Below are 72089 nucleotides of genomic sequence, written 5' to 3'. Positions count from 1 at the left end.
GACAGTCTTTGTGAAATCAATGTGCTACAGGTTTCGAAGCTTAGTTATACGTTACAATTAAGAGATAATTCTGGATATTAATACACAATAATAAAAACAAATATTAAAACATTAAGGCAACACTTCAAAGAAGTCTTATAAGCAATATTTTCCACCAATCTTTACCAAATTTCTGCAATAATATATACGTGTTATCGATGTTTTAACCTGCTCGTCCTGTATCAGAAATCGAGTTTTGTTTTTCAGTTTTTGATGAATTTATTACTGTGTCACGTGCACTCATTTCAGGGGTTTGGAATTTAATTCACAGCATTAGCGCAGAGACAGGTGATAAGGAACTTTACGTAACCACCTGTCCTCCACATGCTGGTCAAATACTTTCCGTGAGAAATTTCATCCACCAGGTTTCAAACTGTTGTTGTGGACCACCGCACAAGCGGTCGTTAGCGACCTTGTGTACAGAGGCAGCAAGCATGTGGTTTGCTTAGTTATAAGCACAGAGCATCACAAAGAAAAGCAGCTGAAACAGAACGTTCCAGGAAGCTCTATAATAAGTTCTTCATCTTAACGTGAAAAAGTCTTTTCAACTTTAATAACTGGGAATAGGCAAAATAATGTGAACACATGTACTTACTTGGGAATGGTTTTTCAATAATTGGTTGGACCCCGACTTTCCTGTGGAATGGTATACCCGATCAGAACGTCTTCTAACTCCTGTAATGACGAAGGAGGAGGAAATCTGTTCCGGAATCTGCGCTCCAATACCACCCATAAGGGTTTAATAATGTAAAAGACTGGCCACTGTGCTGGCCAGGAAAAATGCTGAAGTTCGGTTGCATGCCCCTCATACTATGATTGTATTATCATGGCGGTGTGTGTGAATGGTGCAATATCGTCCTGAAATATGGCATCATTGTTAGGGAACAACATTTGAATCCTGGGGTGCACCTGATCACCTAAAATGTATACATATTCGCTGGCCTTAGAGAGTAATAATGCGACCAGCAGAATATATGATATGGCTGCCCACACCATCACACTTCCACCTCCATGCTTAACCGTTGGAATCAAGCAATCAGGATTGTAGGCTTCTTTTGGCGTTCTCCAGACGTAAACCCCGCCCGATGTGGGAAATAACGAAAACGTTGACTCGTCGGACCATATTATGTGTTTCCATTGATCAACCGTCCAGGATTTGTGCTCCTGACAATATGTTTTACGCTCCTTTACGTTGGTTGTTGTCACTAATTCATGGTTTCGTTTTACCAGCTCCTCCATGAATATTGGCCTTTATGCAGTTCTCGACCGACATTGTCGACAGATAGGTCTCGAGGATGTCTATTGAGATCTGCAGTCAATTTAACCTACGTAGAATAGTGTTGTTTTGACACAATTCATATCATTCAGCTTTGATTTTCGCCCACTATCACGCTCACACGATGACGTCTTTCCATGTTTTGTGTAGGCTGTGACGACTGATCAAACACTAGCTCTTGAAACATTCAGTAAGTTGGCCGTCTTGGTTACTGATTACTGATGTTCCAGATAATCGGGGCCTATAGCGCAGCAAGTTATTACGGGATGACATTCGTTGCAGTAAGGCACGCAGCCGTCTAGTGCGGTGGCTGCAGGATGGCTATGGTTTCTTTTCTTCGCTCTGCTCACAGCACAGCTGACGCTGCATGCTGTGAGTTCTGCATAGCGTAACATTCAGTCGATAAGAAGATTCATACCCTCTAAATCTAAATAATCCATATTAGTTATTAACCGATTTTGTTCAAATCTGGTACATAGTCTTTTGTTATTAATGGAATGATGCTGTCAATATTTCAGACTATTATTTTAGTTCTGCAAATAAAGAGAATTACCTAAAAGTCCTAAAACCTACTCTAGTTTTTTTTTAAAAAAAAACAAGTTAAGAACAATAACAGATTGACTTTCATTGTCATCTGAAGCCATTACAAAGTTGTCAGTGCATAAATATCAACTAATCAGAGTTTTCTTCTTGAAACTTTAGTCATTTTGCATTGCGTAATACAAAAGTTTGTAAAAATTATAATTCTATTACGTTTTGTGATCTGAGTGCGTGAGAATGACTGAGAGAGTGTATGTGGGACATACGTTAAAATTTAATGTTTCATTTTACGTAAAACCTAGTACAAACGAACCGTGGGAAAGTTATGTTGCAACCACGATTCAGGTGACCTATGACTGTGTGAGCATGCTTTTGTATAAAAGCAGCCAGAATGGAAGTATGGAAGTTAGAAGCGGAATAAGTTTATTTATCTATTTGAAGAATGTTTCTCACTTTGCTTATTTTCATTAAACATAATACAAGACGTTTTGCTCACATTAAATACTATCAAATTAGTGAGCGGATAAGGCATGATTTGTAGCATGAATGTTCAGGAAGGAACTTCGTTTAGATCAACAGCCAATCAGAATCAAGCTGTTCCCGCGCGAACAGAGGAGTGGGAAGAGAGGAGAGTAGTCGGGGGAGCCGCTTGCTAGCCGACCTACGGGTAACACGAAGTTAGATCGCTCCTTAAAAATACTCTGTAAGGTGAGGAAATAGCTATTTTCCGTTCGAACTTTAACAAATAAAAATATAAAATAATAATAATAAATAATAATAATAATAATAATTTGTAGTAATAATAATAATTATTGTTTGTTTGTTTGTGTAAGTAAGAGATTAAAATTTACGCCGTGAATTTATCGAGCCTCGTACGTCCGAAGATGTACGAAACGTAGCCAGGGCTCATTATATACAGGGTGATTCAAAAAGAATACCACAATTAAAAAATGTGTATTTAATGAAAGAAACATAATATAACCTTCTGTTATACATCATTACAAAGAGTATTTAAAAAGGTTTTTTTTCACTCAAAAACAAGTTCAGAGATGTTCAATATGGCTCCTTCCAGACACTCGAGCAATATCAACCCGATACTACAACTCGTTTCTTTCATTAAATACACATTTTTAAAGTTGTGGTATTCTTTGTGAATCACCCTGTATATTTTTTATAGACAAAGTCTGATATCTGACTTCAGCTTCAATCATGACCATGGGGTGACTAAAACCACTAAAAAAGAGTAAAGCATACGATTAAATAAAACATATATTCATTACAACATATACATTACTATATGAATGACACGTAAAGTTATAGGTAAATAATTGCAGATAATTCACAAATGAGAGCGACTTATTAATTCTGCACCTCTTTTCTGCGAATAAGTATCAAATGGCTTACTGTGGAGCCACACAAAATACTACGTCCTTCTAGGACAACGAATGACACAAGAGTGTGATGATGCCTACTGGCTGTGACAAGAGAGCGCTGTTAAATCCTTTATTTTGCTTTCTGATTGTCAGTTATTAAGACAGCGGCATAATGGGCCTCAGGTCCTATTGCATTCATAATAGTGAACCGTTTTGTTCTTTTACATGTTCTTTACTAGCTTTAAAAATTCTGCCCAACTTAGAAATTCTATTTGTGTTCTCCCCCAAGCTAGGAAACGTCTTTTAGAATCGACGAAAACAAGAACAAATTACAGCCAAGTTATTTTCTTGTATTATTCACCACTATTTTTACTGTGAAGGTGACCGTTTTGCACCAGCTTGAAATGGGAAAGAATCTCTAAAATTCATTGTAATTTTCAGTATTAATTCATTCAGGTTGAAATTTTCTTTATTATTACAAGGTTTTTTTGGATTCCGCTGTACAAACCAATTTGGTATATTTTTCCTGAAATATGACACGCTCTTTTGTAAAACTCCTTTTGAAAGATGATAAGAGTCGTATTGAGTCGGTACGTAAATAGAATTATTTCACTCCCCACCAGTTACTCTACCAAAAACTAATACTAATCTTTCTCACACGAACCAGGATCACATTGTGCTAGCCAATGGAAAGATTGCAGTTACAGTTATTGTTTACAATATTAGAAAGCGGTCTAGGATTTATTTTCCTATTTAGAATTGGTGGATTAACAGGATTACTACTACCAAATTCATCACTTGATATTGTATTAAATGACACATATTATGGCATATATACATGAAGTATATTTGCATACGATAGTTCCCTGCTAGAAATATTGCTCTAGATGTCGATTGAAACGTATTCTATCTTAATTTGTAACTTAAGATTGAGCTGTCGCAACTCAACACAGAATCTGGTTTTCTATATGGAGTCTAGACACATACGTCTTAATGACGCTAGAAATGCCTTCTTCAGCTCTCGGACTTCCTTTGCAAGTATGGCATGGGTAAACGCAGTGTAAAAAGCTGGAGAGTTCCAAAGCGCTGCTGTTTCCAGTAGGAAGGCTTTTTTACTTGCTGACTGCTGGGACAAACTGCCCTATCCATCACAGTGACGTTCGGGAAGACACGCCGTCAGCGGTCGTAAACCGACCCCTGCCTCGCAGTACTCATTTCATCAACTTAATGACAGACTCTGATGAAAATAAAGCGAAGCACGTAACAGCTCTAGTGGCTTCTACACAGCTGCTGAACATACGTATACATGTGGACAAAAACGGATAATATCTCATTGATTAGGTTAATAAAAGGTATGTATGAATCAAAGTCAAGAAATATTGTGAACAAATATTTGAAATGGAATTTGAGTGGAATACAGGAAAATGACAAATCAAGCTAGAAGAAGACTTGAAGCGGTGCAGATGGATTTTGGAGAATAAGTTGTAGATTCAAGGCGACAGAAGAAACAAATATTACGATATTTGGAAGCCAATGCAAGCTTCCACGTAAATAATAGAAGAGGTTGAAAAGTGGCGTTTAAAATGATATGGGCATATGACGAGCATAAGGGATAAACGATGGCCGAAAGCACTACCTTGTTGACGGTCTCCAAACAAGAGGGAAACAGGAAGGCTCTGAGCAGAGTGGAAAAATCTTGTGGAAAAGGATGTATGTAATGATCAAATTTGAAAGAACGTGTTTATGACGATTGAGATACTTCTGTATGAGATTGCGAGAAACGGCCAAAAGATCTGTAAATACCTCACACATAAGTGAAAAATATTCTTTATTTGCAACCTGCAGCCAATATTATTTAACTTTTGCTCATTGATAAACGTATAATGAACATACTTGTACACAGGGTATGACACTTGATGTTTGGTAACAAACTGCTCTCAATAGGTAATTTCCGTTACGTGTTTTAGGAACAAAGCTCCCTAAATAAACAGCCATGTGTTGCTACTCTCTAACTCTACATCTACATCTATACTCCGCGAGCCACCTTACGGTGTGTGGCGGAGGGTACTTATTGTACCACTATCTGATCCCCCCTTCCCTGTTCCATTCACGAATTGTGCGTGGGAAGAACGACTGCTCCGTATTTGCTCTAATTTCTCGGATCTTTTCGTTGTGATCATTACGCGAGATATATGTGGGCGGTAGTAATATGTTGCCCATCTCTTCCCGGAATGTGCTCTCTCGTAATTTCGATAATAAACCTCTCCGTATTGCGTAACGCCTTTCTTGAAGTGTCCGCCACTGGAGCTTGTTCAGCATCTCCGTAACGCTCTCGCGCTGACTAAATGTCCCCATGACGAATCGCGCTGCTTTTCGCTGGATCATGTCTATCTCTTCTATTAATCCAACCTGGTAAGGGTCCCATACTGATGAGCAATACTCAAGAATCGGACGAACAAGCGTTTTGTAAGCTACTTCTTTCGTCGATGAGTCACATTTTCTTAGAATTCTTCCTATGAATCTCAACCTGGCGCCTGCTTTTCCCACTATTTGTTTTATGTGATCATTCCACTTCAGATCGCTCCGGATAGTAACTCCTAAGTATTTTACGGTCGTTACCGCTTCCAATGATTTACCACCTATGGCATAATCGTACTGGAATGGATTTCTGCCCCTATGTATGCGCATTATATTACATTTATCTACGTTTAGGGAAAGCTGCCAGCTGTCACACCATGCATTAATCCTCTGCAGGTCCTCCTGGAGTACGTACGAGTCTTCTGATGTTGCTACTTTCTTGTAGACAACCGTGTCATCTGCAAATAGCCTCAAGGAGCTACCGATGTTGTCATTTATGTATATTGTAAACAATAAAGGTCCTATCACGCTTCCCTGCGGTACTCCCGAAATTACCTCTACATCTGCAGATTTTGAACCGTTAAGAATGACATGTTGTGTTCTTTCTTCTAGGAAATCCTGAATCCAATCACAAACCTGGTCCGATATTCCGTAAGCTCGTATTTTTTTCACTAAACGTAAGTGCGGAACCGTATCAAATGCCTTCCTGAAGTCCAGGAATACGGCATCAATCTGCTCGCCAGTGTCTACGGCACTGTGAATTTCTTGGGCAAATAGGGCGAGCTGAGTTTCACATGATCTCTGTTTGCGGAATCCATGTTGGTTATGATGAAGGAGATTTGTATTATCTAAGAACGTCATAATACGAGAACACAAAACATGTTCCATTATTCTACAACAGATTGACGTAAGCGAAATAGGCCTATAATTATTCGCATCTGATTTATGACCCTTCTTGAAAATGGGAACGACCTGCGCTTTCTTCCAGTCGCTAGGTACTTTACGTTCTTCCAGCGATCTACGATAAATTGCTGATAGAAAGGGGGCAAGTTCTTTAGCATAATCACTGTAGAATCTTAAGGGTATCTCGTCTGGTCCGGATGCTTTTCCGCTACTAAGTGATAGCAGTTGTTTTTCAATTCCGATATCGTTTATTTCAATATTTTCCATTTTGGCGTCCGTGCGACGGCTGAAGTCAGGGACCGTGTTACGATTTTCCGCAGTGAAACAGTTTCGGAACACTGAATTCAGTATTTATGCCTTTCTTCGGTCGTCCTCTGTTTCGGTGCCATCGTGGTCAACGAGTGACTGAATAGGGGATTTAGATCCGCTTACCGATTTTACATATGACCAAAACTTTTTAGGGTTCTTGTTTAGATTGTTTGCCAATGTTTTATGTTCGAATTCGTTGAATGCTTGTCTCATTGCTCTCTTTACGCTCTTTTTCGCTTCGTTCAGCTTTTCCTTATCAGCTATGATTCGACTACTCTTAAACCTATGATGAAGCTTTCTTTGTTTCCGTAGTACCTTTCGTACATGATTGTTATACCACGGTGGATCTTTCCCCTCGCTTTGGACCTTAGTCGGTACGAACTTATCTAAGGCGTACTGGACGATGTTTCTGAATTTTTTCCATTTTTGTTCCACATCCTCTTCCTCAGAAATGAACGTTTGATGGTGGTCACTCAGATATTCTGCGATTTGTGCCCTATCACTCTTGTTAAGCAAATATATTTTCCTTCCTTTCTTGGCATTTCTTATTACACTTGTAGTCATTGATGCAACCACTGACTTATGATCACTGATACCCTCTTCTACATTCACGGAGTCGAAAAGTTCCGGTCTATTTGTTGCTATGAGGTCTAAAACGTTAGCTTCACGAGTTGGTTCTCTAACTATCTGCTCGAAGTAATTCTCGGACAAGGCAGTCAGGATAATGTCACAAGAGTCTCTGTCCCTGGCTCCAGTTCTGATTGTGTGACTATCCCATTCTATACCTGGTAGATTGAAGTCTCCCCCTATTACAATAGTATGATCACGAAACTTCTTCACGACGTTCTGCAGGTTCTCTCTGAGGCGCTCAACTACTACGGTTGCTGATGCAGGTGGTCTATAGAAGCATCCGACTATCATATCTGACCCACCTTTGATACTTAACTTAACCCAGATTATTTCACATTCGCATTCGCTAATAACTTCACTGGATATTATTGAATTCTTTACTGCTATAAATACTCCTCCACCATTGGCGTTTATCCTATCCTTGCGGTATATATTCCATTCTGTGTCTAGGATTTCGTTACTGTTCACTTCCGGTTTTAACCAACTTTCCGTTCCTAATACTATATGCGCACTATTTCCTTCAATAAGAGATACTAATTCAGGAACCTTGCCCTGGATACTCCTGCTGTTTACCAATATTACGTTAACTTTTCCTGTTTTTGGTCTCTGAGGACGGACGTTCTTTATCAACGATGATAATGTCCTCTCTGGTAAGCCGTCAGGTATTTTATCGTTTCGCCCAAGGGGGGGTCCCTCTAACCTAAAAAACCCCTGTGTGCACGCCACACGTACTCTGCTACCCTAGTAGCTGCTTCCGGTGTGTAGTGCACGCCTGACCTGTCTAGGGGGGCCCTACAGTTCTCCACCCAATAACGGAGGTCGATGAATTTGCAACCATTATAGTCGCAGAGTCGTCTGAGCCTCTGGTTTAGACCCTCCACACGGCTCCAAACCAGAGGACCGCGATCGACTCTGGGCACTATGCTGCAGATATTAAGCTCAGCTTGCACTCCGCGTGCGATGCTGGTTGTCTTCACCAAATCAGCCAGCCGCCGGAAGGAACCAAGGATGGCCTCAGAACCCAAGCGGCAGGCGTCATTCGTTCCGACATGTGCTACTATCTGCAGCCGGTCACACCCAGTGCGTTCAATAGCTGCCGGAAGGGCCTCCTCCACATTACGGACGAGACCCCCCGGCAAGCACACCGAGTGCACACTGGCATTCTTCCCCGACCTACCCGCTATTTTCCTGAGGGGCTCCATAACCCGCCTAACGTTGGAGCTCCCTATAACTAATAGGCCCGCCCTCTGTGACTGTCGGGACCTTGCCGGAGAATCGGCCACTGGCCCAACAGGCGAGGCATCCTGTGGTGGCTCGGAAACGATGTCATCACCACTAGGAAGCACCCCGTACCTGTTGGAAAGGGGTAAGGCAGCGGCCACGCGGCCAGATCCCACCTTCGCCTTTCGGCCAGGCACGCGCGAGCCCACCACTGTCCGCCATTCACCCTGGAGTGATGGCTGACCGGTAAGATGCTCACTGCCGGAAGACGCAGCGACATCAGGGGTTCCATGTGATTCCAAGGCCACCGAAGTAGGCATAGGTCTCACCACAGTTGCCCCAACGCCACTACGAGCCGACGCCTGCGCCTCGAGCTCGATGAGCCTAACAGACAAAGCCTCCACCTGCCCCCGAAGAGTGGCCAATTCTCCTTGCGTCCGCTCACAACAACCACAGTCCCTACACATGACTATGTTTACCCTACTCTATACGGTGACAAATTCCCAAGATAATCTTCTGATGAGCTACTCTGATAATCAAGAAACACTCACTGAAATACGAGACGCGAAAACTACGCTAGGTTTTCCCAGAAAAACTATTTAAAAGCTAAGCGCAGCAAATAAGTACAAAAACGCTTTATACAAACAGTACTCGCTGCTGCTGGTGCTCTCGCTCTGGCTGTCACAAGACAACTGCTGATTCAAGTGACTAGCGGCTAACGGCCGCGAAACAAACAAAAGACGGTTTTAGGGCGCTTTCTGTTCTAAACGATCAAGAAAACACTAAGAAATCTAACACGAAAACTACGTAAAGTTTTATCAAGAACTGTTAGTTACTATGCATAGCAGATAAACACAAATAGAATCCCTTCCTTAGTGGAAGGTCGTAAACAAAATGCAAAATAGACGCTTTATACAAACAGTACTCGCTGCTGCTGGTGCTCTCGCTCTGGCTGTCACAAGACAACTGCTGATTCAAGTGACTAGTGGCTAACGGCCGCGAAACAAACAAAAGACGGTTTTAGGGCGCTTTCTGTTCTAAACGATCAAGAAAACACTAAGAAATCTAACACGAAAACTACGTAAAGTTTTATCAAGAACTGTTAGTTACTATGCAGAGCAGATAAACACAAATAGAATCCCTTCCTTAGTGGAAGGTCGTAAACAAAATGCAAAATAAACGCTTTATACAAACAGTACTCGCTGCTGCTGGTGCTCTCGCTCTGGCTGTCACAAGACAACTCTGAGGTATTTACCGGAAGAAGGATCCATGGGTTCCTGTGACCATTTTCTGGAAATTGTTTGAAAAATCAGTATGTTATGTATAATATTCTACCAAGTTTTTGTTTCATTATCACAGTAGCGGAGGTGCACACACTACTTTCCAGTCAGTACTGAAAAACCTGCGCTTATCAACTGTGGTGTTTAATCCACTGAAGCCATAAAAATGGAATGACATCAGGAATTTTGTTAAGTACATGGATGAAGAAAGTAGTTCATTGTTACAGAACATGGTCGAAGATAGTCACTAGCAACCAGATGTTACTTAAATGATAGACATATATGCAGGACATGAAGAAGAAGAAGAAGAAGAGACAAAAGGTCCTTCAGCAACTAGAAAGTGTAGCAGACAAACTGCAAATCATAATGTGTGACAATATAGCGGTATTGTGGATCTATAGTTTTGTTTAGCATCAATTTACTTTGTTTTTGTTCCCTGCTAGGTATTATTATGAATGTATTATTGTTGTCTATGAAAGCGTTTTGAGGGTTAAAACAAAATTTGATGAAATAAATGTTTGTTCATTATAAGCAACTGACACTGATTTATGGAAAAAGGTCATATAAATGATTGTAAGAAATTTTATTTTTCACATTAAAGACATAAGTAGAAATATGTGGTATTTTGGAAAGGTGTACATAGTTCTAATACACATTTTATAGGAAAAGTTGTATATTATAACTAGATTGTTATTAAAATATGTTAAAAGAAATATTTCAAAATGTCCTGTATAAAATTAGCATTTTATGATATGATCCATTTTTGTAGTAAATGCTTCATTTTTTGTGATTGTAAGTAGCCTGTTTACATGTTTGTACGTTGGCAGCGCTATAGACTGTAATTAATATCGCTGACACCATTCTGCGCCCTCGGTAAGAGGCTCTATGGTTGGACAGATAAGTACACTCCTGGAAATGGAAAAAAGAACACATTGACACCGGTGTGTCAGACCCACCATACTTGCTCCGGACACTGCGAGAGGGCTGTACAAGCAATGATCACACACACGGCACAGCGGACACACCAGGAACCGCGGTGTTGGCCGTCGAATGGCGCTAGCTGCGCAGCATTTGTGCACCGCCGCCGTCAGTGTCAGCCAGTTTGCCGTGGCATACGGAGATCCATCGCAGTCTTTAACACTGGTAGCATGCCGCGACAGCGTGGACGTGAACCGTATGTGCAGTTGACGGACTTTGAGCGAGGGCGTATAGTGGGCATGCGGGAGGCCGGGTGGACGTACCGCCGAATTGCTCAACACGTGGGGCGTAAGGTCTCCACAGTACATCGATGTTGTCGCCAGTGGTCGGCGGAAGGTGCACGTGCCCGTCGACCTGGGACCGGACCGCAGCGACGCACGGATGCACGCCAAGACCGTAGGATCCTACGCAGTGCCGTAGGGGACCGCACCGCCACTTCCGAGCAAATTAGGGACACTGTTGCTCCTGGGGTATCGGCGAGGACCATTCGCAACCGTTTCCATGAAGCTGGGCTACGGTCCCGCACACCGTTAGGCCGTCTTCCGCTCACGCCCCAACATCGTGCAGCCCGCCTCCAGTGGTGTCGCGACAGGCGTGAATGGAGGGACGAATGGAGACGTGTCGTCTTCAGCGATGAGAGTCGCTTCTGCCTTGGTGCCAATGATGGTCGTATGCGTGTTTGGCGCCGTGCAGGTGAGCGCCACAATCAGGACTGCATACGACCGAGGCACACAGGGCCAACACCCGGCATCATGGTGTGGGGAGCGATCTCCTACACTGGCCGTACACCACTGGTGATCGTCGAGGGGACACTGAATAGTGCACGGTACATCCAAACCGTCATCGAACCCATCGTTCTACCATTCCTAGACCGGCAAGGGAACTTGCTGTTCCAACAGGACAATGCACGTCCGCATGTATCCCGTGCCACCCAACGTGCTCTAGAAGGTGTACGTCAACTACCCTGGCCAGCAAGATCTCCGGATCTGTCCCCCATTGAGCATGTTTGGGACTGGATGAAGCGTCGTCTCACGCGGTCTGCACGTCCAGCACGAACGCTGGTCCAACTGAGGAGCCAGGGGGAAATGGCATGGCAAGCCGTTCCACAGGACTACATCCAGCATCTCTACGATCGTCTCCATGGGAGAATAGCAGCCTGCATTGCTGCAAAAGGTGGATATACACTGTACTATTGCCGACATTGTGCATGCTCTGTTGCCTGTGTCTATGTGCCTGTGGTTCTGTCAGTGTGATCATGTGATGTATCTGACCCCAGGAATGTGTCAATAAATTTTCCCCTTCCTGGGACAATGAATTCACGGTGTTCTTATTTCAATTTCCAGGAGTGTAGTTAGCGAGCGGACAGCTTTCACATGTGTCCTTCGTTGAGTTAAATATTTTCAATACTGTCTATTTTTTTCCCATTGACTTCGTCAGTCGGAACGTCAGCATCTATGTAGTGGAAAAGGCTGGTGGAAGATAATGAACCATGAGCTCATAGATTAGTTCGAGATAGACGGGACACTGTACGCGCACAAGTATCGCAGCCTGATAACAGACCATCTTCCACGAATTGTAGAGGACGTCCTTCTGTAGACTAGGGGGAACATGCGGTACCGATATGATGGCTGTCCAGCTCACAGTGGACGAAGTACTACATACAGCATATCGTCCAGAGTTGTTTCAAAATCGCTGGATTGGAAGCAGAGGACCTACACCTTGGCCCCGGATTTGACCCCCCTCGACAATTGTCTGTGGAGAGACGCAGTCTACAATCCCATACCAACTACACCCAAGACATGCAACGACGTATCACTGCGATCTGCTTAGACATCTCCGCTGAAATATTAGCAAGTCTGCCGCAGCCATTCCATACCAGCGTGGAAGCATTTATTGCCACTGCCGGTCGTCATTTTCGGAACAGCCGGTGATGATCCATTTTCACAATAGTGTTCAGAGTCCACGCAACTAAAGTATGCACCTGTGTTGTTCTTTAGTGTGTGTTACCACAGGTATTTTACAAGTGTTGGTGTGGGAACTTTGCAGAATATGATATCCCTCAACGACTCGCATAGATTCCTGCAACAAACACTACCAGAATTCTAATTTAGCCTACTTTTAGTCTGTAAATCTCTATGGGCATTGTTGCGTTTAGAAAAGTGTATGTCTAGACAAAACGTACACTTCATAAGTATTATAACAACCTGTTGGTTGGCTAACAATACGAGCTCCTGATTACCAACCAATTCTGTGAAAACAGCACATCAGTAACACTTTCCTTTTTCGTAATATTAGCGTGTTTTAGGTGACTGACCCCGTGAATAACATTTACCAGCCTTTGACGGTTATTTACAAGAAAATATCAGATGTTAAACACGTTCTAAAATATTAGGCATGTGATATACGCCGCATGTTTTAAGCACGATTTCAGGTATATAAGTCGAGTAATTATGTTCTACTTTTACTATCCGCTGAATTATCCATTTATTCTTTTAATTGAAACCAGTTTATTGGAGCAACTGAATGAAAAGAATTCATTCCGCTGGTTGTAGCATTTGATATCGGTTGGACTATTCTTTCTTTGGGAGCAAACAAATGAAACCTGTATACCACTGAACGTTGCGTCTGGATCGGAATGCTGAAACAGTCAGTGATGTGGGAGCTGTAGACGTCATATAACTGGACAAAAAGTGGTCCACAAAAATTGATTGCGGTATACAGAGCCGTCAAGGATGATTAATTTTATCTAACTGCCGGCCGGAGTGGCCGAGCGGTTCTAGACGCTACAATCAGGAACCCCGCAACCGTTACGGTCGCAGGTTCGAATCCTACCTCGGGCATGGATGTGTGTGATGTCCTTAGGTTAGTTAGGTTTACGTAGTGCTCAGAGCCATTTGAACCATTTTTATCTAATTCTATTAAATAAATTCAAATATTCAATTATTTCTGATAAGTCCTAGTACACGTTTAGAAAGCAAATGATTAAGCCACAAAATAATTTAAAAAGTTGTATCTTGAGTGCTCTCCGTTCAGATCACCTTAGCATTTACCGAAACTGAATTATCGGTGAAGGTTGCAAAAAAACAAATCTTGAACAAAAACAATAATGAGTAATTGCTGATTTATTCAAACATACCGTTACGCTACTGAATAAAGTAATTATAAATGCTTAATTTCTTTAAAGTTCTTCCCGGCGAGTTCGGAGCAAGGAAGGCTACTTGTGGTCATTGGGTCAGTCGGAATGTCAACAAGAAGTGTCGCCGATATAACGGACTTCGGGGCACGTAGTGAGCGCTGGCACACAACCTACAAGGAAGGGAAGCAAAACGCAAATCCTGAAGTGCTAGATATGACCGTAGTATGAAGTAACACACTGTAGCCTCAGCGAGAGAGTCAGACGTTGCGGAAAGATCCGAGCTTGGTGACCTAGAATAAATATGGAATTACCACAGTGAGGCTAAGAGCGCCGACAAGATCAATAAACGACTGCAAATGCCATAACACACCCAGATCCACCACGACAGAGATTTGGACTCGGGTTTTTAAACATCGAAGCTTGCGGATGCCGAAGACACATCCAGTCATGCTGTCATTCTGTCCGTGTCACTAGAACCAGAAAAACGACGGTCTGTTGAGTTTCAGTGAAACAAAGGTTAGCTGACCGATGATGGTATGCCTCGTATTTGCTCTCTGACGTCAGTTCCGAGAAGCAGCAAATCTGATAAATGTCACAGCTGTGATACGCCATTGCTGCCAACTGGGACAACAGGAGAAGAATGGTGTGCAGTGCTCTACAAGCTGTCATCTCAACACGCACCAGACATGGTGCCTTTTAGCAACCTACTGGGCGACTAGTGGACGACTGCTGCGGTCTTGACCGATCCATGGTGGACGACGAGGGCCTGGACTTCACAACTGACCACACAGTCGGCTGTCCTCGCTTGAGCACACAATGGGCTATCCACGAGGGCGCTGAACTGTGAAGCGCACCACACCGCAGAGCGCCAGGGCGGGCGATACCTGCGATTCCTACCCCTCCCCTCCGTGTCGCCAGCATAACACGTAGCGGTGGCTCACTGACCCGCGGCTGCGACGTCACGACTCGCTGACAGGGCGTCAGCACTTCTACGTGGCACATGCACAACTGGCCATTAAAATTGCTACACCACGAAGATGACGTGCTACAGACGCGGAATTTAACTGACAGGAAGACGATGCTGTGACATACAAATGATTAGCTTTTCAGAGCATTCACACAAGGTTGGCGCGGATGGCGACACCTACAACGTTCTGACATGAGGAACATTTCCAATCGATTTCTCATACACAAACAGCAGTTGACCGACGTTGCCTGGTGAAACGTTGTTGTGATGCCTCGTGTAAGAAGGAGAAATGCGTACCATCACGTTTCCGACTTTGATGAAGATCGGATTATAGCCTATCGCGATTGCGGTTTATCGTATCGCGACATTGCTGCTCGCGTTGGTCGAGATCTAATGACTGTTAGCAGAATATAGAATCGGTGGGTTCAGTAGGGTAATACGGAACGCCGTGCTGGATCCCAACGAACTCGTATCACTAGCAGTTGAGATGAAAAGCATCTTATCCGCATGGCTGTAACGGATCGTGCAGCCACGTCTAGATCCATGAGTCAACAGAAGGGGACGTTTGTAAGACAACAACCACTTGCACGAACAGTTCGACGACGTTTGCAGCAGATTGGACTATCAGTTCGGAGAACATGGCTGCGGTTCTGTTTACAGCATCATGATAGTCGCATCCGTGTTTGGCGGCATCCCGGTGAACGCACATTGGGAGCGTGTATACGTCATCGCCATACTGGCGTATCACTCGGCATGATGGTATGGAGTGCCATTTGTTGCACGTCTCGATCACCTCTTGTTCGCACTGACGGCACTTTGAACAGTGGACGTCACATTTCAGATGTGTTACGACCCGTGGCTCTACCCTTCATTCGAACCCAGCAAAACCCTACATTTCAGCAGGATAATGTAGAACTGCATGTTGCAGGTCCTGTAGGGCCCTTTCTGGATACAGAAAATGTTCGACTGCTGCCCTGGCCAGCACATTCTACAGATCTCTCACCAATTGAAATCATCTGGTCAATGGTGGCCAAGCAAATGGCTCGTCACAGTACACCAGTCAGTACTCTTGATGAACTGTGGTATCGTGTTGAAGCTGCATGGGCAGCTGTACCTGTACACGCCATCCAAGCTCTGTTTGAATCAATGGACAGGCGTATCAAGGCCGTTATTATGGCCAGGGATGGATGTTCTGGGTACTGATTTCTCAGGATCTATGCTCCCAAATTGCTTGATAATGTAGTCACGTGTCAGTTCTAGTATAATACATTTGCCCAATGAATACCCGTTTATCATCTGCATTTCTTCTTGGTGTAGCAATTTTAATGGCCAGTAGTGTACTTACACCTGGCCACCTTCAGTTGCGAAAGACATTTTATAACTCTATAGCCTCAATTTGAAAAATAAAGGTTATGGCAGAATCCGCTGTGTCATTCATGTCTCTGGGCATAATGTGGATCAATATCTCACATTCTCTGGCGTGCCTTCTGCACGCAGTGCGATCACAGCTTCCCAGTCACAACAATGAAGTTGCACCAATAAATGTATAATGGAGCATCTGTTACTATCCTTTTAAAGCCAACCAAAAATCCACATGTGATTCTAGCATTAGGAAGTACATGAATTCATAAATTTAGAAAATACGTTTATGGCATACATACAACATTTAATTCGTCTCTCCTGTAAGTAACATACTTGACTAATCTCTCGAAAAGCTGCAATCGAAGTTATGGTTCAGATATAATAAAAAGGTCTGAAAAAGTAAATAAATGAAATCACTCGACAAGGCTGCGATAAAACCAGTTGGCTGTCCATTCACTACCAAACTACTTGACGAATAACAGCTATTTTTGGCAGCTTGTGGCGGTTTTTACCACAATGTCTTTTATAAATGCTGTGCAGCGTTACATTATGGACATTTTACGAGATGTTTTCGATAATTGTATCAATCCTCGCAATTCAGTCATTAGAACATTGGCGGAATGTTCTCTTCGATTATTCTTCATGAAATAATTGCAGGTATTTTCTTTAGTGCTTTTTTATGTGAATCGAGGTTGTTGTATATTATTGACTTCTCCACCATCAGTGATGGTGATGGGCTGGAAAAAGGATCGGTTCCACTAATTACGCCAAACTGTCTCGTCTTCCCAGCTGCAGACGCTCCTGATCTAATAGATGGAGATTCCCAGAATTCCTGCTTAGATTGTTCTGTGAGTTTATGGATCCTGATAAAACCTACCATGTTTCTTCACAAATAAAAAGCACTTATGGGTCTTTGTCTCCATCATGTACAGACTGCAATAGTCAATTACAATAAAGACGTCTCGCAGTAGTATCTGAATTGGTCAGTCGAGTGACTACCGCTCTGCATAAGGTTTTATTTATAACACTGAGTCTAGACCTGTAAGCAGATGATGCTGACACGCCAGTCTAAAATGCTGAATGGCACAACGATTATTTTGGCTGTTCTTCCAAAGGCACTCCTAAGTCGTCCGGAGGATAACGATAGGCCACTCTCCACATGCAGAGCGCAGAGTATGTGCTGCCTGGAGCATATCTCTGGTGCTGATTTCCCCACAAAGGTGGATACAGTACCTGCATTGTAGGTTAAACGTCCTTCATGTATATCGGATGCCCCAACTAACACTACTGTCTGCAAGAATTGTGTCAATTTCAGTGTAACAAGAAAATAGTCTAGTTACATGTAGTTTCGTTCTGAAAGATCTATCTGATTAAGCTAACGAGTATCACTTTACTCACAGATTTTGTAAACTCAAAGGTGTCTGTTGTAGACCGTCATCTTCGATCTGTTCTGTTTCTCCCTCGCAGTATTTCTTTGCTACTATAACTGTGTTCATGAACCGACTAAAGTATGTTTTCTGACGCATTGGTTACACTTGCGTCTCTGCCTTAGTGCTCTGAGTCGAGTGCGATACAGCGTGCTTTTGAATGAAGCTGCATACACTGAAGAGACAAAGAAACTGGTACACCTCTCTACTAGCAGGTAGGGCCTCCACGAGCACGAAGAAGTGCCGCAACACGACTTGACATGGACTTCACTAGTGTCTGATGTACTGCCAGAGGGAATTGACACCATGAATCCCGCAGGGTTCTCCGTAAATCCGTAAGAGTACGAGGGGGTAGAGAACTCATTTGAACAGCACGTCGCCAGGCATCCCAGATATACTCCCAGATATACTTAGCAATGCTCATTTCCGAGAAATTTAGTGGCCACAGGAATTGTTTAAACTCAGAGGAGTGTTCCTGGAGCCACTCTGTAGCAATTCTGGACGTGTGGGCTATCGCATTGTTCAGCTGGAATTGCCCAAGTCAGTCGAAATGCACACTGGACATGATTCAGGTGTGTAGCTGATGAGGCAGGATGCTTATATACGTGTCACCTGTCAAGAGTCCCGTATCACTCAAACTGCACCCGCCCCACACCATTACAGAGGCTCCACCAGCTTGAACAGTCCCCTGCTGACACCTCCAGGGTCTTTGAATTCATGACTTCGTCTCTAACACAATTGGCAACGAGACTCGTCCGACCACGCAACATGTTTCCAATTATCAACAGTCGAGTGTAGGTGTTGACTGGCCCAGGCGAGGCGTAAACCTTTCTGTCATCCCGTCACCAAGGGTAAATGAGTTGGCCTTCGGCTGCGAAAGTTCATATCCATGATGTTTCGATGAATGGTTCGCACGCTGACACTTGTTGCTGGACCAGCACCGAAATCTGCACAGAAATCTGTGGAAGGGTTCTGTGTCGTCGATAGTTACGACGTCACAACGTAGGTGCACGCTCTCGTAAGTTGGCACTACGAGAGAAGACTGACTACGCCGACCAGAGCGCCCTCTGGCTGACGCTGTGGAACTCAGGGAGCGCCGTCCTGATTTCTGCCCATTTCATCAAGAGCAGACGGCCTGGAAACATCGCTTCAACTAGCGAGTCGGCTAACTTGCTACTGAGACTTTGTATTAGTTACGTTCAGTTAAAGTTTGGACATCAACGAGTATTTGTTACTTTTGAGAACAGTCATCCTAACTTCAGAGGATTAGACAAGGACTAAGGCTTCCCACTTACGTGCTCATCCTAACCAAAATTATGTATGCATTTGATATTTACTTGTGTTTTTGACTCTATTAGAAGTGTTAAAGGTACATGCAGTACCGAAGTGCTTCACCTCTCCTCCTACTCGCTTCCTTCACTCTCGGCCTATATTACAGGAGCAGTTCACAGGAGCAGACCCATGAACCGCCTATCAGGCGGGATACAAATGGTTGCACTTCGGTTGTCGTTGGTCCCGTTCTTCCAGTATCATTCTCCGGCCGCAGCGATGTCAGAGATTTGATGTTTCACCGGATTGCTGACATTCATGGTGCACTCGTGAAAGGTTATACTGGAAAATGCCCACTTCAAATGGATCTAAGCACTATGGGACTTAACATCTGAGGTCATCAGTCCCCTGGACATAGAATTAATTGAACCTAACTAACCTAAGGACATCGCACACATCCATGCCCGAGGCCGGATTCGAACCTGCGACTATAGCAGCAGCGCGGTTCCGTACTGAAGCGCCTAGAACCGCTCGTGCGCCGACTATAACATAACGTTCAAACTCACTTAAATCTTGATAACCTGCCATTGTAGCAGCAGTAACCGATCTAACAACTGCGCCAGACTTACACTCCTGGAAATGGAAAAAAGAACACATTGACACCGGTGTGTCAGACCCACCATACTTGCTCCGGACACTGCGAGAGGGCTGTACAAGCAATGATCACACGCACGGCACAGCGGACACACCAGGAACCGCGGTGTTGGCCGTCGAATGGCGCTAGCTGCGCAGCATTTGTGCACCGCCGCCGTCAGTGTCAGCCAGTTTGCCGTGGCATACGGAGCTCCATCGCAGTCTTTAACACTGGTAGCATGCCGCGACAGCGTGGACGTGAACCGTATGTGCAGTTGACGGACTTTGAGCGAGGGTGTATAGTGGGCATGCGGGAGGCCGGGTGGACGTACCGCCGAATTGCTCAACACGTGGGGCGTGAGGTCTCCACAGTACATCGATGTTGTCGCCAGTGGTCGGCGGAAGGTGCACGTGCCCGTCGACCTGGGACCGGACCGCAGCGACGCACGGATGCACGCCAAGACCGTAGGATCCTACGCAGCGCCGTAGGGGACCGCACCACCACTTCCCAGCAAATTAGAGACACTGTTGCTCCTGCGGTATCGGCGAGGACCATTCGCAACCGTCTCCATGAATCTGGGCTACGGTCCCGCACACCGTTAGGCCGTCTTCCGCTCACGCCCCAACATCGTGCAGCCCGCCTCCAGTGGTGTCGCGACAGGCGTGAATGGAGGGACGAATGGAGACGTGTCGTCTTCAGCGATGAGAGTCGCTTCTGCCTTGGTGCCAATGATGGTCGTATGCGTGTTTGGCGCCGTGCAGGTGAGCGCCACAATCAGGACTGCATACGACCGAGGCACACAGGGCCAACACCCGGCATCATGGTGTGGGGAGCGATCTCCTACACTGGCCGTACACCACTGGTGATCGTCGAGGGGACACTGAATAGTGCACGGTACATCCAAACCGTCATCGAACCCATCGTTCTACCATTCCTAGACCGGCAAGGGAACTTGCTGTTCCAACAGGACAATGCACGTCCGCATGTATCCCGTGCCACCCAACGTGCTCTAGAAGGTGTACGTCAACTACCCTGGCCAGCAAGATGTCCTGATGTGTCCCCCATTGAGCATGTTTGGGACTGGATGAAGCGTCGTCTCACGCGGTCTGCACGTCCAGCACGAACGCTGGTCCAACTGAGGCGCCAGGTGGAAATGGCATGGCAAGCCGTTCCACAGGACTACATCCAGCATCTCTACGATCGTCTCCATGGGAGAATAGCAGCCTGCATTGCTGCGAAAGGTGGATATACACTGTACTAGTGCCGACATTGTGCATGCTCTGTTGCCTATGTCTATGTGCCTGTGGTTCTGTCAGTGTGATCATGTGATGTATCTGACCCCAGGAATGTGTCAATAAAGTTTCCCCTTCCTGGGACAATGAATTCACGGTGTTCTTATTTCAATTTCCAGGAGTGTATATAGGCGTTGCCGACCGCAGCGCTGTATACAACCTGTTTACATATCTCTGTATTTGAATACGCATGCCTATACTAGTTTCGCTGACGCTTCATTGTATTGTATTGTAATATGGAGAGCGATAGTTAAAAGCAGCCTGTGTTTTCTGATCATGCGGTGCTACTGCGAATCGAGCATAACGCTCTGCATGTTTCGTTTACGGAATACAAGTGAGGCGTGATACTTACTGGAATTAAGGAAAACGTTGAAGGGAGAACTCACCAATACAAATTTCTTTTCACACAACCTGTTTATTTAACAATATATAACCATAAAATTTTCCTTAACACTCACTCTCGGGGCAGCGGCTTTGAGTAGAAAGCTAGCTACACATACTTTTTCACTGCATTATTTAAATAAGAGATACAATTTAACGTATTACATCGCTCCCGTAAATGGCTACTACAGAGGTTGGAGCAACCATCACTAGCCGTTCAACCATATTGTTATGGGGTTAGATGGGCATAGTATTTTTACATGTAACTTCTCGTATTATGGTTACGTATTATTTACAGTTTGATTGTTACAATTGATTGTAGCTGTGTTGTTCATCAAGTGTTTACTGGTGGGTTGTTATCATCGCTCCACCTTTATATTTGGTTCAACCGTATTTTAGGTGAGATCTTTGAAAACAGTGAGCATATAGTAAAAAACAGTAATCATACAGAAGAATTGAGTCAATGATCAGAGTTGGTGTTTCGAAAAGTTTGTTGTCATTGATGTAGACTAATGCACGGACGATTCATGTCCAGTTACTGTACTGACCATAAGCATTCGAGTAAGTCAGATGGAGGATTTCAGGAGCCGATCTTTGTTGCGGCAGACGATGACAAGGGGGTTGTAACCAAATGATACAGGCGATGTGATTTGTCTTTATTACATACCGTCCTGGTACTGAGTCACTTGGAACCAAATGGCACGCCGGCTGGGATGGCCGAGCGCTTCTAGGCGCTACAGTCTGGAACCGCGCGACCGCTACGGTCGCAGGTTCGAATCGTGCCTCGGGCATGGATGTGTGTGATGTCCATAGGTTAGTTAGGTTTAAGTAGTTCTAAGTTCTAAGGGACTGATGACCTTAGAAGTTAAGTCGCATAGTGCTCAGAACCATTTGAAGGTTTTGAACCAAATGGCACAGGCGATGTGATTTGGCTGTATTACATCCCATCCTGGTACTGAGCCTCTTGATTTAAGGTCATGTATCGGAATAACAAGCAGAAAACATCTGTCCATTCTGCTATGCGTCTCAAGGTTACCCCAGTCCACCCAGCGTTTTAGCATGCATAAAACAATTGTACAACATAATTATCAAAATCTAGTGCATGCAAGACATACAAAAGAGAATCATTGTTGGCAAACAAGTGACATTTCATATAGACAAGAAAATGAAAAAAATATGCATATACTTTTATTACATTAAATTCAGTGTGGGTAGCATTTGAATTTTTCACTGTTGGTACATTCTCAGTTGTCTTTTACTGTGACAACTGGTTCAGCCACTCAAGATAGGTCTTTTTATTAACTATTACTTTTGAATGCATTATAGAAACAGCAGTGATCAATGTCTTATAAATAATTACTATTAAAAACAGTCCTGATCACGATTTATTTAACAAGGCGACCGGTTTCGACCACTACTGTGGTCATCTTCAGACCATTGAGTAGGAACCTCTTTCTGTTGGAGAATCACTAGTGATACTAGTGATACATCACTAGTGATTCTCCAACAGAAAGAGGTTCCTACTCAATGGTCTGAAGATGACCACAGTAGTGGTCGAAACCGGTCACCTTGTTAAATAAATCGTGATCAAGACTGTTTTTAATAGTAATTGCTTTTTATTAACGCCTTACAATGCACAACGTAACTGCCTCTGCTAAATAACCAAAAAGGTTTTATTCGCAATTCAAGTCAATAATGACACCACGCCAAATAGAGTCACTGACAAACTGACATCATCTCGCGGAATGATGTGCTGCAGCACAGTACATAGGTGCCTCTTGTTCGATGGCTGCAGGAAATAGTTAAGTGAACGCTTGTGATGAGTTTGAAAGGAGCCGCAACTCATAATTAGTCTAGCTTCCACTATTCTACGCGACACCACAAGTAATTAGTGAGTCGCTACGTCCATCTCAAGGTAAGTGCGTATTAATGCAACATACCCCAACATTTCACAGTGTCGCCCATAACAACACGTTCCGGAACTACTACTTTATATGTACCGTTGAATGTTTACATGATACGCGTCCAGCGCTGTCTTGTCTTTACTGTACTTACTACCACAGTAATACACTGAAGTCGTATTTCATTGTAACACGGTTTGTTATTATATCATTATAGTCAATGTTGTTGAAATTTCCCACATGAATTCCAAGATTTCAATGTAGCATAACTGGGAAATTTCTTTACAAGATAAATATATACAAGTATATCCCCTTAGTAACCTCCATATTGAATTTCACATAGACATTTTGACATTCATTTATTGGCTTGCTGTACTGTTTCATTAGATATTGTTCAGAAGGAACTGACACCAAGCGGAATCCGCAGCTGTGATACATCGTATGTAGTTTGAAGGTGGCGGGGATAGGAATAAAGGAAGGGAAGGGATTTTCTGATGTCAGCTGCATCAGAACATCACGCGATATCAGCGGCGACGAGTGAAAATGTGTGGCCGGTCGGGATTCGAACCCACGATCGCCTACTTACTAGGCAGGTGCGTTAACCACTGTGTCATCTGGGACCCAGTGTTATTGCAACTGTGTGGACAATCTCGGCACGCCTGCATCCCCACCGAGAGCCACCTACCCGCAGTCCCTGTCCATCCCCTCCACGCTCGGTACTCTGAGATTCCCACAGGAGGTCAGACGTAGCTGTGCATCAGCACTGAGGAAGATGGATCCATTGCCCATCTAGCCGAGTCAGTGATATGAATACGTGGAGTCTGTTGTCTAGGACATACTGTGTAACTCTGTGAAGCATTTCAGGTCTTAGAACTGTATCCAGGATGGTTATCAGTTTTCCTGAACTTAAATTTAAGCCAAATGGCAGTACACAGGACTGATAGGTTCTTGCACTGAAAATAAAAACAGCCACTCTGAGGTGACGAAAGTTATGGGATAACTCGTACTGTCTTGTCGGACTCCCTTTTGCCTGGCATAGTGCCATAGCTCAAGATGGAATGGACTCAACATGTCTTCGAAGTCTCCTGCAGAATTACTGAGTTATGCTGTCTCTAGGGCTGTCCATGATTGCGAAAGTGTTGCCGATGCAGGATTTTTGTGGACAAACTGACCTTCAGATTATGTCCAATAAATATTTAAAGGCATTTGAACTGTCCAGAATTTTCTTCAAACCAGTCACAAGCAAATGGGGCCCAGTGACATGGCGCAGTGTCATCCATAAAATTTCCCTTGTTATTTGGGAACATGAAGTCCATCAATGGCTGAAAACAGTTTCCAAGTAGCTGGACATAACCATTTGCAGTCAGTGTTTGGTTCAGGTCGATCAGAGGACCTGGCCCGTTCCATTTAAACGAAGACCACTACATTTTGGAGCCACCACCAGCTTGAAGAGTGAATTGTTGACAACCTGGGGCCCACGACTTCGTGGGGTCTGCACCACACTCGAACCCTACCATCAGTTCCTACCAACTGAAATCGGGGCCAGGGAAGTCGTCTACGATCCAACCAATATGGTCACGAGCCCAGCAGAGGCACTGCACCCGACGTCGTGCTGTTAGTAAAGGCACCCGCGTCGGTTGTCTGCTGCCACAGCCCACTAACGCACTGTCCTAACGGATACGTCCGTCGTTCGTCCTAAATCTATTTCCGTGGTTATTTCACGCAGTGCTCCTTGTTTGTTAGCACTGAAAACTCTACACAAACGCCACTGCTCTCAGTCATTAAGTGAAGGCCGTTGGCCAATGTGTTGTCCTTGGTGATGGATAATGCCTGTAATTTGGTATTCTCGTGACAGTCTTGACACTGTGCATCTCGGAATACTGAATTTCCTAACGCGTACCAAAATGGAATGTCTCATGCGTCTAGTTGCAGTTAACATTCTGCATTCAAGATCTGTTAATTCCTGTCGTGCAGTCATAATCACGTCGGTAACCTTTCCACATGCCTCACCTGAGTACAAATGATGTCTGCCCTTTTATAGCTTGTGTATACAACATTACCGTCATCTGTGTAAGTGCATATGGGTAGTCCACGGCTTTTTTCACTCTGCTTTTTACCTTAGAGTCTACTGTGACTTTTACCCTCCACTATGGACTTTATAAATCGATGCTAGGGAGCAATTTAGCCGTAAGAAATATCAGTAACTGTTGTTGCAGATTCTCCAGGCGCGTTCATACAGAGATGATAATCTTGTTAATTGCTGTGGGATCCAAAACTAAACAAACATTTCACCAAATTTTGTAACAGCTGGTAGCAGACGGCGATAGGGTGTCGGATGATTCTATTGTATGCCATTCAAGCATCTGAGTATTTCTTTGAACATGGGATTGAACTCGTATTGTGACAATAAATTTTATGTGGGTGGACTTCCATGTGATACTGGTATGTGTTTGTTATACCATGTTTCTTACTAAATTACTTGTAACTCAAGTCATTTGATGAGTCTACATCTACATCTACATTTATACTCCGCAAGCCACCCAACGGTGTGTGGCGGAGGTCACTTTACGTGCCACTGTCATTATCTCCCTTTCCTGTTCCAGTCGCGTATGGTTCGGGGGAAGAACGACTGTCTGAAAGCCTCCGTGCGCGCTCTAATCTCTCTAATTTTACATTCGTGATCTCCTCGGGAGGTATAAGTAGGGGGAAGCTATATATTCGATACCTCATCCAGAAACGCACCCTCTCGGAACCTGGACAGCAAGCTACACCGCGATGCAGAGCGCCTCTCTTGCAGAGTCTGCCACTTGAGTTTATTAAACATCTCCGTAACGCTATCACGGTTACCAAATAACCCTGTGACGAAACGCGCCGCTCTTCTTTGGATCTTCTCTATCTCCTCCGTCAGACCGATCTGGTACGGATCCCACTCTGATGAGCAATACTCAAGTATAGGTCGAACGAGTGTTTTGTAAGCCACCTCCTTTGTTGATGGACTACATTTTCTAAGCACTCTCCCAATGAATCTCAACCTGGTACCCGCCTTACCAACAATTAATTTTATATGATCATTCCACTTCAAATCGTTCCGCACGCATACTCCCAGATATTTTACAGAAGTAACTGCTACCAGTGTTTGTTCCGCTATCATATAATCATACAATAAAGGATCCTTCTTTCTATGTATTTGCAATACATTACATTTGTCTATGTTAAGGGTCAGTTGCCACTCCCTGCACCAAGTGCCTATCCGCTGCAGATCTTCCTGTATTTCGCTACAATTTTCTAATGCTGCAACTTCTCTGTATACTACAGCATCATCCGCGAAAAGCCGCATGGAACTTCCGACACTATCTACTAGGTCATTTATATATATTGTGAAAAGCAATGGTCCCATAACACTCCCCTGTGGCACGCCAGATGTTACTTTAACGTCTGTAGACGTCTCTCCATTGATAACAACATGCTGTGTTCTGTTTGCTAAAAACTCTTCAATCCAGCCACACAGCTGGTCTGATATTCCGTAGGCTCTTACTTTGTTTATCAGGCGACAGTGCGGAACTGTATCGAACGCCTTCCGGAAGTCAAGAAAAATAGCATCTACCTGGGAGCCTGTATCTAATATTTTCTGGGTCTCATGAACAAATAAAGCGAGTTGGGTCTCACACGATCGCTGTTTCCGGAATCGTTGTTGATTCCCACATAGTAGATTCTGGGTTTTCAAAAACGCCATGATACTCGAGCAAAAAACATGTTCTAAAATTCTACAACAGATCGACGTCAGAGATATAGGTCTATAGTATTGCGCATCTGCTCGATATTGTTAGCAATGCCTCCGACAATACAAGGCCTGCCGACAACTCTTTCTTTCCTTCGCGCAGTGATACACCGTCAGGCCTGCTACCGTTAGTTATTTGGCCGTGAAAAACTGCGAAGAAATCGCGGTTGGAGCACGTAATCGCTGCGCTTTTTTTCTTAATTGAATGTGAAAAATCATAGTTAACAACCCACTTTCCATTTGAACTTAATTGTTCATGAAGGAAGTATTACTTCACAGAGATGCAATTTTGTTTGTTATCATCAATGATACTGACTGTTCTCCCACAGAGTTTAGGTAACAGCCATGCTGTCAGAGAAGGGAACCGAAGATGAACACTGAAAAAATTTCTGTTTTCCTACTAGCTAATTTCTTTGAGAATCAAAATGTATTAGTTACTGAAAAATGGCACTCTAAGTGTGTATATTATTATCCACCACTAGCGATGGAGGATAGAATTTTGACGTTTCCAGCGACTCGTGCTGGTGAAATATTAGAAAAATCATCAACAAATGTTGCCCAAAGAATAGGAGACAGAAGCCAACAGGCGATTTGTCAACAAGTCATAACGATTTTGTCTTATAAAATCTCTAACAGTAAGTTGGTTTAGGGTTTTCATCTTTAAATACAAGATATCTAGAAGTGGGAATATATGACATGTAGTAGCCAAGGTTTCTTAAGCACTGAAAGGAAATTTTATGTCAGAATGTACCCGAAAACCTTACACTTTTTTTTATTAGCAGTTTCAAAAGACTCTGCCACACACATTTCATTTTACTCTTGTCACTGACAACATTATGTACTGCATTATTCATTTAAAAAGTAACAGCGTTTTACTATGGGACCATCTGAAGGTCAGTCACAGGTAACCTACAACGCATATTAAGCAATGAAATATAATGTTTCAAACTATGCCCTAAAAATTCTGAGTTTTATTTTCTAGGATTTACAAGAAAATTTAAAGCGCTTAAGTTTGATTTTACACTGAAACTATTAACAACTGCAGAACAGAGTAAAAACATGCTGCATTGGGGCTATTTGGAAGGCAGTAATAAACAATACAGATTTAATAGACAAAAATAAGAATCAAATATATCAGATTTGGCACACAGAAGTTTCTTGTTACAGCTTTGGAGAGAGTGCTCAGATGTTTTAGTATTTTTCTTTTTGCAGTAATTATCGATTGCAATATTTACAGTGATCCATATAATTTTCTTACACCAACTGGTACAGTGTGTTGAGGACAACCATTTTCACTAAAAATGGTTAAAATGGCTCTGAGGACTATTGGACTTAACGTCTGAGGTCATCAGTCCCCTAGAACTTAGAACTACTTAAACCTAACTAACCTAAGGACATCACACACATCCATGCCCAAGGCAAGGTTCGAACCTGCGGCCGTAGCGGTCGCGCCGTTCCAGGCTGAAGCGCCTAGAATCGCTCGGCCACACCGGCCGGCACCATTTTCACACATCACCTCATTTGCCACAACTATTTTTTAAAATGAGTTCAGCCGCTATGGGTCTTTGATTCATCAGCTTCATGAAGGGGGTGTCACCAATAACTTTACAGAGTTAAATAACTGTAACTACTGTCACAGGAAATTCACTTGAGTATTTCTGTTCAACTGTGTAATAACTGTATTAAACTGCAAATCAGTTGTCACAGACATATGAATTGTCAAAAATTCTGTGCACTTTGTTCAGTGAAGTTTCCTTATCAATAAATGGCATCTAAAAGCAACAATGAATGTTAAAACTGGTAAATAGCATCCAGCATGTTTGAGATCTTCGTCACTGATACTGCAATTAAAAAATGAATTACTTATATCACACATACTGCTCTCAGTACTGTCATTACAACTACGCTTCTTTACAGTTCTCAACTTCTTCCGCCGGTACACATTCAGTTCTAAGATACCTATGAATCTTAACTTCTTTCCAGTTTCTACCAGCTGCCTAAGAATAATTACTGACATTCTCATAACTGTCTATGTAGACAAAATCTTGCTTTTAGAGAATCGGTCTGGAACTTGCCTGGCACGATGTATGGCATATTTAAGATTTCCTCGTTTCAGTATTCAGCTACCTAATTAATCCATATGTAGTCACCCTAAGTACTTTGTATACTTCTAGTGACAGTTCCCCTTTCTCTGAGCTTAAACTCGTCCATTTTTCCGAAAAGTAATATATTTATCCAGGAAATTTTAACGCATGTCTCCTGCCTACAGAGGCATCTGCATTTCTCTTGACGGTGAATTCCCTTCAGAGGTTCTTCAACATGAACAATGTACCACGAGATCCTAATCAAAATTATAAATTTGTCTGTACCACCGCATATTATATATTATGAACTGGCCTCAACTCAACCAAGTTACTTTCAATATTGTCATTGAACTCTTCCAGTTTAACATTTTGCCTTTCTAAAGATGAAGGCCACAGGTCTTTCGCTGAAATCCCATAACTATTTTTCAGAAGCTTCTGTCTTTCTGTATCATATACTTCCCTAAACATAGCAAAACATTCATGTCTAATAACATAAAGGCTAACAAAATATAAATAACAAAATATTTACCTATGACTCTTTAGATTTATCCACTTGTCTCGTCTGCACTTAAGAATGTGATCAGTGCTACGCAGGAAAAGCAGTCTTTCACTGTCTGTAAGAAATGGGGACACGAAACTGGCTTGCAGTGGATTTTCAAAATGTGTAACACATTTTCTATTGATGGCATTATTATGTGTAAAACCAAAAACAATCTGAAAGCTAGTGGGTTCTACAACTACTACTAACGGCCCTACCACAAGCTTTCTGCATTCACGTTCTTCACAGACAACAAATACACAACCTTTTTTGAATGAGAAAGAATGAATCATAAATACATGCTCACTGGTTGCTGTATCAGAATTATGCAAAGTGAATCTAGTATTAATTTCTGCCTTAAAATCTACATATGGCTTGATCTCAATGTTATCTAGCGCAATAGTCACAAACAGTTCATGTTCCAAACATGGAACTTCATCCGTCAAATTACTTAAGAAATTGGGATTATTTAGGTTCACATTTATATTGCAGCTAAACTTCGTTAATGAATTCGGATGAGGCAGAATAACAAAACCAGATGATCGCAGACACTTATAAGTATGGGGAGAAATAACAAAAAATTCAAAATATAGAATCAAAAGCTGTACGTAAAATTTATGATGCGTCTTGGACTGAAGGTTTAAGGCCGGTTGTGACTTCAGCAGTGAAACAACCTTCTTCTCACCTTCTTTAAATGTTAAAGTTTTAAGAAGGACCGAATAAATGGCATGTATAAATCACTCTTCTGCGACTGATTAAAGATGTATATAACTTCAGAACATTTTTGACTTCAATTGCAGTGCTAACTATTTTTAGAAGTATGTTGGCTACAATCTCTACACCCTTCATATACAATTTAACACTGAGGTTTCTGCAAATTGATACATACAAAATATCATATGGAGTTAAGGCTATTCGGTTGAATAAGAACAGGACGGTCACAGACACTCGTCAGAGAAATATCGTTACAATGAAGGTAACTAACGTAACAGAGAAGAAACTTCAACTGATCATTGAAAAACGGAAGTCGAAAGAGTAGAAAAAAGCGATATAAGTCATTTAAGAATGAAATGAATAATAAGAATACGAAAGCGAAGTTGAAATGATTAGAGAAAAACTGCGAACAAATTGAAAAAGAAACGGTCAGTGGAGAAATTGAACAAGCATTCAGAAAAGTCACAACACCATTAATGTAATTAGAAACAAAGGCTCAACATTAAGAGAGCGAGATAAAGTCCATTTTAAAACGCAGGAGTGAGAGTAGGTAAGTAGAAAAGCACGCTGAAGGCGAAGAGCTGTGTGACGACGAAGTTAAGAGGGAATGGAAATCGATAAGGAAGGCACGGGAGTTCCACCATAACAGACTTTAGCATAGCTTCCTAAAATTTGAAATCAAATAAGGTGTATGATAGAAGTAATATTACATCGGAATTTATAAAATCTTAGGGGGTAGTGAAAACAAAACGAATAATCAAGATTTTTGTATATTCTAAAAGTGCAGAAACATATCATCTAATTTCGGTGAAAACTTCATCAATATATTACCGTAGATAGTAAGGACAGGGAAGGGCGTGAAATATCACACAATCGGTTGAACATCTCATGTATCCAGGATGTGACAAAAATACCGGGTGGTTATAATTAAAATTTGCTTTTTTAAAACTTTATAACACAGAAACTAATTACCGTACGAGTACCAAACTTGATAAGGTTTGGGGTGCCTGGTTTCCATGTGTCACAGCGCCACCGCCCAGTTCCAACTATGGCCACCAGCTGCCGTGATCAGTCATTGTGATTCGTAGTCTCACACACCTGACCAGTCGCAGTGAACGGCGTGTCACCATGAGCTTGGACAAAAGGAACGGTGAATTACTGGTGAAGCTCTGTTACCATAGCAACAGTAATGCTACAGCTGCACTTCGAGAATATCGCCGGCTGAAAGGATTGGGTGCTCTTTCTCCACATGCTGCCCGAAGCATAATCATGAAGTTCGAATCAACTGGAAAACTGGGCGTCGCTCTGGGAAGAGGCCGACTACCGGTTGTACCATAGGTGGTTGATGAAATCGCTGTTGCTAAGCCAGACTACGCTTCACGCAATTCCCGATCTTCAGGCAGTGCACGTGTGTGTCACGACAGTTGAACATTCCGTGGTCCACTATACGGAAGGTGCTTCGGTCCATTCTCAAATGGTATCTGTACAAGTCCCATATCGTACAGCAGCTTGCACCACTGGACGCAGAACGGCATGTTGACATCGCTTTCCACTTTCTCGCAAGGATTGAAATTGACGACGGCTGGTCCTGGACCTTCCTATCGACAGACGAAGCTCATTTTTCTCTGACGGGTGCGGTGAACACACAGAAATCCCGAGTGTAGGGGTCTGCACCTCCAGACACTCTGAATGAAGTTCTTCGGTATGGTGAACGTGTCACCGTATGGTGTGGCGTCAGACCTCCCAGATGTAGCAGTTTCTGTTCAAATTGCCCTTAGTAAGGAGGAGACGAGGTCAGAAATTGGGCTCCAAACAATGACTGTCTCTTCCAGCTATACAGCCTTCTCACTCGCATTCAACCGGTAGCGTTTCCCACGTACGTGGCCAACTCTATAGGACGAACTGAGTCAGGACTCGTCTGGTATCACCAGTTTTTCCACTCAGCACGCCGGTGACTGTGTTCCCATCGAAATTACAGGTGTTGCTGGTTTCTGGTGAGTGGAAGTCGACACAACGGCAAACGGTTCGAACCGTCGACGCAAACATGTCCACAACAGTTTCAATGCTGCGACCTGGAGCTAACAGTGTGGACAAAGCTGTTCCATCGGTTAACATCATGCAGATAATATAGCGGTCATTCTGTCATGAGCTCACGCTGTGTGGTCCAGTACCCGCTCATCGCTATGTACGGCCCCTCTTCATATGCTGATTCAGCACACGCATCAGCTGCCGTATTAGACTTCGCTCTACGACCGACAGTGCCACAGTACAAGAAACGCGTTTGCCACAGACTAATTATTCTCCCTCTTTTGAATTCACGCATGCTAATATCGCTGCTTATGACACCGATTCCAGTTGACATGACGTCCCTGCAGCGACTAAGCGTGTCGTAACGCAAGCCATCCCGCTCCACTGCGTGCGCATTATCTCTCTGAAGTTATAATCACTTCTGGATGTCGTAACGATCGAAAACAGAAATATAGCGGGTGATCAAAAACGCAGTATAAATTTTAAAACTTAATAAGCCACGGAATAATGTAGATAGAGAGGTAAAAATTGACACACATGCTTGGAATGATATGGGGTTTTATTAAACAAAAAAAAAAAGTTCACAAACTGTACGACAGATGGCGCTGGACAGCGAAACGTCTGCGCATGACAATCGTGTATAAAAGGGGCTGTAATGAGAGAGAGAATCAGATGCGCCAGCAGTCGCAGCATGTTGACGTTACCTGAACAGGTGCTTTTAGTGAAGCTGTATTATCAGAATGGGGAGTGTGCTAGTTCAGCATTACGATCCAATCACCATAGGAAGGGGATTCAAACGGGTAAAGGTCCGTTGACAAATGCAGATGTGCCGAGAATGATTTCGAAGTGCGAAGCCACGGGTTGTTTAGATGATAGACCCCGTAGTGGCCGACCGAGCACAAGGCGTAATGCTGCTGAGACAGTTCAGAAAGAAATGGAGAGTGCATTAGGTTCGTCTATGCACGGGGAAGTCCGCTCTCATGCAGTCGCACGTCGCACCTGCATTCCATACACCACTACTGTTTGGTTGGCACTGAGGCGTACCCTCCGATGCTATCTGTACAAAATTCATCGGCATCATGAACTGTTACCTGGCGATTTAGTGAAGCGGAGGGCATTTGCGGTGTGGGCGTTTCAAAAGATGACGGAAGATGACGATTGGTTGGGTAACGTGTTGTGGACCGACGAAGCTCATTTCACGCTCTGAGGGTCTGTCAACGCCCGAAACTGCAGAATTTGGGCTACCGAAAATCCTAGAACTGTCGTGGAAACTCCATTGCACGAGAAAGTCACGGTATGGTTTGGATTTACCACATCTACCGTTTCGGGCCTTTTTCTTCGAGGAAATGCGTGATTCTGGTTTTGTAACTGCTACCGTGACGGGTGAGAGGTACGCCTATATGTTACAGAATCGCATCATCCACAGCCTGGCTGATAAACACGTGCTGGAACGTAGGATGTTTATGCTGGATGGCGCTCCACCCAACATTGCTAGATGCGTGAAAGATCCCTTGAACGCATTGTTTGGTGATGATCGTGTTCTCAGCCGCCACTTTCGTCATGCTTGGCCCCTCAGGTCCCCAGACCTCAGGCTGTGCGATTATTGGCTTTGGGGTTACGTGAAGTCGCAAGTATATCGTGATCGACCGACATCTCTAGGGATGCTGAAAGACAACATCCGACGCCAATGCCTCACCATAACTCCGGACATGCTTTACAGTGCTGTTTACAACATTATTCCTCGACTACAGCTATTGTTGAGGAATGATGGTGGACATATTAATCATTTCATGTAAAGAACATCATCTTTGCTTTGTCTTACTTTGTTATGTTAATTATTGCTATTCTGATCACATCAAGCGCCATCTGTCTGACGTTTTTTGAACTTTTGTACTTTTTTGGTTATAATAAAACCCCATGTCATTCCAAGCATGTGTGTCAATTTGTACCTCTCTATCTACATTATTCCGTGATTTATTCAGTTTTGAAATTTATACTGACTTTTTGATCATCCTGTACAACATCTGACAAAAATTATTGATCCACCACTACATAATGACTAACTGGCCAAATGATTTCAGCACATGCGGATCCACCATTAAAAGAGGAAGGCTTGGAGTGTTTTATGGTAGGTAGAAAAGCAGTAACAGCACAATGGGTCCTTCATCCATCAGGGACGTTTCGATAGTTTAAGGCCGGCCACTCTATTGCTGATGGCATTACTGTGAAATGGAAACGTAAAAGAATAACCACAGCTAAACAAAGAATAGGTATAGCTCAGCTACTGGGAGACAGGGATCTTAGAGCATTGCAGAGGCTGATTGTAAAACGTCGCATTAAATCTTTGGAAGAAATCACTCGGGAGTTCCGAAATGCTACAAGCACTCCAACTAACATAATGGCAGTGCATAAGGAGTAAAAAAAGTATGGGATACAACAATAGAGCCGCTCCTCATGAGCCACACACTTCAATAGTCAGTGGTGGGTGACGCTTGAAATGGTGTAAAGACCGACTGAACTGGACAGTGGACAACTGGGAACAAGAGATTTACAGTGCTGAATCATGCCATACCACGTGGTAATTCTGAGTAAGGGTTCTACTTTCGCACACCGCTATAGAATTTTACCTGTCGCTCTGTGTAGTACCAAAAGTCTAGTGCAGTGTGTTGTAACCCCGACCGGAACGGTCGCCGGGTGACCGAGAAAGTGCGCGGTACCAAACGGAGAGCGGCTCGCAAGCAAACAAACGAACAGAAAGGACGGACATGAAACAACGACGGACGATCGAGAGAGACCTTACGACGACAACACGAAAGAAGCAACGGGGTGACAGAAACAACCAAATGAATCCAAGACGTCCACTAGTAATGGAAACAAAGAATGTTAAACATGCTGTCTGTTGTCGAGGCGATATGTCAAGACACATGCAACGATTAGACTCACAGGCTGAGCTTTTTTTTTTTTCCTTATTGAGTTTCAATAAGGCAGCAGCTTAGTGCTCTGCTCTACAGCCTACAGACTTTTATTTTAAAAACGGAAGAAGAACAGAAACAAGAAAAACAGGCGATAAAACTGTGACGTAAAGTGTAAAATGGCGGAAATATGCGGAAAGTTAAAACAGAAAGCAAAAGTGGTTGGCAATGTTAATAAAAGACACAGGAATCAGACAAGTAACATAGTACACACACAATTAAAAAACACGGCGACAGTCTGGTTTCTGTTTGCAAGAAATAAAAAGCACACCCAGCGACAGTATGATGGCCGTTCGCAACACTTCCCAAAAAACACAACACGTAACACTCACTGTAAAACACTGCACGAAAAGGGCGGCACAAAGATGACACTCCCGAGCCAAAAGCAGATTTGGGGGGGGGGGGCGAACCTGGAGGAGGGGGAAGAACAAGGAGGGAAAAGGAGGGAAAAGAAACGAAAAAAGGGGATTTGGGGGGGGGGGGCAGGCTGAGCGAGAGGCAGGCGCTTAAACACATGATCGGGGCACCGCTATCGGCCTCTCGGATCACGTGTTCCACTGTGGCGCCCTCACATTAAACGTGGGCCAGGAGGCGCGCGCCGCCACGGCTTTCGGCGCGATGGTGCAGAGACCTCTAGGGATATCTTCGACGTCCATGCCATCTGGCGCGTACTTCAAATCCGCGACGCGCGGTACCAGACAGTGGATGTAGTGATATGATGTGGAGATGGTTTCCTTTGTTAGATTATGGTCTCCTCATTGTGCTTAAGAGCCTGCAAAATCCAGAAAGATATTAACACATTTTGTAGTATCGTGTGGTCCATATAGTAGACGAAATGTTGGGGGACTATGGTAGTGTCAGCATGGCAAAGTAAGCTTCATAAAGCACCATCACTGAGATACTGGTTAGTGGACATTAAATTCTCCGAAACAGTCGGGTGTTCCCAGAGTCTAGAGATGAACACAATGGAAAACTTTTCGGATGAGTTGGAGCGTTGACATTTCTCGCGATCCCATCGACACTTTTGAAATCTTCTCTGAGATTATAGCTATGTGCCAGGACGAGACTAGAATATGGGACCTCTGGCTTTTGCTGGCAGATGCCCCACTGACTGAGCTACCCAGGTATGAACCACAACCTATCCTCACAGCTTTACTTCCTCCAGTACCTCAACTCATGTCTTCCAGTTTTCACCTGCTAGGAGGTTTCATATCAGTGCAAGCTCTGCTGCAGAGCCCAAAATTCATTCTGCTTCACTACCTTTTCCGGTTCGGCCTCTTAAGGAAGAAAGAGCTGCCATTCCTCCATAGCCATTGAGTCATGTATTTGAAGTGGTACAGAGCTGAATTCAAGCCGTCTTAAAGGCAAAGAGTGGACACATGCCTAATTACTCATTATAGGTGTCTCTCGGATGGAGGAAGCAGAATGAAGAATGCGTTAGATCAAGCGGAAAGCTGAATCAGTGGAAAAGTCCAGAGCGCAAAGGACACGATGGCTTGTGAGTCTCGTTACGGTCCACTCCGTGTGATTGGCGCCGAATTGGGAACTGAGGAAGGGGAGAATGTCTGATGTGATCTGGTGTAGCAATAGCTCAGCAGCTCCCATGATGTAGGTGCCCACAGCTGCTCACTGGCTCCTTAGTGAACGTTTTCCACGGTGAGCCGTCCAGTGAGTAGGCAGCACAGTTCGTTGCAGGCTGATGAACACAGTTCAACTGATAGCTGACAACAAATTGAAATTGTAATGATACAAGAAGGCGTAAAGTACGGTGCTGGACCACTCACCCGAGAGTATGTAAACATTTATCAGGAATATGAAATTTGAGATTTCTTGTCAAACCAAGAACAGACTTTAATTTTTTTTTTTTTTTTTGTGGGATCTAAAATTTAAAAACCTCTCTCACACCGGCCTGATTTAGCTTCGCTGATCAGGATAGTAAAAACATGCGTATGTTAAGGGAATTTTCATTCACAAAGCAGGCTTATCACATTCACACAGTTCAGTACTGTTCTATCCTGATTAAATTGAGCTTAACTTAAATTCCATAAGGCAGTGAAGCAATTTCGAAGTCTCGGTGCGACGAAAATTGTCAGGGGATCTCCTGGAAACATTTGTAATACTTATTAACTTTCGGTGATCACATGGGGAAGACCGGAGATCTGCTGGTAAGACCGTGTTAGCCTATTTATTTGAAGTAACTGGATATCTTGAGCATACAAAACGGCAGGTTCGTCCAGTGTAAATCAGACGTTCCCCACTGATCCCGTGCAACACAGCGTAGTAAGCAGACACTGTCAATAATAATCAGTTAAATAATACGCGAACACACTTACTTTAGTTTAGATCATGCATTAATTTCATTCTCATACAGAATCCCATTAAGATGGCGACTAGCTCAACAGAACCTACATATATATCCTCCTTCTTTCCCGACTAATCCGCAAGAATTCCTTCTTTCTATTTGTAAGAGAAAACATAGATAGCAGAGAAGTTATTCCATGGAGTAAATGGACGCTCCAAGGAATAATTGGGCTTGAAACTACTTTGCATTGATAATCGGTAAGATAAGAAGAGATATTTCGAGATATGTACTGAGTTACATAATTTATAAAATTTCCAAAAATATCGCGGAGAGACCGCTGCAAGAGACATTACAAGACAATGATGTTGGCGATGTGTTTTGCTGCGTGAATGCAGAGTTCTAAGGAACTGATCTTTCGCTATTTCCATCGTTTTAGTGCCAGAAACCAGATGGCATAAAAGTCGAGGGTACGAAAGGGAAGCAGTGGTTGAGAAGGGATTCAGGCTTGTAGCGTATCCCCGATGTTATTCAATCTGTATATTGAGCAAGCAGTAAAGGAAACAAAAGAAAATTTAGGAGTAGGTTCAAATGGTTCAAATGGCTCTGAGCACTATGGGACTTAACATCTATGGTCATCAGTCCCCTTGAACTTAGAACTACTTAAACCTAACTAACCTAAGGACATCACACAACACCCAGTCATCACGAGGCAGAGAAAATCCCTGACGACGCCGGGAATCGAACGCGGGAACCCGGGCCCGAGAAGAGAGAACGCTACCGCACGACCACGAGCTGCGAACATTAGGAGTAGAAATTAAAATCCATGGAGAAGAAATATAAATTTTGAGTTTTGCCGATGACATTGTAATTCTGTCAGAGACAGCTGAGGACCTGGAAGAGCAGTTGAACGGAATGGACAGTGTCTTGAAAGGAGGTTATAAGATGTACATAAGCAAAACCTAAACGAGGATAATGGAATGAAGTCGAATTAAATCAGTTAGAGCTGAGGGAGTTAGGTTAGGAAATGAGCAAAATAACTGATGATGGTCGAGGCAGAGAGAATATAATATGTAGACTGGCAATGGCAAGGAAAGCATTTCTGAAGAAGAGAAATTTGTTAACTTCCAGGAAGTTTCTTCTGATAGTGCTTGTATGGTGTATATCCACGTACTGAAGTGAAACATGGACGATAAATAATTTAGACAAGACTAGAGTAGAAGCTTTCGAAATGTGGTGCTACAGAAGAATGCTGAAGATAAGGTGCATAGATCAGGTAACTAATGACACATTCTGAGGCATCAAGGGATCACCAGTTTAGTATTGGAGGGAAGTGCGGAAAATAAAAATCGTAAAGGGAGACCAGGGCATGCATACACTAAACAGATTCAGAAGGATGTTGTTGCAGTACTTACTAGGAGATGAAGAAGCTTACACAGGATAGAGTAGCATGGAGAGCTGCACCAAACCTGAAGAACTAAACAACCATAGTGGCCAAAAAAAGCTGCTAACAACAGTAAGATACGTAAACCCACAGATGCACATCATCTACAGTGCTTTTCTCTGAAGCCTCTTACTATAGCGGCCTACAACATAATGACTTACTCAGCACACTTTGATGGGGCAATTTTTCAGTAGACTGCCCAACGATGTCCGTTCCTCTCGCTGAAGTCACCAGCTATTTGGGAAGGGACGATTAACCAACCTCAACACTCTCTCCTCAGATGAATAACTCATTCTGTCAGTTCAGAAGTGGAACCCCAATCTCTAGTCCCTAATATCTGAGATATTCGAATTCCATTTACCTTGTAATTGTCACTATTTGGAGCTGTTTCTGTAGTATCGAACAATTTTCCCTTTTACTAGCAATGGAATGTGGCCACGGCAGGGAAAGAGGCTATAGCATACTTTTGCCCTGAGCAGCGTTACTGCCTTCCGAGAAGTGGTCAGAATAGTTTTAATATACATTCTCACAGTTGTCAGTGAGTCTGAGAAAGAAAGACTGTTCAGTTTTTCCTAATGAAACCATTTCTCATTTTCAATCTGATGTAATATAAGTCATTTATACTATTCACGTACCCTCACTTAAACGTAGATCGATATTTATGTATAATATCAATACTAAACACCATCTTTTGACATACACACATACAGTCCCTTCTTGTCTCTTTTGGATTGATAGTTTCGTCTGTGAACTATTAATGACAACAAGGCGTCAGATCTGGAATGTGACCACTCTGCCCACCATAAAATGGCGAAGGTGGCCAGGGTAGCCACTTTTCCGAAATGTGCATTTTTAATCTGTTTTCCTTAGTTACAGTTACTTAGATTCATACATCACACAAAATAGTACAGACTCACTTCTAAATCCTGTTACATCTAAAGACGTCAACTTCGTTCAGTCACATACGATGATTTTCACTCAATTCGCTACCGTTATTTAAAACAGTATCCGTTATCTTGTATTTGATGTATTACAAAAATCGTATTGAAAACTGTCTGCTCCAGCTGCCTTCATTTACTAGGATAACAAGATACCTTCAAAATATGTCCATAAATTTAAGTTCAAATAGCTCTGAGCACTATGGGACTCAACATCTTAGGTCATACGTCCCCTAGAACTTGTTGTTGTGGTCTTCAGTCCTGAGACTGGTTTGATGCAGCTCTCCATGCTACTTTATCCTGTGCAAGCTTCTTCATCTCCCAGTACCTACTGCAACCTACATCCTTCTGAATCTGCTTAGTGTATTCATCTCTTGGCCTCCGTCTACGATTTTTACCCTCCACGCTGCCCTCCAATGCTAAATTTGTGATCCCTTGATGCCTCAAAACATGTCCTAACAACCGATCCCTTCTTCTAGTCAAGTTGTGCCACAACCTTCTCTTCTCCCCAATCCTATTCAATACCTCCTCATTAGTTACGTGATCTACCCACCTTATCTTCAGCATTCTTCTGTAGCACCACATTTCGAAAGCTTCTATTCTCTTCTTGTCCAAACTGGTTATCGTCCATGTTTCACTTCCATACATGGCTACACTCCATACAAATACTTTCAGAAACGACTTCCTGACACTTAAGTCTATACTCGATGTTAACAAATTTCTCTTCTTCAGAAACGCTTTCCTTGCCATTGCCAGTCTACATTTTATATCCTCTCTACATAAACCATCATCAGTTATTTTACTCCCTAAATAGCAAAACTCCTTTACTACTTTAAGTGTCTCATTTCCTAATCTAATCCCCTCAGCATCACCCGATTTCATTTGACTACATTCCATTATCCTCGTTTTGCTTTTGTTGATGTTCATCTTATATCCTCCTTTCAAGACACTGTCCATTCCGTTCAACTGCTCTTCCAAGTCCTTTGCTGTCTCCGACAGAATTACAATGTCATCGGCGAACCTCAAAGTTTTTGAAACTTCCTGGCAGATTAAAACTGTGTGCCCGACCGAGACTCGAACTCGGGACGAGGTACTGGCAGAAGTAAAGCTGTGAGTACCGGCCGTGAGTCGTGCTTCGGTAGCTCAGTTGGTAGAGCACTTGCCCGCGAAAGGCAAAGGTCCCGAGTTCGAGTCTCGGTCGGGCACACAGTTTTAATCTGCCAGGAAGTTTCATATCAGCGCACACTCCGCTGCAGAGTGAAAATCTCATTCTCAAAGTTTTTACTTCTTCACCATGAATTTTAATACCCACTCCGAATTTTTCTTTTGTTTCCTTTGGCTCTGAGCACTATGGGACTTAACATCTGTGGTCATCAGTCCCCTAGAACTTAGAACTACTTAAACCTAACTAACCTAAGGACATCACACACATCCATGCCCGAGGCAGGATTCGAACCTGCGACTGTAGCAGTCGCGCGGTTCCGGACTGAGCGCCTGAACCGCTAGACCACCGCGGCCGGCTCTGTATCCTTTAATGCTTGCTCAATATACAGATTGAATAACATCGGGGAGAGACTACAACCCTGTCTCACTCCTTTCCCAACCACTGCCTCCCTTTCATGCCCCTCAACTCTTATAACTGCCATCTGGTGTCTGTACAAATTGTAAATAGCCTTTCGCTCTCTGTATTTTACCCCTGCCACCTTCAGAATTTGAAAGAGAGTATTCCAGTTAATGGCCCTAGAACTTAGAACTACTTAAACCTAACTAAGCTAGGGACATCACACACACCCATGCCCGAGGCAGGATTCGAACCTGCGACCGTAGCAGTCCCGCGGTTCCGGACTGCAGCGCCAGAACCGCACGGCCACCGCGGCCGGCAAATTTAAGTACGTCACAATCTTGAATGAACTCAGAATTGCATCATATCACTCTATACACACACACACACACACACACACACACACACACACACACACACACACACACACACACACACCTTTTTTAAGTTTTCAGTGTAATAGGAAGTTCTGTCAAAAAGTTTCACTTCCTGAGCTTTCTGTTTTATATCTAAATTAATGAAGTTGTTAATAACAATGATCATCGATGTGGATATTTTCATATTTTTTAATTGTGTTCGTGTTAGCCGTTCGTGATTAAGACACAACTAAATCACAGTAGCTTTCAACTTAATCCTTGTTGAGCCTTCACATAACATTCGCCTACTGAAATGTTGTTAAATAAGATTATCTGGTCACGTGTTGAACCTTGTGTGATCCGCTTATTAGTGAACGGTTTAATGACGCTTGGCTTACTCGCATTGACCCTAGCAAAGTTTAGTTATGTGTTATCAAAACAGCGTGCATGTTTCCACTTCACCTTGTTGCAGGTGATTATAATCAAGGTTGGAATGCACTGCAGAGTGGAGCTACGTTTCTCTTACTGCACAGGTAAACCATATCATTCTTAGGGTTTGGTTCAGACATTCTTTAGTTTGTTGAAGGAACAATGAGTATTCATTTTTGCACAGATTCAGGTTAACTTCCGCTAAGGTATACTTACGTCTTGTATGTCTATCAATTACACTTGTTAGGACAAATGGTCTATTGTATTCACAGAAGTGTGTTACAAAATGTTGTGTTGTTCTATACTTATAGCACTGAACAGGTGCAATTTATAGTCAGTACTGAGTTCAGTCATGACGCCAGAATCAGGCACAGCTACATACGTAATGTTAGTGTGCTTGACAAACATACCGATGTTCTACGGTGGAAAGATTATAAATCTTCTGTAATATAACTTCATATACAAAGATTACGCATAAAGGTAACACAGTTAAAGAATAAAAACATCTAGTTAGGTTTTGTAGGCTTTGCAGAGATTCCATAACGCGTGCACAATTACACACTTTGCATATCGAAACATAGAAGCTACACGTGGTCTCACATAACCGATTCGTACTGGCTGCTAGAAGTATACAGATTACAGACTTTATTTTGTTAAGTATTTTCTTTTTGCTTTATAGCAGACATATTGCTTTAGTTTCATAATGCTCATTCTTTCAATTTGAGATTCGTTGAATCTGATCAGATGCACATTAGCACCAGCTCAGATGGTGCAAAAATTTCTGACCAGCTTACATTGACATGTTTATATTCGGCCCACTTGTAGTTGTGTCTCAGCAGGAGATGTGATTGCTCATCATCCGTTAGTAATCTACACAACGTCACACCGCTAAACATGATAAAGCTGCAACTACTTTACTCACTATCAAAGCACAATCCCGTTAAGACAGTCTATGGGAATTGAAACACAAAAATCATCTAGTTGTACATTGCTATCATACATTAATTATTATTACAATGGAAGTGTGCAGCCGTAAGCTATCGCCAGCACACCGTTCGGCAAAAGTGTAGCGCTAAGATCGTCAGTAGGCGCTGGACCAACTGCGCGTATGACAAGAGAGGCCAGAGGCACACCGACAAGCAATACGCCGCCAATGCCCTCTCGAAAACATGTATTTAGGCCACCGCCGCTGGGCAGAGGACCTCATTAAATCAGACTCCAGTTTGGTGTTTGTCAGTTCAGTATTGCAGAACAGGTATAGCTCAATTCATGCTATGACAGTTTCTTGTGTTTTAGCTTGCTGGGGTGATCGTTTTCAAGTATTTATAAGTGTTAAGTCGTTGTGTTCTGGCATGTATTCCTGGCTGGGAGCCACAGAAATAATCAAATTTCCCTTTTCAGAGACTATGTCTGCTTTTTGATGTAATATATTTGTGTTAATCGTGAATTCACGCGCCCGCTCTAACACCTGCCCACGCGCCTAATCCACAGACAGCCAGTATGATGGATCTGACAAGTTTTTCAGTTTCACAACTAAGAAACTGCTACACTACTGACGATGGTACAACGGCTTCTGTCTGCACAAGCTGCGTCGGCTGGACAACTCGGCTGGACAACTCGGCTGGACAGCTCGGCTGGACAACCACAACCGACCAACCAGCGCAACAAGTGCCGCCGAGCATTATACCACCGTTCCGGCAATTTACGGACACAGAAGAGGAACGGCTCGAATACCTGACTCAGTTCCAAGCATATTCTCAAGTTCATCGTGTTAAAAGTACTGAAAAGTTACAGTACTTCCTTTAGATAGCGGGGTCCCCAGTGCTCAGATTAATGCAAAAACTATTACCAACCACATCTCCGGACGAACTCACCTGTGACCAAGTAATCACTGCATTAACTCAATACTATGACCAGCAAGTCCAAGTAGCTGCAGCTAGATATCATTTCTTTCGCTTGCAGGAAAAGATGGAACAGACGTAACGCCAGCGGTACGCAGAATTAACGGACGTGACAAGAAAGTGTACATTTAAGTGTAGTTGTGGCAACTTTTACAGTGATCTCAAGATACATGATGCACTAATATTCAATGTAGTAGAACACGGGAACAGATCTTACAGTACTCTGATCCATGACTTTCCCAAGTATTACAAATCTTAGAGCAATATGATTCGGTTGACGTAGTGGCCGACATTTTTGATCAGGCCCCGATTTTATGGGTCGAGTCGCCCCTTGCTCGCGACTGTCCCAAGCAGCCACAACAACGAACGACTACACAGCCGCGCTGACGGTCACGTAGACGTGTAAATAGGCCTGTGAATTACGTGAAGTCTTACCCTAGATGTTTTGCTCTCCAGAAAAGACTGGATTGCCCCTAACGTAAAGCATTGTTACACACTTTTTTAAAGAAAGCCATGTCCAAGCAGTTTGTTTGCAGCGTCACAAAAGCGCCAATTTTACCCGCTCCCAGAAGGAAATAGGCTCGTGGATATGCAGTTAACGCAGTGTTTCGAAACCTACAACAGGTTCTGACAAAACTAAGATTAAGGTTGTGTCTCCTTCTCGCCTTAGTGTTGGGCAACAACATTCTAACAAACTATTTGTCTTATTACGAACTGCTAGCATTCGTGTGAACTTTCAGTTAGGCACAGTTGCCTCAGGAACTTTGCTTAATAGTGCCACAACGAACAGTTAGGCTCACCAAGCCTGTCTAAACACAGCAAGCGCCTTACTACTTACAACGAGCAGGAAATTCCAGTGCTTAGACAGTGTAGTTTTCCTGCCTCTTACAAATCTCACACTAGGACAGTGAAATTTACTGAGTTGAAATCAAGAGACAGTGATAACATATTTGGTTTAGATGCCTCTGATTGGTTCGGGCTTAGCACCCAGGTCAATGTACACTACTGATCATTAAATTGCTACACCACGAAGATGACGTGCTACAGACGCGAAATTTAACCGACAGGAAGAAGATGCCGTGATATGCAAATGATTAGAATTTAGAGCATTCACACAAGGTTGGTGTCGGTGGCGACACCTACAACGTGCTGACATGAGGAAAGTTTCCAACCGATTTCTCATACACAAACTGCAGGTAACCGGCGTTGCCTGATGAAACGTTGTTGTGATGCCTCGTGTAAGGAGGAGAAATGCGTACCATCACGTTTCCGACTTATATAAAGGACGGATCGCCTATAGCGATTGAGGTTTACCGTATCGCTACATTGGTGCTCGCGTTGGTCGAGATAAAATGACTGTTAGCAGAACATAGAATCGGTGGCTTCAGGAGGGTAATACGGAACGCCGTGCTGGATCCCAACGGCCTCGTACCACTAGCAGTCGAGATGACAGGCATCTTATACGCATGGCTGTAACGGATCGTGCAGCCACGTCACGGTCCGTGAGTCAACAGATGGGGACGTTTGCCAGACAACAATCATCTGCACAAACAGTTGGACGACGTTTGCAGCAGCATGGACTATCAGCTCGGAGACCATGACTGCGGTTACCCTTGACGCTGCATCACAGACAGGGCCTGCGATGGTGTACTCAACGACGAACCTGGGTGCACGAATGGCAGAACGTCATTTTTCGGATGAATCCAGGTTCTGTTTACAGCATCATGATGGTCGCATCCGTGTTTGGCGACGTCGCGGTGAATGCACATTGGAAGCGTGTATTCGTCATCGCTATACCGGCGTATCACCCGGCGTGATGGTATGGGGTGCCATTGGTTACACGTCTCGGTCACCTCTTGTTCGCATTGACGGCACTTTGAACAGTGCACGTCGCATTTCAGATGTGTTACGACCCGTGGCTCTACCCTTCATTCGATCCCTGCGAAACCCTACATTCCAGCATGACAATGCACGACCGCATGTTGCAGGTCCTGTACGGGCGTTTCTGGACACAGAAAATATTCGACTGCTGCCCTGGCTAGCATATTCTACTGATCTCGTACCAACTGAAAACTGGTCAATGGTGGCCGAGCAACTTGCTCGTCACAATACGCCAAACACTACTCTTCACGAACTTTAGTATCGTGTTGAAGCTGCATGGGCAGCTGTACCTGTACACGCCATCCAAGCTCTGTTTGACTCAATGCCCAGGCGTTTCAAGCCCGTTATTACGGCAAGAGGTGGTTGTTCTGGGTACTGATTATCTATGCACGCAAATAGCGCGAAAATGTAATCACATGGCAGTTGTAGTATAATATATTTGTCCAATGAATACCCGTTTATCATTTGCATTTCTTCTTGGTGTAGCAATTTTAATATCCAATGGTGTACTTACAGCTATTGCTTTTACTCCAAAAGATTCTGTAGAATTTCTTGAACTATTTTCAGAAGGAAGGGGAGAAGCTAATATCTTTATATCGCATGTTCCATTGAAAGACAATGAACAGCCTAAGTTTTTCCGAGCCCACTCCGTTCCAGTTGCTTTAAGAGACAAAGTGGACAGTGAACTGAAATAATTGCGAGTTAAAGGTGTAATTGCTCCTATTCAAGCTAGTCAGTGGGTCAGTCCTCTAATTTTCATGCCTAAACCTTCTGGTCGCATTCACATTTGTCCTGACGTCAAGTCTACAGTCAACCCACAGACAATAATTGACACGTATACATTACCTTGCACCGGCCGCTGTGGCCGAATGGTTCTAGACACTTCAGTCCGGAACCACGCGGTTGCTACGGTCGCAGGTTCGAATTCTGCCACGGACATGGATGTGTGTGATGTCCTTAGTTTAGTTAGGTTTACGTAGCTGTAAGTCTAGGTGACTGATGACCACAGATGTTGAATCTCATAGTGCTTAGAGCCATTTGTAACATTACCTTGCCCTAAGGAACTCATGCACAAGCTTGGTGCAGGACGTCACTTTTGTAATGTAGATTTGCGTGATGCCTACCTCCCAATTACATTCGATGAAGAATTACAGAAAATGTTTGTTGTAAATACACACTTAGGACTGTACAAGTATTTGTGTTTACCGTTCTGCAGTGCTTCCGCACCCGCCATTTTTCTTCATTACTTGGAACAGCTGACTGCAAAAGTGCCTTTTTGTTCAACAAACCTTGACGATACCGTCATCTCAGGTCATGCACCAGAGGAACACTCTGCCAATCTGCATACCCTTTTTCGAATTTTGTTAGAAGCAGGACTCAAGTGTCATCTCGAAAAGTGCGACTTTTCTCAAAATGAACTATAATACTGAGGTCATGTGATAAACTGTCATGCTGTGCACCCACTCCAATCTCATTTGCTTGCAGTCAGCGACCTGCCTGTTCGTCGCAATGTGTCTGAACTACAGTTAGTGCCAGGCAACATTAAATTAGATTAGATTTACTTTCATTCCAGTTGATCCGTAGTGAGGAGGTCCTCCAGGATGTAGAACATGTCAGAAAAACAACAATACATGATAAATATTTACAACTAAAATAAATAGGCTAATGTACTTTCCACAGGTCCAAAGTGCAATGATCGTCATTTTTTCTATGAACGCTATATAAAGGATCATTTTACAATACTCATTTACTAAGATCGCGTTAATGCACTGAATTTAAATTTTAAAATATTTTTATTTATAGTGTAACAACTAATAACATAACTTCTACAGTACTTATTTACAGTGTACACATTACTGCACTGAGATGGTGCCAAGGTTAGATTGTACTTATATATATATATATATATATATATATATATATATATATATATATATATAATCAATTGGTTCTACTGAGAAATTTATCAACAGAGTAGAAGGAGTTGGGCACCAATAAATCCCTTAGGCTTATCTTAAATTGAGCTGTTTGTTAAGATTTTTATGGCTTCTGGCAAGTTATTCAAAATGTGTATCCCTAAATAGTGCACACCTTTTTGTACAAGAGAAAGTGACTTTAAATCCTTGTGAATATTACTCTTGTTTCTAGTACTGATTCCATGAACTGATCTGTTGATTCGAAAAAGTAAATATTTTAATGACAAATTTCATTAAGGAATAAATATATTGGATGGCCATAGTTAGTATCCCTAGGTCCCTAAACAGGCCTCTGCAGGATGTTGTTGAGTTCACACCACATATAACCTTATTGCACATTTCGTGTCCAGAAAACTGTAGCTTGCGTTTGATGAATTTCCCCAAAAAATTAATCCCATATGACATTATGGAGTGAAAGTAAGCTTAGTATGCCAGATTTTCATTTTTATATGCCCTATGTCTGACAAAACTCACATTGCAAATAGAGATTTGTTTAGAAGCTTCAGCATTTCTGTGGTGTGCTCCTCCAAGTTGAATTTATTATCATACTGTAATCCCAAGAATTTAACAGTGCCCACTTCTTCTATCTGCTTGTCACCATATGTTCGGTTTATACACGTGGGACACCCCTTACAAGTTCTTAACGGCATGTAGTGTGTTTTTCAAAGTTTAGTGACAAAGAATTGTCTAGGAACCAGTGATTAATGTCCGCAAATATTTTATTAGTCGATCTTTCTACGACTGCACTTGATTTTGCTACTTATTGCAATGTTTATATCTTCAGGAAACAAAGCAAACTTGGCATCTGGTAATGTCACTGATGAAAGGTCATTGACATACATAAGAAAAAGTAAGTGCCTTAGGATGGATCCTTGTGGGACCCCACATGTAATTAGTTTCCAGTTGGATGATGCCTCATAGCTTAATACATGTCTCTTTCCTCACAACACCGTTTGTTTCCTGCCAGAGATATAAGATTTGAACGATTTTGCAGCATTTCCTGTCACAGCATAATAACTACTTTACTCAAAAGGATATTGTGATTTACACAGTCAAATGCCTTTAACAGACCACAAAATATACCGGTTGCCTGCAGTATTTCCTGTAATGAATTAAGTACATTTTCACTGTAAGTGTAGATAGCCTTATCATATCAGAACCCTTTATAAATCCGAAATGTGACTTTAACAGTATTTATAAAGCTGATTGAACATTACCTTTCCTAAAATTTTTGAGAATGCTGTTAAAAGTGGAATTGGACGGATATTTGACACTATTTCTTTATCTCACTTCTTTAATAGTGGCTTAACTTAAGCATATTGGCCGGCCGGTGTGGCTGTGCGGTTCTAGGCGCTTCAGTCTGGAACCGCGTGACTGCTACGGTCGCAAGTTCGAATCCTGCCTCGGGCATGGATGTGTGTGATGTCCTTAGGTTAGTTAGGTTTAAGTAGTTCTAAGTTCTAGGGGACTGATGACCTCAGATGTTAAGTCCCATAGTGCTGACAGCCATTTGAACCATTTTTAAGCATATTTCAAATATTAAGGAAATCTTCCACTGATAAACGACTGGTTACACAGGTAGCTTAATATGGTACTTAACTCAAAATCACATTTGTTAAATAACTTTTTTGGTATTTCATCATACCCACTACATGTTTTTGATTTTAAAGATGGGCATTACTTCTGCTGGGGTAGTGAGGGTCAAATTTACGTTATGGAAGTCACTTGAAATGTCTGGTCTGAGGAATGCCATGGCAGCATCTACAGAGACTGACATCCCCATCTTTTCAGTAATAGTTATAAAATGTTTGGTAAAAAGTTCTGCAACACTACACACACATGTCACCAATATACCATTTACTCTTAATGGTATTTCCCCTCTTTATGTCTGATTCTACCGGTCTCCACCTTCATTATATCCCATCTTGTCTTTTCCTTGTAATATATTTGCTTTTATGTCCGTATTAAAGTCTTTGATATTTTGCAATATTTTTTCTAATGTGCTGTAGCATCAACATCAGAACAGTTCATGTTGATAGATACAGTTTTTTTTTTTTCGTTTTACAAGATACCTCTATTCCTTGAGTAATCCATGGCTTCTTTTAGACTTTGCTCTATCCTTTGTTAGATATGGGGGAAAACAGTGTTCAAATAAGGTAAACACTTCATTAGCAAAAGTGTTATAATTTTCATTCATGCCATGAGCACTGTAAACATCACTCCAGTGAATGTCTCTTAGGAGTGTCCTAAAATAATCAATATTGGCTTAAAGATTACCCTCTTGAGTTCAGATTTAACAAATTTTATATTCTGTTCAGTATTAATATTTAACAGAGGGAATTGCATGTCATGGTCTGAGAGGCCATTGACTATTGGTTTTGTAATATAATTTTGTTCTTTGGACTTTTCTGTAAAGATATTTTCATTGGCTATTTGTGAATAATTGGCTACCCCACCTTGGAACTTTACAGTGGAAATTCAGTTGAATGATTGTGTTACAAACTCAAATAAGTTATTATTGGGAGAGTCTTTAAGGAAATCTACATTGAAGTCACGAGCAACCCCTATTTCTTGTTTTTGGTTGTTCAATGGGCCAGCACAGGTTGAAGGTGGTTTATGAACGGATTAAAGTTACCTGCAAGTGCTCGATATAGGTAAGCATCTCTCTTTTGTGGAACAGAAATGGAGAAAGGAAGCGATGTCACATTCACCATGAACTGTCATAAACTAAAGAACATAGACGTTCATAAATTTTGCCTAGAACAGCACATGGAAGCATGAGCATCAAAAGTAAAATTTCGCAGAAATCCTTCATAATATTATAATATTCATAATATATAATATTCATAATATTCAGTGCAATTATTCGCAAATTGAAAACGAATTTCTCACTATTGTGTATGGTGTGTCCAAATACCATCATTGTTTGTACAGTCAGCAGTTCTATATAGTGACGGATCACAAGCCTTTGCAGGCCTTGTTTAATACGTCAAAGCCGGTTGTTACACGCACTGCTCAAAAATTGCAATGTTGACCTTTGTTGCCTTCGCAGACTCAGTATGAAATTGTGTACAGACCTTCGACAAAGCAGGGCAACGCAGTTGCCCTATCCCGCTTCCGACTGACCCAGACTATGATTTTGATGCATCTGCCGCATATTGTTGCCAAATCGATGCGCATACTCTGAATTGCTGGAATATTTTCCTTTGCACTACAGAAAAATTGCACAGGCCACGGAAGCTGACCCAGATTTCAAGAATTTGTTACCTTAGATTCGCACGTCTTGGTCTCATTCATTGAACAGCATATTTTGCACATCGGCATAACCTTTCAATTCAACAGTGTGGGATTCTAAATCAAAATGAAAGTGGACAATCGAGTATGTTTATTTCCAAAGTGTTACAAAAGATTGTGTTGCGACTGCTCCACCAAGGACATTGGGGAATTGTTCGCACTGAAGAGTTATCGTAACGGCTCTGTACCTGGCAGGCCATGGCATGGACACCCATACTGAGCAGATGACGTCATAGTGTCGCGCATGCGCGGAAAACCAGTCCGCTCTGCTACAGAATTCTCAGATTGGCCTAAGACTCAATTGCCATGGTAACGAATGCTCATTGATTTTGCAAGGTCATTCTGGAACACTCGTTGGCTCACAGCAAGTTTCCCATTGCGGTGCCTATGGCTTCTACCACATCACGTAGCATCATTCAAGCACTGTACTCTTCACTTTGTGTAGAAAGTTTGCCAGAAGTCCTTGTGTCGGACAAATGACCATAGTTCACTTCACATGATTTTGAATAGTTTTGTGATCGAAATGGCATTCATCATCTAACAAGTGCTCCGTTTTACCACCAATTCAGTGGTGAAGGAGAACGAACTTTTAACCGACAGACGACCAAGCCTTTCACCACCCACACATGGGAACAAGAGCTGGAACTCTCTCTTTCCTATCTGTCACACCCACGAGACGGACCTTCGCCAGCGGAGCTTCTGCATGGCTCCCGCCATGGGATGCTGCAACACTTGTTACAGCCACCGCAGCATCCCGCGCCGCCACGGGCCTCAAGTATCGCTCTTCACCGCGCGATGTTGCTCTTTTCAAGGTTTATGGCAACCGTGGGCGCTGGGAAAGAGGCGTGATCCAGGAAGACAATGCATTTGCTCTTTTATGTAATTGATTGCAGGTCGGATGGTTTGCAGCGACGCCACTAGAACGAAATTCATGCGTGTCAGTTTCCCCTTCTTTCCCCAGATTCACGTACTCACGGGAGATTCACGTACTGACGGGACCACGCGGCCTTCGCAGCCTCCTGCTGGTGACACCAGGGCACCCCATGAGAAGCGGGTGGACGATCAGCCTCCGCCGCCGCCGTACCCGCTCGTCGACCCGATGGACATGGTCCCGCCATTGCCGTCGCCGTTACCGTCATCGCTCCAGGACCCGCCGTCAGACCAGGACTTGTGCCCTGGCATCAGTTTTCTGGATGATGTTCCTGTTACCTCGCAAACCAGATTTCGGGGTACGGTCGGAGTTCGCCGTCAACCACAGTCACGGCTACTCGCTCATCTCTACTTCCACCGTCCGGCCTCTCTCCTCGTTGTCGTTCGTATCTTCCTTACACGACAACGGTGCGGCATTTCGGGGGGAGCTATGTGATGCCGTAAGCCGTTGCCAGCACACGAGCCGGCAAAGACGTAGACCGAACATCGATAGTAGGTCCTGATCGAGCGCTCCTACCACGAGAGAGGCCAGTGGCACATCGACAAGTGACACGCCCCCAGTGCCCTATTGACAGCCTGTAGTTAGGCCGCCACCGCTGACCGGAATGCCTCACTAACTCACAGTCCAGTCTGGCGTCTCTCAGTTCAGTATTGCGGAGCGGGTATAGTTCTTCTCAGGCTACGACAGTACATAGCGACCGGAACTGTGACTATAGCAAGAGGGCTATTACGGAAGAGTTTGTAGCACAACTTCCTGTATATGTAAATAAAGAACCTTGTTAATCCAAGTGTGCACCTGTGCCATAAAAGGAGGATACGAGCAACCCCTAAAAACACCCCCTCCCTTGCTTCCTTACGGTACAATACTCTACAGGAAGTATGCGTTAATAAATTAGTATTGCTAAATTAGTTTCTAAATTATGTTTTTAAACTTGAATAAAAGGTAGTAAGCGAGCTAGATGACACGTAATTTTTATTCAGATTATGTTTCGGAGACGTATGATTGGGTTTTGTGGCGGATGAATTGTCTTGGAAATTAAAATGTGTTTACAGTATATTAATGTAATTTTTACATTTATATATACAACGATATCAATTCTACATATTATAATTAAGAGTTAAATAGAAAATTGACTGTGTGTCTGGATCGTACGCTACGAAACTTGATAGTAATTAACTAAAGCCGATTTCTCTTCAGAGTAATTTCGTCCTTGAGTCTTAGACGCCTGCGCACCTTCTCTTTAAGTTGCTCACGTCTCAGAAATATCCTCAAAAGGATAGGTGCTATGCTATAACGCTGCTTTGGTCTCTGTACCTCCCCAGACACTTCTTTGTTTCACAGACGCGTGCTACTAATAGCCTGGTATGTGCGCTGCCCGCAACTCACAGTCGCCTGCCTCTAGCGGCCCGGCGCATGGAAGGTATCGCGTTCCCAGAGCTCACGACGGAACACACGTTTTTCTGGAAGTTGTAAAACATTGTTAGTTTACGCAGAGTGAATAAAAATTTTCCTCACATAGAGCTCATCGTAGTACTCTGCATTTTGTAAATGACTGATTATTGTCTTCCTAGATCGACATATAGCTGACCTTTCACATTGTCGAATTTACGCAAGCCTTATCTACGAGGTGAACACGGAAAACCACTAGTAAGCGCAGAAGAAATAGTACCAAGTAGGAAGAATACATCAAAAGCCTCTAGGATCCAAATGAACCGACAGAAGGGTAAAAGTGAAGATAGATATGGAAAGTAGGTGATTGTGTGATAGAGTGCTGAAGGATCTGAACACAAATCAGTCATCTGGAGTCGGTGGTGTGCAATTTCTGCGCAAAAGTATCCGAACACATTCTAGTGGACGTTGTTGTTGTTGTTGTTGTCTTCAGTCCTGAGACTGATTTGATGCAGCTCTCCATGCTACTCTATCCTGTGCAAGCTTCTTCATCTCCGAGTACTTACTGCAACTTACATCCTTCTGAATCTGCTTAGTGTATTCATCATCTGGGTCTCCCTCTACGATTTTTACCCTCCACGCTGCCCTCCAATGCTAAATTTGTGATCCCTTGATGCCTCAGAACATGTCCTTAATATGGACATTAATATAAAGCATATCCATCGTTTGCCTTTATGACTGTTTCATCTTCTTTCAACAAGGTGTTCGAATGTCTGTGGATGCGTAGAAGACCATTCTTCCCCAAGAGCTGGAACCAGAGAAGGTAGTGATGTGGTAAGTTGGGGTCTGGAAAACTGTTGACGATCCGCCTCATCCCAGAGGAGTTCCATTGGGTTCAGGGTATGGCACTGGGTAGGACAGTCCGTTGCAGGTGTTTCATTGTCCAGATGCCATTGCCTCACAGGGAGCACTGATACAATCACCGTATTCGTCCTCTTCCTCTGGTGTAGGCAGTACAATGCTGTAAAATATGTTCAGTTCTTTCTGCATGTACTGTTTTCTTAAGTGCCACAAGAGGACCATAACCCAATCATCAAACATGGCCATACTGTGACACTACCTCCTCCGCACTTCATTTTTGGCACTACCTGTGGTGGCAGTTAACGTTCCGCATACATTCGTCAAACCCAAACCCTTCCGTCGTATTGTTACGGTACATGACGCAACTGATCACTCCATATCATTTGTTTTGCGTCTTTCATTCTGCAAGTGCCTTTTAGAATTGACTTTACAATTGCGTAGCTTATGAGGAGCTGCTCGACTATTGTATCCCATCCTTGTTAACTTGCTACAGACAATCATCATCGTAACAGTTAGGAACTCACGATTAATTTCTTTCGCTCATTCCACGTGCAATTTAACAACCGTTCTCCGCAATGTTAGACAACCTCTGTCCGTTAGTGCCTGAGGTCTTGGTTTAACTGTGGCTGTTGCTTAACGTTTCTGTTTCACAATTACAACCAATAGTCGACTCGGACAGTTCTGAAGGGTTGCAATGCCATGTTCGGATATTTTGATCACATCGTGTACGTTCAGAGCTACTGATGTGTGTTGGATGTTTAGAAACTAGGTTATTTGAGTTAGTGTCAGAAATCAATGAATGGGTATTAAAACTATAAGATACTGATATAAAAACTTTATCAAATAGGCACGCGGAATGGATGTGAAAATTATCGTACGTTTAATCCGAGAAGTTATGTTTGCAATTTCTTCACCACAACAACATACAGAGGAATGGAACGCACAAATGAAGACTTACTGGCTAAAAATCAGCTTGGTTTAGTTAAGGGACATGGTAATAGACAACCAAATCCTGATTGTCCCTTCGCAATGGAAAATCGGTACATCATAATAGCGTTTATAGACCTAGAGAAAACCTACAACAATATGAGATGTAGCAGAATTGGTATTAAAGTAGTGACAGTCGAATAATGCACCACAACTACAAAACCAACTAGGTCGAACGGGAAGTTTCCGATACAAGTGTTTGTATTGATAAGCGCATTAAGCAGGCCTTTGTAACTTCTGTTTGCAAGGAGCTATTCCTTAGTGCACCGATGAGTGCTAACAAAACCTGTACCTGTGCTGCTATGCTAATGCCACTACGGATTTTTCAAATAACTCTGTTGTGTTTAAGGTACATACAACGGTTCCCCACAGATATAACGAATGCAAACTGTTTTGATGGCAGGAGAGCCAACACCGTGTTACTAGAGGAGGCCGAAAGGCACGCGTTTTAGCTCACGCAGGCTGGCGTGAGGTCTGGAACAGGACAAGGAAATTAGAATTTAGAAAAAAAGGACGTAGCTGGTGGAATACTTAACTTTAATCCATTAATGGTGAACGTCGGTCTTGCCGGTACATGATTCACAATATCAATAGTAACTGATAATGGCGCCTTGCTAGGTCGTAGCAAATGACGTAGCTGAAGGCTGTGCTAAACTATCGTCTCGGCTAATGAGAGCGTATTTTGTCAGTGAACCATCGCTAGCAAAGTCGGTTGTACAACTGGGGCGAGTGCTAGGAAGTCTCTCTAGACCTGCCGTGTGGCGGGGCTCGGTCTGCAATCACTGATAGTGGCGACACGCGGGTCCGACGTATACTAACGGACCGCGGCCGATTTAAAGGCTACCACCTAGCAAGTGTGGTGTCTGGCGGTGACACCACACAAAGTTTGTACGATATTAATTTTTTTTATGATGCCCCAGGAGGGCGAAACGTATAAATCAGTGTTGTTCTTACTTCTCCATACAGATTAGGGGGTATGTTATGATGTTCTTACTTGAGTTGAGGTTTGGTATTGATAGATACAGATGATGGTACTCGCTTTATGGGCTTCTACTTCGGTTATGTAGTTGTCTTCGCATACTCCTTTACGTTTTTTTTCCGTACCCACGTTCCCTATCGCGATAAATCTTGCTATGTCTTAGTATTTAGATGGTTTGGCAATTATAGGTATGTCGTGTTAGGATTGCCTTATACTCCCAGCAACATTGTATGAAGTGGTTGGCTGTGAACTTAGAGGACTCGCCTTCCTCAAGTAGGATTTGACATTCTTGAGAGTATCAAAATATTTTACATAAATGGCCGTATCTTTTGATTGCGTGGACTTAGAAGCCTAATATTTTTACATCACGAAAGGGCTGTAAACTCAGTATGTTACATAAATTCGTCTAGCTGTTTTCTGATAACAAGGAGTCTAGTAGACATAGCAACAATCTAATAACAAATGACAAAAAAATTGGTGTTGCATAATTAACTTTTACTTGTACTGTGAAACCATTCTTCTTCGCAAATTTCATGATTCTAGTCCAGCCGGAAGCACCCTAAAGGTTTTGATGAGTGAGTCTGCCAGTATCAAAATATGTTTCATCAATAGCCCTAACTTTTAAATACACTGACTTTGAAGCTAACGATTGTTATACCGCCAACGGATCATAGGCCTTAGTATGTGACGTAAATCTCCAGTTGCTATATCATGCCGTGCCTGAGAAAAAGGCTTTTGAATAGTCGGACAGACACACAGACAGACAGACAGACAGACGGACCACGAACTATTCTGTTTTTTTTTTCCTGAATCAGGTATACAACAAAAAACATAGAAAAGATTACATAAATGTTTGCTAAAGGCAAAAGGCTGGAATGTGTTGGAAAGTCAAATCTTTCCCTTATATCTTACGTCATACAATTCATGTAGGTAGAGAAACGGTGCTATTGGTTACATTTCTCGCAATGGAACAGAAACAGCCATTGTCTGGAACCACCCACATGTTGCTCTGTGACGAGATTACACTGAAATCTTGATTGCTAAACGTAGCTCCAAAGAGTGCGTTTTAAAGCCTAGTATGAGATTTAAGGGGAGATAGAACGGAATTTCTTTTAACATTATCGGATTTTCATCTCACTATAAAATTTGCAATTATCCGAATAAAATTTTATACATATCACTTGTAAACATAGATTGGAAGTATTTTATTTTATATCTTGAAATATAACCTACGCCGGTTCAAAATGTTAAAATTTTTATGTGCATTACATTAAGATCTAATAAAATAGATAATTTTTTTAAATATAGAAAGCTGTCTGTTGCTGTGTTATAAAGGTTAAATTACGTGTTTTCACTGGTAGCAGTGTCAAAAACAGTATCGTATCATTTCATAGTATAAACACGCATTGTATGTCGAAGTGTTAACATTTTTCAGAGGAAATGTGATGAATAGATTCGTAAAACTCTCAAAAAGTAAAGTACGACGCCAAAACGATGTGTTTTTTAGAAATGTGGGTTTCATGGTAATAGGTTTTCGAATAAAGGGAAACGTATTCAATATGTGCCGTGTGAAGTTACAGACTATGAAATACAGGCCATCTCGTCAGTGTCTAGAGAAACACCCTTTAGTACTTCGAATATTAAAATAAAACGTTGTGATGCGCTGTTTTTTTCAAAACTAAAGTGAAGTAAATGGTACGTTTGGTTATATTCTGGTAGATTTACACATCCTAACAAAAGTGTATGGTGAATGTGCGTGTTGTACAATACTTTACATGAAGCCAGTTAGGTATCAAATGGACCAGCGAGGAAAATTATCATAAATTGTTCCAGTTGTAAATATACTCATTCATTTTGGAGTTCTGATAAGCGTAAAGATAATTCTTTTGAAATAAATGTTAGATGGTTTTAGGGATTGAGAGCTATTGTCAAAGGACACACTGCAGCAGAAGCAATGTGTGCTGTGATGAACATGTCATGGCCACCTTGTAAAATCGATAAATATGCAGGATTTATTGGAGCTGCTATGGAATCTGTTGCATGTGAGCCAGTGATGGGTGATGTAAACGAAGCTGTTGAAATACATGATGGCATGCCTGACATACCAGTAGCTTTTGATGGCACTTAGCAGAAGTGTGGCCACAGTTCTAATAACTTTGTTGCTATGGTGATCAGTGAGGATACTGGAAAGGTAACAGATTTCCAGATTTAACCAAACATTGTTGTAAGTGTAAATCAGGGAAAGAAGAAGGGCATATCTGTGACAGAAATTATGAAGGAACAAGCGGTGGTATGTAGGCCTCTGTAGCTACTGAAATCTTTAGTCGATCTGTGAACGAAAGAGGCGTGTGTTACACTAAGTTCTGAAGTGATGGAGAATCAAAAGCATATAATAGTGTACTAGTCTCTCAGCCTTATGGTGAGAAGATTATTACGAAAACGGAATGTGTTGATCATGTCCAGAAGAGAATGGGCACCAGGTTGACGATGATGAAACAAAGTTGGTGAGGCAAGTAACTTTCTGATGGTAAAACCATGAGAGGCAGGCTGATAGACAAAATGATTGATGAACTAAAACAGTATGTTAGGATTCCCATTACAAATGATACCGAAGATTTGTTGAAAATGAAGCAGGCAGTGTGGAATACCTTATTCCCCAGACTTTCAACTGATGAAAAACCAGTACACCACCTTTGCCCTCCTGAACCTGATTCGTGGTGCCATTACTCAAACAGTTCATACAGCCATAAACATTCCATCCCAGGAGCAGTCATGGATATCATAAGACCCATTTACAGAGACCTGGCAATTCCTGAATTACTGAAGAAGTGTCTGCATGGTCAGACTCAAAATCCCAACGAGTCGTTCAATAATCTTATATGTAATCGCTTACCAAAAAATGTTTTTGTTGGAATGAAGACACTAAAGTTTTGGGGGGCGGAGGACAGTGACGCAGTTATTGCTTTTAATGAAGGTAACATTGGTAGGGCGAAAGTGCTACAGTATATGGGAATTAATCCTGGAGCAAACTGCGTCTGACAACTTGGCTGAACAACGTTCGCATTGATGAAGCAGAGTATGCAGCACAGTTGGCCACTAAGGATTCCAGAAAGAAGAAAAGAAGAAAAAACTTGGAAAAAGATCAAGAGGACGATACACAGTATGGTGCAGGGAGCTTCTGAGTGACGAAAAATAAAAAATGAAGCATACATTACGTGAGTTGCGGCCTTCTGAAACTTTAGAAGCCGTTCCTGAAAATTTACATTTTCTGTTGCATTTTTCCCTAAATCTCAGAAACTACTTCGAGTAGAGTATTCAAATTTTCAGGGAGTAATAACACACAAATCCTAAGCCTATTGAGCTAAAAGAAGAACATAATGTTGTGTATAATTCAAATTATTTAGGGTAACATAGAAAAAAGTACACAAAATTTTAACCATATGCCGGCCGGTGTTGCCGAGCGGTTCTAGGCGCTTTGGTCTGGAACCGCGCGGCCGCTACAGTCACAGGTTCTAATCCTGCCTCGGGCATGGATGTGTGTGTTGCCCTTAGGTTAGTTAGGTTTAACTAGTTCTAAGTTCTAGGGGACTGATGACTTCAGATGTTAAGTCCCATAGTGCTCAGAGCCATTTTAACCTTTTTTTTTTAAACCATGTACTTAAACAATGTTTCCGATAGCAGTGGCTGAAATGCAGTTATTGTAGTTCAGTATACTCAGAAAATACATTTTAATGTCCTGTAAAAGTTTGATGTTCATGCTCCAGTGGCTCCTGGGTAACAGGGAAACCAAGACACTAAATTTAACAATGTCATGATAGGGCATTCCAACTCCCCTTAATAGATTAGTAATTGCAGTGTCTTTTTTACATGATGTACTGCATGCATGACATGCATCCATGTCTAAATGACACTGGATAGCGCATTGTATAACATGGATACTGGAATTACTATTTCATGGCCAGACATTGTCACAGCAACAATAATCAAAGTCTCCCCCTGTGCGGGAATAAGGCAAACTTTGCGAGTACAGCACATAGACACTCAGTGACATGTCCAAATTTGGGTCAGTGCTCGAGGTGTGCTCGGGTAGCCTAGGTTTTTAACGCAATCGCTCGTATAAGAGGGTTCGAGGCATGGTCCGCCACAAATTTTCATCATCACTAATGCATTCTGCAATTGTGAATGCATTTAACTGAGGTCACTTAATAGGTTAACCTGGAACAAGATGCAACTTCCTGCCCTCAAAGGCGAAGACCACGCTACTCCCCTGTCCTTGCTTAGCTCTCCCTCCCCCATTCATCCCTTCGCCCCTCCATTCCCCGCCACTCTTTGCGGCGCAGTTCTCTGCGTGCGCGGGTTGGAAAGGGAGGGAGGTAGCAGCGGGAGTTTGTGTGGAGGGGATGGAGGGGATGCCTCCAGCACGCCGGACTCGTGCAGCGGGACTTGGGACCGGGCTTCATTCCGGATGGGCGCTTCCTTTTAAGTGTTCTGCAAACAGTTGCCAAGGGGATTCCATACGTCACTGGCATTACCATCCAACTTTCCTTCTCCTGCCGCCGCGGCCGCGGTCGCTGTTCAGATTTCTCCGTTTCTTTCTTTCGCTCTCTTTTTCAGCAATATTATGGCTGAAACTCTTCGCGTGAGTGGCCAATGCGCCTTCGGCGTAAGGGAATTCCGTCGGAGGGGAACTACTTCCTCTGCAGCTCAGAGCTCTGCGGTCAGTTAAAAGTTTCAGCAACGAGGTAATTTCAAGTTTAAAATATCTTCCTTTATTTTCATCTTATTATGAAACAAAATTAAATTTTCCATATCCACGATTAATTCACAAAGCTACTTTGCTCTATAATGTACTATGATGGGAATGGCTATAAGAAAAGACTGTCCTTATATGGTTACTGGTCATTACCAATTTAATAAACAGTATACCATGATCCAGACTTCCGCGTCTATGAATGTTTACTATGCAAGTTAAAATAAGGAACCTTCTAGGCTTTCACATAAAAATAAAATTAGTCTCTACCACTGGAAATACACTACTGGCCATTAAAATTACTACAAAATGATGATGGCGTGCTACAGACGCGAAATTTAACCGACAGGAAGAAGATGCTGTGATATGAAAATGATTAGCTTTTCAGAGCATTCACAAAAGGTGCTGACATGAGGGAAGCTTCCAATCGATTTCTCATACAAAAACAGCACTTGATCAGCGTTGCCTGGTGAAATGTTCTTGTGATGCCTCGTGTAAGGAGGAGAAATGCGTACCATCACGTTTCCGACTTTGATAAAGGTCGGATTGTAGACCATCGCGATTGCTGTTTAACGTATCGCGACATTGCTGCTACCGTTGGTCGAGATCCAATGACTGTTAGCAGAATATGGAATCGGTGGGTTCAGGAGGGTAAAACGGAAAGCCGTGCTGGATCCCAACGGCATTGTATCACTAGCAGTCGAGATGACAGGCATCTTATGCACATGACTGTAACGGATCGTGCAGCCACGTCACGATCCCTGAGTCAACAGATGGGGACGTTTCCAAGACAACAACTATCTGCGCGAACAGTTCGACGACGTTTGCAGGAGCGTGGACAATCAGCTCGGAGACCATGGCTGCGGTTACCCTTGACGCTGCATCACAGACTGGACCGTCTGCGATGGTGTACTCAACGACGAACGAATGGCAAAACGTCATTTTTTCGTGTGAATCCAGGTTCTGTTCACAGCATCATGATGGTCGCATCCGTGTTTGGCGACATCGCGGTGAACGCACATTGGAAGCGTGTATTCGTCATCGCCATGCTGGCGTATCACCTGGCGTGATGGTATGGGGTGCCATTGGTTACATGTCTCGGTCACCTCTTGTTCGCATTGACGGCACTTGGAACAGTGGACGTTACATTGCAGATGTGTTACGACCCGTGGCTCTACCCTTCATTCGATCCCTGCGAAACCCTACATTCCAGCAATACAATGCACGACCGCATGTTGCAGGTCCTGTCCGGGCGTTTCTGGACACAGAAAATATTCGACTGCTGGTATCGCGTTGAAGCTGCATGTGCAGCAGTACCTGTACACGCCATACAAGCTCTGTTTGACACAATGCCCAGGACTATCAAGGCTGTTATTATGGCCAGAGGTGATTGTTCTGGGTACTGGTTTCTCGGGATCTATGCGCCCAAATAGCGTGAATATGTAATCACATGTTAGTTCTAGTATAATAAATTTGTCCAATGAATACCCGTTTCTTGGTGTAGCGATTTTAATGGCCAGCAGTGTAAATTATTAAACAATGAGAGGTGATTGTATGGTTAGCGCATCAAGAGTAGGTGTCAGACTACAAATTCTAACCTCTCGCTTCGTTTTTCTTTAAATGTCGTAATATAAATTTAATTGTTCAGGCTTCCCCGGCCAAAGTCAGTCAACATAAAAGTTTTCTGAGTAGACCCAAATGAGGGCCGTTGCAACCGTTGGTTTTCTCCAGCAGTAGTTGTATACAATATGACGTGGTACCAAACCCAGAAATCTCTTACGTTGTCATAATACCAACTTGCACGGTGCTTCAGATTACACACTACACTGTATTTTTCTGTACAGTTCTTAGCTATATTAAAACAATGGCATGCAAAGCAAAGTAGTAGTCAACCTAATCTCATGCTTGTGCACAACTGCATCTTAATACATATTTTTGATCATACAGTTTCTGGTCAAAAGTATCTGGACACCAATATGTGAACATTAATATGGGGTGTGTCTTCACGTTTATGGTGGCTTGAACTCTCCTGGAAACACTTTCAACAAGGTGTCTGCCCAGTCTTCAACTAGGGCTGGAATCTTGGAAGGTAATGGACACTGGATTATGAAGGGAAACCGACGTTCTAACTCATCCCAGAACTGTAAATGTGTTCCATTGAGATTTAGGTCTGAACTTTGTGTAGTTCATTTCAGGATTGTTGTGCAAAGACCATTGCCCCATAGATACCCCTTCATGACAGCGTGTATTGTCATGTTGCTGATACAAACAATCATCGACACACAACCGTTCCTCTACTGTACACAATGAACAATACTGTAAAACTTGCTAATATACTTCCCTATTTAGCAATTCCTTAAGCGCAGTAAGGGTTCCGCGACCTAATCGCCGAAAGTACTCCCACACCATAACGCTACCTCTGCTGTGCTTCACTGCTGGCAGTACACATGATGGTGAGTAACTTTCTTCAGGCATTCGCGAAACCAAAACTCTTCCGTCGGATTGCTACAGGGCACAATGTGGCACATCATCCGTTGTTTCCGTAGTTTCATGTTCCATAGATCGTTTCGCACGTAAGTACTACTGATGTGGAACGAGTCATTTTACGTTCACATTGCAAATTAATTTGTACGCTTGAGAACACGCTGAACATTTCTAAGTACCTGTTTTTTAAAGATATATAGGTATGAGTAATTCCTGCTTACCACCTATGACACACTACAGTATTAAAATATTTTGAGGAGTATAAGGAGCTGTCAATGAGAAACTTTCTCAGTACGTTTCGAAATTTTACTTTGCAATCTCTCTGATGTCTTATATCACTGGGCAAGTGACCAATAATATTAGCTGAAACATTTTGTGCCCCATTTCGTGCTAAAGACAACCCTTATGTGGAGCAATGAATGTCATTCTACCGTCTGGTATTATAATTATGTACATCGTTGTTCCTTGAAAATTGTAGTGGGTTATTTACAACAAACCAGGGAATAAATATACTGTGAAACAGAAGTCCGAATGCCCAACTCCTTAAACAGATGTCTACAGAATGATCATGATTGAGCATCATACGGCCCGTTTTTGAGCAACGAAGACATTTTTTCTTAAAGATGAATGACCCCAGACCGTTATTCCATAGAACATTAGCGAATGAAGATATGCAAAATATGTCAACTTGCTGATTTGTCTTTCTCTCAGGTTGGCAATGATTCTAAGTGCAAATGTGGATGAACTAAGTTGTTGTAGGGGTTCAAAAACATACTTTTTCCGGTTTAAATTCTCATCAGTATGGACGACCAGGAATTTTGAAGTTTCCACACAGATTATATTGGTTGCATTCTTTTGATTAGATACGACCTTATCCATTGGTTGGCTATACCATCAATCCGATAAAACTTCAATTAATCTTGGAGAATACTATTATTCACACAGTAAAGTGTTTAGGTAGATCGCAGAAAATACCAACTGCGCTATTTTATTATTTAATGCTTGTAAAATTTTGTGAGTGATGAGGTAAAGGGCAATCTCAGTAGAGCAACTCTTCTGAAACACTAACTGCGGTATTCTGAGGATATTATTGTTATAAGGTGGGATACTATTCTAGAATACATTAGCTTCTCAAAAACGTAGGAGAAGGATGTCAGCAGTGAAACAAGTCAGTAGTTGTTGACATCTCTACTATATTTCTTAAAGAGTGCTTCAACAATTGCATATTTCGGTCTGTCTGGAAAAATGCTTTGAGCCAGTGATGCATGACATATTTTTTAAAAGACTGGGCTTATTATAGGAAAGAAAATCTTAAGAAGTTTATGAGAAACACCATGAAAACCACGTGAGCTTTTATTCTTGACAGAATGAATAATTTTCTTAGTTTCAGAAGGAGAATCTAATGACACATTCATAAGACTGAGTTTTATGAGAGTTACTTTTTCAATATACGCCTGGGACTTTTCTCTTGAACCGTTTTGTCCTATACATTGTACTATATTTGAAAAATAATTATTAAATAGATTTGTTACCACAGACTCATCCCTTACAGCCCTTCCACACAATTCAGTATTGATGTTATCCTGTACTGTGGATGGTTTTCCTGTCTAGCGTTTCATTACATTCCAAATACCCATAACTCAGTTCTCGGAATTGTTGTTTTCTTGCATTATGCACATGTTCCTAGGGTCTTTAGTAACGTTTCTTAGTAACTCAGAGCAGTGTTCATAGTGAGGAACTACTGCAGCATTCCTAATTGTTCCTGACGAAAGACTCATTTCGCTTTTCCTTTAAAAAGCTACTTCAGTCCCTCCAGTGATCCATGGTTTTTTACGTGTCTGTTTAATGAGCTTTCTGATTAGCGTATGCAGAAAGCTGTTTTCAAATAGTGATACAAATTTACCACGGAACCGATTAAATTTTGTTTTAACGTTTGGTTCATTATAAGTTTCATCCTAGGTCATCTCCTGTAAATATTCTTAAAAATATTTGTCCTCTAGTCATTAATTAATCTTATTCATTTAGGCTGAGGATTTTCTATGTATTAAGGCACTATATTACCTATCCTAACCAGATGTGCGACATGATCAGAGACAGTATTTGTTGTTGGGTAATCAGGTGTTTCCTTCCTTTGAGTTTCAGCGAAGATAAGACTATCAATTACTGCCTTTCTTTCTTTACCCGCCAATGTTCGGAAGTTACTTTACTGAGATCAAATTGTGGGATCCAGATGAGGTTCCCAGATAATTTTTCCTACTGGAATTTTGTAGAAAATCTACACTGAAGTCACCACAATGTATAAACTGCTTGCTGCTGTGTGACAAATAGCACAATAAGGAATACAGTTTTCTCATAAACAGTTCAAAATTTACCGTTGGGGATCTACGTGTAGTGAACTGTTCTTCAGTATTAATTCACAGGCAGTATCTTCTAGATGGTGATCACTACAAAATCTACAGGTTTCAATGATTTTGAACTTTGCTTTGTCTTAATGTATGTAACAGCTTCTCCTTTCCCCACATTAGTTGTGCAAGAGTAAGCTGTTAAAGTACAATCTGTTATATGTAACTTACCTAACCATATGGTTACGTGGTGCTCCAATAGGCACAGCATGTCTCTCTTTCCAGAGCTATCTAAATTTTCCAAATCGACCAGAAGGTCTTCTGCCTTGTTACTAATTCCGCTAATATTTTGAAGTAATAACTTTACTTTGATGTGCATTCTTAAGAATTTTGTGGCGCACTTCTGTTATTTTGACTTATTTCGAACAGTGTCCCCGACTCCTGATTATAACCTATAAAAGGTACCTCTCTGACACCAGCAATAACGGGGACCTGGCTTTGTGTGATGATGGCCTCCTATATTATCTAGAAGAAGCTCAGCCAACCTCTCTCTCCCCTTTCCTATTCAGGCGTAGCCCATGTCTAATATATCCCCATCTATCAATTGTAGCTACAGGCACTGCACGCTTATGTGATTTAGATTCAGTCAGCAGCAAGCTGCTCAACTAATTGTTCACATGGCTCACAGCTGTGTTAGACAGGGGTTGGTTATGGCGCCGCAGGACCTTCACAAATCTCAGATTTGTGTGCGTAGTTGCTACTCAAACTTCATGTAGGTCGCCCCTAATGCTGTAATTACTGTTCTTATTCAGGTTGTTCCCTGGTCCACCTTAGAATCACCTGATTCTCTGCCAAAACCTTTGCACAAATTCCCTAAGTCCTCTGCCACCTGCGTAAGTCTAACACTTGGCTACGCGACACTTGTGACCTATTTCCCTGCCCATAATGCGTTCTGCACCATCTGGCTTACATTCCTCCCATGGCTACTACCTAGCAGCAAGACAGTTCTCCGCCTTTAGTGCTCACCTACGTAGAGTTTATTGGCTAGACGTCCTCCGCACTATAGAGATGGACTAGGCTCTTCCCCTCCTACTCTAGGTAACAATTTAAAAGTATCCGATACTATTAGTTCGTACGTTGATGAATTTGAAGAGCTGTTCCCCTTTCGCTCATTGCTTGTTACCTTTACCCATTTTTCACAAGCTTTTTCCCATTTCGACATATAGAGTTCAAATTTCAAGTGTTCTAATTCATCCTCAAGAATAGAAATCTTTTCTCTTGTTCAACCTGCATTTTTACGGGAGAGTCTCCTTGAGTTCCCCGTTCAGTCCCCCAATACAGTCACCCCAGAGAAATTCCAGCCCACAGTCTACACACATCACTCCCTGTTTGTCTAACCTACGGCAGCATATACATTTATCACGCACTAAAACACAGATTACACGCTTAAAATAGAATTAAATCCCGTAACATACTTTACAATACATGATTTTTCGTTATTTATGAGCAGCAATAATTAAGTTATCGCTTCAGGTGTATCATATAACGTAATAAGTTATTTATTTCCGCCTACAAAAAGAACTTAGCACCAAATTAACTGCAGTATCAGCCAATCAGCTTCATCACAACAGAATGTAACTTTACTGTACACAAACTCTATGTAAACAGACGACTAGTAAGAAAGATTCTAAACCGAAAAAATTAGAATTAACTCTAGTTTCCGGATATATCAACTTACTAATGAATGGAGACGAACAGATGTAATTGTTGGAAAGAAAAATGGAAAACTGAATCTCTAAGTTAACTGTACTAAACGGCAAGCAAATACACGACTACAACCCGATCCTACGACCTTTTCGCGTTTTCTGGACTAATACGTAACGGAAACTGATAACTTTAATAGTAAGCTTAAAACCGCATTAATTACTTATTTCATTTCTAATTGGTGGTAAATTAGCTGTTACTACCATCTAAATAACGTATTTATACGAGAGTGCAGGAAGTCGGACGTCCCACCGGGTGCAGGTCTGATTAAACAATCCTTCCCACCCATCCACAGTCCAGTGGTTGGCTCTTTATACCACCTAGGGCGTCGCTTACCGCTGCTTATAAAAATTTATTGCTTGTGAGGAGCTGCTCGACGATTTTAACACATTTTTTCTAACTCCCCAAGGGCAGCCATTGTGTTGACTGGACAGCTGGTGGCACTGTGGAACACCTGAGCGATTCCTTCTGCGATTATTTATAACCACCCTCCGCAAGCACTTGCAACCTACGTCCTCAATTATTTGCCGGATGTATTCAAATCTCTGTCTTGCTCTACAATTTCTATCCTCTTCAACTCCCTCTACTACCATGGAACTTATTCCACGATGTCTTAACGGATGTCCCACCGTTCTTTCCCTTCTTTTTGTCAGTATTTCACGTATATTCCTTTACTCGTTAATCCTGCGGAGAATCTTCTCATTGCATTCCTTGTTTGGTATCAGTAGACTTCTCTTCGCCAGGAATGCCCTTTTTGCCAGTGCTAATCTGCTTCTTATGTTCTCCTTTCATTGTCCGTCGTGGGTTATTTTATCATGCTGCCTACGCAGAAGAATTATTAATTTCATCTACTTCGTGATTACGAATTCTGATGTTAACTTTCTCTTCTCTAAAGGTGTCCTTAATTTTCCTGTAGGGAGTACTTATCTTACCCCTAGTGAGATATGCCTCTACATCCTTACATTTGTCCTCTAGTCATCCCTGCTTAGTCATTTTGCACTTCCTGTCGATCTCATTTTTGAGACGTTTGTATTCCTTTTTGCCTGCTTCATTTACTGCAATTTTATATTTTCTCCTTTCATCAATTAAATTCAATATTTCTTTTGTTACCCAAGGATTTCTACTAGCCCTCGTCTTTTTACCTACTTGATCTTTACCTACATAGTTCCACATATGTAATGAAATTGCTTGATGTTATTCTGTACATTATTATCAGTAGAAAGTTTGACATCGCACCCTAATGTTTAAAACTGGAGACTTGTTCCAGGGCCTCATCTCCAGTAATTATTTTTGGTTTGACTGGGTGACTCAGACAGACCTTTGCCTTCAGTTCTAGTGGGCATTTTTTCATATTGTATCATTAACTTCCTAGTCATGTAATCTCTACACCGAATGTTGTAAATGAGCTTCCTTATTATGTACTAAAGCTACATATTTTGAATCTAGCATAGCATTCAGACAACAGATTCTTCACGGTTGAACACTTTCATGTACTTCATTCTCCTGTTTTCTTATTAGATCCTGAGAATACATACTGAAGAAAGTTGGTGACGCTTTAATTTACTGCTACCTCTTCTGTGTTTATTTTAGACCTTCATATAAGATTTCATTGTTTGTATGAAACGTATGATTTTCTCATTCTTCTATTATTGTCCATACGTGCTAATGGCCAAGTCAGAAGCTATCTCGAAGTCAATGAAAGCAACATGTGTCTCATGAACCACTTTGTGTAATTTTTCTACAACTCTTTTAAAATAAAAAAAGAATATTGATCTCCAAGGAATCTACCTGTTTTTGCTCTGAAGCGATTTGTTAATGCCTTTAAGCAAAATTTGTAAACAAAATGTAAAAGAGTTATATGTGTAATTGACATACATTTCTTAGTATTTTTCAGTATTGATGAGGGATAAAAATAGATTACGGATCCTGTTAGGTACAGAAATGCTATCTGAATATCCAATGAGAACCTGTGGACCCACCAGCCGATTTTTCAGGGCTTGACAGTACATCTACATCTTCATGGATACTCTACATATCACATTTAAGTATCTGGCAGGAGGTTAATGTAACGACCTTCACTAGTCTCTATTATTCCAATACCGTATAGCACGCAGCAAAATCGAACACCTATATCTTTCCGTGTGAGCTCTGATTTCCTTTAGTTTGTTATGATTATCGTTCCTCCCTTTGTAGGTCGGGGTCAACATAAATATTTTCACATTCGGAGGAGAAAGTTGGTGATCGAAATTTCGTGATAAGACTTCGCCGCAACGAAAAACGTCTTTGTTTTAACGATGTCCACCCCAAATCCTATACCACTTCAGTGACACTCTCTCCCCTATTTCGCGATTCTTTGAACTTTTTCAATGTTCTCCGTCAATCCTATCTGCTAATGATCCCACACCACGCAGCAATATTCTAAAAGAGGACGGAGAAGCGTAATGTAGGCAGTCCCCTTAGTAGGTCTGTTACATTTTCTAAGTCTCCTGACGATAGAACGCGGTCTTTGGTTAGCCTGCAGCACAACATTTTCTATGTGTTCTTTCCAATTTCAGTAGTTGGTAATTGTAATTCCTAGGAATTTAGTGGAATACATAATCTTTAGATTTGACTGATTTGTCGTGTAACCGAAGTTTAATGTATTCCTGTTAAACTCATGTGAATGACCTCACACATTTCGTTATTTGGGGTCAATTGCCAATTTTCGCTCCGTACAGAAACTGTTTCTAAATCGTTTCGCAATTTCTTTTGATCTTTTGATGACCTTACTACTCAATCAACGATAGCGTCATCTGAAAACATCCTAAGACGGCTGCTCAGATTGTCTCCCAAATCGTTTATGTAGATAACGAATAGCAAAGGGCCTATAACACTACCTTGAGGAACGACAGAAATCACTTCAATTTTACTAGATGATTTTCCGTCAGTTACTACGATCTGTGAACTCTCTGACAGGAAATTATGATTCCAGCCACACAACTGAGACGATATTCCATACGCATGCAATTTCACTACAAGCCGCTTGTGTGGTGCAGTCTCAAAAGACTTCCGGAAATCTAGAAATACGAAATCAATTTGAAATCCCTTGTCAGTGCACTCAGCACTTTGTACGAGTTAAGAACTAGTTGTGTTTCACAACAACGATGATTTCTACATCTGTGTTTACTGTGTGTCAATAGACCGTTTCCGTCGAGGTAGTTCATAATGTTCGAACACAATATATGTTCCAAAATCCTGCGGCATTTCGACATTAATGATATGGGCCTGTAATTTAGTGGGTTACTCCTACTACCTTTCTTGAATTTGGTGTGAACTATCCAACTTTCCAGTCTTTATGTACGGATCTTTCGTCGGGCGAACGGTTGTGTATGATTGTGAAGTATGGAACTACTGTATCAGCATACTCTGAAAGGAGCGTAACTGCCATACAATCTGGAGCGGAGGACTTGGTTTTGTTAAGTCACTTAAGTTGCTTCACTATTACGAGGATATCTACTTCTGTGGCACTCACGTTTGCAGTTGTTCTTGATTCGAATGCTGGAATATTTACTTCGTCTTCTTTGGTGAAGGAACTTAGAAGCCCGCAGCTCGTGGTCGTGCGGTAGTGTTCTCGCTTCCCACGCCTGGGTTCCCGGGTTCGATTCCCGGCGGGGTCAGGGATTTTCTCTGCCTCGTGATGGCTGGGTGTTGTGTGATATCCTTAGGTTAGTTAGGTTTAAGTAGTTCTAAGTTCTAGGGGACTGATGACCATAGATGTTAAGTCCCATAGTGCTCAGAGCCACTTGAACCATTTTTGAACTTAGAAAGCCTGTGTTTAGTAACACTGCTTTGGCAGCACTTTTTTCGATAGTATCTCTACTGCTGTAGAAAAGGCATTGATTGTGTCTTGCCGTAAGCATACTTCACATACAAACAGAATCTCTTTGAGTTTTCGGCCAGATTTCGAGACAGTTTCGTTGCGGAAAGTATTATAAGCAACTCGCATTGAAGTCAGCGCTAAATTCCGAGGTTCTGTAAAAGATCGCGAATCTCGGAGATTTTGCGCCCGGTTAAATTTGACATGGTTTTTGTTTTTCGTAGCTTCTGCAACAGTTTTTGACCAATATTGGAAAACCCTCTCTTCAGGTAGCATA

This window comes from Schistocerca serialis, chromosome 2 (assembly GCF_023864345.2).
Source record: "Schistocerca serialis cubense isolate TAMUIC-IGC-003099 chromosome 2, iqSchSeri2.2, whole genome shotgun sequence".
In the NCBI taxonomy this organism is placed as follows: domain Eukaryota; kingdom Metazoa; phylum Arthropoda; class Insecta; order Orthoptera; family Acrididae; genus Schistocerca; species Schistocerca serialis.
The sequence above is the reverse complement of the archived record's forward strand: the minus strand, read 5'-3'. Positions refer to the sequence as shown.